This window comes from Oncorhynchus tshawytscha, linkage group LG28, assembly GCF_018296145.1.
Source record: "Oncorhynchus tshawytscha isolate Ot180627B linkage group LG28, Otsh_v2.0, whole genome shotgun sequence".
NCBI classification, from domain to species: Eukaryota; Metazoa; Chordata; class Actinopteri; order Salmoniformes; family Salmonidae; genus Oncorhynchus; species Oncorhynchus tshawytscha.
This window is the reverse complement of record NC_056456.1, coordinates 14,361,513-14,433,601: the sequence shown is the minus strand read 5'-3', so window position 1 is coordinate 14,433,601 and position 72,089 is coordinate 14,361,513. Positions and strand designations below refer to the sequence as shown.

The 72,089-nt window shown below is 42.2% G+C and overlaps 1 protein-coding gene across 1 annotated transcript; it reads left to right on the top strand.

Annotated features, from left to right (window-relative positions):
• Positions 1-27,805: 27,805 nt before the first annotated feature.
• LOC112226790 (protein Wnt-9a) lies at positions 27,806-57,798 on the top strand. The gene is made up of 4 exons (XM_024391344.2): positions 27,806-27,959; positions 50,246-50,505; positions 50,950-51,212; positions 53,620-57,798. Exons 1-4 carry the CDS (start codon positions 27,868-27,870, stop codon positions 54,109-54,111), a joined length of 1,107 nt encoding a protein of 368 aa, XP_024247112.1. The 5' UTR covers positions 27,806-27,867; the 3' UTR covers positions 54,112-57,798.
• Positions 57,799-72,089: the final 14,291 nt, after the last annotated feature.

Sequence of the window (72,089 nt, the reverse complement as noted above, 5' to 3'; positions counted from 1 at the left end):
TATCCCCTCTGTAGCCACCTGGCGTTTGTGTGGGTTGAAACCGCAGTCCCAGTGCTATACTCCACAAAGGTAACCGCGGCACGAGGAAAGATGAAAGTCCCCCCGTGAACCCAAAGTGGTTCATAGACCTCTAGGTTGACAACTTGGAAACTCCACCTTGTTATTACAGAAAACCACACCTTTTTTTTAAAGTGTCCACATGCTAAACAGGCCCTTGACTTAGGGTAATGAGAGTACAACTGTACATTGAGACTTCAGACGGATGTATTAATTACATATCTATCCATCCATCCATCCATCCCCATTTCTCTTTGAGGATGGATATTCTGGGAGGCAACAAGTGCAAACTTGATTGTTCTCTGATAATATCTTTCTGTCTGTGTGTGTGTGTCTTACAATTAAGGTGTTAAAACATCGCTCGTAACCATGGAAACGTGACAACTCTCTCGGTGCTGTGTCATCCCATGTTATGTCATTGTGGTACTTTTGAAGAAGCCTTTTGAGGCAGCATGCTGTAATTGTAATTGTTTGATCTACAGAACGCACCAGTCAATCTGACTCCAGTCAGTTTGTAATTTCCACTGCAGTGGCCTACTACAGTCAGTGGGAGGGTCGAGAGTGGGAGGATGACAACCATCCAATGAGGATGAAAGGAAGCATGTACATGAGCATGAAATGAGATGAAATGATGGCCACTATGTTCTAACAACAGCTGATACACGTTATTGTCCCCAATATTTTGGACACATTGAAAGCAAATATATTTCACTTCGATTATCCATTCCGCAATATAGGTGCTTGGTTGAGATCCAACTGTATTTCACCCATGTATTACAATCTATTAATAAGATACACTCAGACCACACTCGTGCACTTCCACATCAAGCTTTTAATAACATAGAGTATTTTTCTTTCACTCCCCACTCACTGCTCCTCTGCTCTGCTCCTCATAATCCATCACATTGTTTTCATCTAGCCACCATGCATTCATTTCCATTCACCCTCTCCCAGAGTACCACATACAGTTAGGGTTAATTCCATTCCAATTACTATCCATCATTGTCAGCTCAGGTAAATTACAACTCGTAGAGACAATAGGATTAGATAAACCTCATTCTATGAATGGGGTTGTTATACTAATCCATTCACCATGAATAAAAATGTATTATATTACAACCGCAACATAACCTTTGATCTAATAACTGACTTCCTATTGTCATTGGCAAGGCAACTACTGCATAGTAGCAACAAGTTCCTCATTGGCACTCCAGTCAACAGCTCCTTCTGCAGTAAACTCAGTCCTCGCTGAAGCTGCTATTGATGACAGTAATCTGGCGATCAACCTCTGAGTGATTTGGCCATTATGACAGAGACAGAGAGTGCAGTGTTTGTTTGCACAGTGATCTGCTCCAACCTCCAACAGTAGAACAAGGGAATTTTACACTCATCCAAAATAACAGGAGCTGGACAAAAAGAAGATGAAGTACATAGAAAGAAGGGATATCCGCTCACTGTTTTTGACACTCCCAAACGTGGCTCCGACAGTAGGCCTCAAGCCAGAGCAGGTGGGAGCAGGCAGGACTTGTGCAGCTCAATTATCTCACTATCTGTTGACCTGGGCAACGATGTAAAAGAAGTAATCACTCTGTGATCACAACAACGAGATTAACATACAGAGCCAGAGTCTCACCCGAGGCATTTCTAAATTCCACTCTAAAAAAGAGATGATTTAACCGTATCACTCTTCACTGAGAGGTTTACCAAGACTTCGTAACGTTGAGATCATCATTAGAACCATCTTACGATGTATCTTTAGTAGCCGAACTGTTTCCCAGAGGCTTCGTTAGTAACGTTTGCCCTTAAAAACGTTTGCACATCTACGAGTGATCCAGACACTTGTAGAGCAGCTAAAGTGCATCGTTAGATGCTTTTTGCCCTTCCACATGACTTTACTCACAGAAGATCTCCGTTAAACATATAATCGAGATGTTTAGGCTAGGCATCTGTCTGACTGTAAGCTCCAATAACTTCAGAAGGAAGTTGACTGAAGAAATACAGAGTGCCAAAGTATTTGCAATTACTACAAACAAGTGACAGATAAAAGAATGCTTCAAATGAAAACCGGGAAAACTACATTAAAAGATAAATAGGCTACATGGGCCTATACAGTATATTTCAATCATATTAAAATCATATTGAGTTTTATTTTTGCCACTCGGCTACTGCCTGTCATTTTTTGACTCAATATGCTTCATGATGTGTGACAAGACGTGCAATTAGTGCATTATTATTGGGTAAGCATGTTAAGCTGCCTCAATATTTGTAGCCACAGATTATAATACGTCTCTAAGAGCTGATCCGTCGTCAGTACTGTGGAATAATTCTAATATTAAGGTAAGATTTGAGTGGAGAATGCTGATCCGAGAGCAATGTTGCTTTTCTGTCGATTCTACCAGTGTCGACAAATGGCTAAAGACGCATTTAGCGATCATTCTCTCTGCGGGCTTGTTCCCGGGAAACACTTAAAAACGCTGCCTTGGAAATAACGATGCGACTGGTACGATGATCGCAACGCTTAATTAAGTTACATTGCAACTGGAGAACCCGAGACCCAGGTCGTTCCTGAGAGACAGGCTGACCTTGTGTACCAGACGTTTGCGTCGCAAATCAAGTCAACGTAGCAGATATATTGTTTGCGCTAACAAATGAAGCTGAACTGAATAAACCCAGTCTCATGCGTCTGCCTTCAACCTCTTGTCTGTAGCCTACGTATGTCAATGGGTTACCGAGTAAGTGTAGCCATTTAGTACTTTCCAAAGTATATCCCCGAGCAAATGGCGGAGCAATGTGTCATGCTCACTTTAAAGGCTTTCCCATATTATTTTCCTTGGCTCAGAGACATGACTAGACCTCTGGTTAATCATATATGAGAAATACAAAAAAGAAAGACGGGGGGGAAACAGGCTCTAGAAGTGTCTGAGAGGATATCAAGTCCTCCCGGCCTGCATGTTGTCTGCGATACATATGAGCGAAAGCAAGCACGCCAGTAAACAAGGAAACTCCTATTCCGAATGGACCTCTCTTTGGCGCTTGTCAATCCGCACCCTGAGGCGCTAAAGCTGAGCACGGCGGACCTCGCACAACAGAAACCTGAGTCCACATCACAACCCACCGCAGACACTTGCTCCTAATAGCCATAACATGTAGAGCAGGAATGTGATGACTTCTGAACCATGCCAAGTGAAACCAGCCACACAAGTACAGCCCCCCTCCGCAAGTGTGAGCAGATAAGATCTTGTCTGGGAAAGACTGAGGGAGGAAGAAGGGAAAACAAGTGGCACAGCTTTTCATTTGACCTGTAGACGTTCTGTTCTGCCAGGAAGAACCTGTGAATGTCTCTGTGGGTGTTGAGTGAGGTCAGCAGGTGTAAGAAAACAAACAGCGGCATGGTTTCAACCTATCCAGCTAGCTACATAGATACTGTACTGCTGTATATGTTTTCATCTCACCATTGTGCTGAGCTTCTTTTTGTATTGCATTATGCTGTTCCTCATGCCTGGTAATATGGTTGTACTATTTTAGGTGTTACCTGTTGATTCCTGTTTGACCATGTATGAGCTGGTTAAAGCTAGTATTGTATGACTACTGTGTGAGTGTATACTGTAGATGATCAGATCAGAACAGGCCAGACAGACAAACAGAACCTGCCTGGACAATAGACACAGTCATAAGTCTCGGGACGTACAGGAGCGGCGCTAGTCTCAGCACAGAGGGAGTGGGGTGCTCTCGAGGCGCCATTCTGACCAAATCATTTTAAAAAAATGAATAGCTGATATGGCCGATCATAAAACGCAAATTAGGCATCATCACTTGGGACGTCGTTAGTTGGTTAACTGCTGAAAATAAAATTGACTGGTCAAGCTTATCGGTCTACAGGTTAATTTGCATAATTTTGTGGAATTAAATGTGTGTATTTTTGTTAGTTCGTCATGTTTCTTATTTATCACATGCGCATCGCATACAGAGCCTATTGGAAAAACCGTGTCTCGTAGTGAACGCTCACACTGCCCAGCTCCTCAAACATCTGTTCTTATAAACCCAGTCTTTGCAAAACCTTTCTACACGCAATTGTGCGCGAAAACTGGGTTTTGATTTCTAAAAATAGGAGGAACCGACCTTTCTATTGCTACTGGACCTATTTTACATACATAGATAAGTGGGATAATTTTGACCCCAAAAATAAACTATTGGAAAAAGCAACAATCATAGCAAAATATCAAACTTAAATTTTATCGAAATGACATCATTAGACATGTAAATAATGTTACCTGAAATAAAATATAACCAAAACATTTCATTTCCATATTCTGGAAATCGAGAATATATATATTTCGCTTAATAAATAATGAGCATCTCTTTTCTAAAGTGCAATCCACACTAGTACTAAAAAGCTGATTTACCATAATTTGATAGTAGTATCAATTAGTTTTTAGAATTTTGAAATAAATATGAATTGTGTCTTATTTATGTGTTAAAAACGGGGCGGTACACCAACATTTGAAATATACTTAATTTTATTGAAAATATTATTCAACCATTGATCCTGAGAGATAATGACCAAAAATATGTCTTAGTTTTTCTTTCTTTACTTACCCCACAGCCAGCATTAGCATCGCTGCTAGTGAAACAATGGGAGTGGTAGGGCCTATGGCAGGATGCTTAAAAAAGCATGCCCAAATCCTCAGTCACTTTAAACCAAATGTTAAACAACTTAAATACCATAACAAGTTGCACATACAGAATATTGGAGGTTAGGAATTCTGGTATTTATATAACATTTTCCATAGAATAACATTTTTTTCAGAGGGTAGTTGCATTACAGTTCTACCAAGTATTTATACCACTGAAATATTGTAAGAGCTATTTTGACCTCAACGAAGCAATACCCTTTGATTTATTCCACAATTTGTTGCCTGAATTCAAAATGTATTACATTTGTTTATTTTCTCACTTATCTACACGCAATACCCCATAATGATATAGTGAAAACATGTTTAAGACATTTTAGAACGTGTATTGAAAATGAAATACAGAAATGTCTAATTTCCATAAGTATTCCCACCCCTCAGTCACTATTTTGTAGAGGCACCTTTGGCTGCGATAACAGCCGTGAGTCTTTCTGCGTAAGTCACTATGAGCTATCCACACCTGGATTGTGCAACAAAAAAAATGAAACTCTTCAAGCTCTGTCAAATTGGCCACTGTTGGAACTGTTGGAATCATAGAAATAGAATGATTATTCTAATTCTATGGTTGGTGTTTAGCATGACAACATATCAAAAAGCCAGGTAGGAGTTATGAAAGGGTAGGAACCAAAGTGTTGTTCAGTATTTCCCAGAGGACTCTAGTCAAATTTGAATTGATGTTACATTTAGACAACGATTACAACATACTGATCTACACCACCACTGGTAGCAACTTGTATTAGAGCTAACGTTTGCTTTGCCCTAGCTAAATGCTAGCTAGTTAGCGATTAGCATTATTTTAAGCACATGCCAGCTTCCTTAGACTAGCTAACTAACTCCCATTTTGCAGAGAGTAAGATACACAAACTAATAGTATAATAGAGAACATATGGATTCATCTTCAGAAACAATGAGGAAAGCAGCATTGTTCTTGTTTTGGAAGAATATGTTGAGTGAATGAATTGACAGCATGATGTGACAGCTTGTTTGAGCAGAGTAGAAAATATTGTTGAGGCTAAATATTGTTACTCATTGAATTTATTTGATTTTCGTTTTAGAAACTGTTGCTCCCAACTGAAAACTTCAGGTCGCACAGCAAAATATTTCATTGTATATGCAATGAAATTGGTCGCACTTTAGAGCCCTGTCTACACCCCATGGAAAAATGTGTAGCATTGCAGGAAATTAACTCAAAAACGTAATTGTTTTCCTCTCCGCCATCGAGGGGGGGCCACTAAAATATTTTCCCCGCCAGGTAGGGGGTCCCCCAAACAAGATTTCACTGAGGGCCCCCTAACGGCTAGGGTTGGCTTTGGTTGAAGGCAGTCTGCATGTTGAGAAGATATAATTAACTGTTTGAACCCTGGAAGTTTAACTTACTAGCCTATTTACAAGGGATGTCTTACCTTGCTTCAAAGTGACCTAGCCAAAATCCAACCGTAGAAACATTTGGGGGATTATTGTGTAGGCCGTGGCCACTCCGGAAACCTCTTTCTCAAATTTAAGGATCCGGATCATGTTCTGCGCATGTGTTATTTTAAGCACCCATTTTTTAAATATATGTAGCTGTTGACACTCCCCCAATCCTTTGACGTTTCTGTCTTTACTCGCCCTCTTCTTAACCATGATGATGTAGCCTATGTCTGCCTTATCTTTCTAAACAGCTGAAATAAAAGAAATACCCTGGGGCAATTTGAATGAACATTCCAAAAAATATATAGCCCATTATGAAGCCTACAACCTTCTCTGTCTGTTGCAATGAATATTGCAGTTGCACAAGCAGGAAGCAGTCCCTACACATTGCAAAAACAGTAATTGTTTTGTGTGATGACGTAGGCTATAGTTGCTGCCATATTGTAGCCACTAGCCACAGTTACTGAAAAAAGAACACTATTACTTTGACTGCCTGTCTACCTCCTGCTGAGCGAATGTTTGCAATGATGATGAAAAAATAACATTACAACACTAATTAGGTGTCACTCCCCACTTGAGTTTTACATTGGGGTAAAAAACGATCTGTGTCTTAGAAACACACAGGCTCTAAACTGCTATTTAGCTTCTCAATGACCATGGAAGTACAGCACGAGTAGGCTACCTACGGTAGCTGTTCCACCTCTGGGCAGCGAAGGTTCTAGGCAGCCAAGCATGTATCCGGACTGGTAACCAGAGTCTGACAGTGGGCAAGTTTGTTCTGCATTTAGCCTAACTTCCCTCCTGAAAAATAACATGAAATCGTGCTTATGCTTAATAGCCTAATCTTTTGAACATGTTGACCATGTCTTTTGTGTACAATGTGGAGTTTGTAGGCTACACCAGACGACGGCGTACATGGCTGATCAAGGAGAGGGAAGCAGCAGCTACGTAGTCAGCATTGTGAGCTCAGCTACATGAAACAATCTGGAAGGAGGGGGAGACGGTACGGAGTGGGCAGCAGCTATGTTAACAAAAGTCTCAGTAACTTTAGCTATGGCAAATCGGGTTCCCGAAAATCTGGAACCCCACTCTGTATTTTATAAAGACTTCCTGACATGCCATTGGAGGCAACTTTTCTCTTGTGTTCTATTGGTTTTCATATCAACGTTTTTTCTTTGCCCAGAAGCCAAAGTCATAATCTTAGTCATTTTAGCAACACGTCTGAGTTGCATCTTTAGACTTCACCTCTTTCAATGTTTCTAATGGAGATTTTCACCTCTGTCACATGAAACTACTCGTATCAGTTGAGCTTTAGAATGGTGTATTTCTGATAATTGCGTTTTGGTCCAAGGCCATGCAGGGGGCCCCTCAAGGGGGTATAGCGACAGACACAGCTGCACATTGCTTTATAAAATAACCAACACCAGCTCAGACAAATTCCAGGATTTGATTAAATTATATTATATATGATATAATATTTATCCATTTTGCCATGATTCATAGTGTTAAATAATGTTTATTCTTTATTTCAATTTTTTTTTGTATCTGCAAGAACAGGGGGCCCTTTACAGGGCCCCTATAGGTGTGTGGGCCCTAGGGCGGTCAGACCCATGGCCCTCACGCTGGCTCTGCTTCTGAGGACGTCCTATACAGGCTGAGTGATTCAGGTCACCTCTATTACTGTTAGGAAGTAGGAGGAGAGGAAGTGGGGAAAGCTTCAACCATAGGATTTATGGATTTATTACAGAGGTAGACTATGGAGTACATGGTGTTATTGAGTACTAACAAATACATATTTTACATGCTGTACAACTCCATTTAAGATATATGGAGTTTATGGTCTTAAGTTGAATGCAAAATGTTTTCATTTATTAGTAAATTGTTCCTCCTTTTAATTCATAGATCTAACTTCTAATGTGAACTAAATTCCTCTCTCTGTTCCTGTCTCTATAATATAATATGTTGTCTACCAGCCTGGTCTCAGAGCCTGGTCTCAGAGCAAAACATATTATATTTGACAAAAATCTGTGCTACTCCATTTAGTATGATATGTTACTTTACATTAGGTTACATTATTTGATCAGTTTAGTATTATATATTATGTTCGATAAGACAGTAGGTTAGAAACAAAAGTGCAGTGTTTGGTTTGGGTGGCTGGGTGGGTATATAACGCAAACTTCTAGGAACCCAAAGGTAGGGTGTTCAAACCTCATCACAGACAATGCAAACTTCTAGCAACCCAAAGGTTGCGTGTTCGAACCTCATCACAGACAACATTAACATTTTGGCTAATGTAATGTAACATAACGTAAAGTAACAGATCATACTAAATGGAGGGGCACAGATTTTTGTCAAATATAATTCATTTTGCTCTGAGACCAGGTTATGTATACTGCCAGCAGCACCATGTCACCAAGTACAATTCTGGGTATGTGTGAATGAGCTTAGCGAATAAAAAGGATTCTGATTACAAAGGTTATTTCTATTTTCTCAAAGGTAAAGAATTAATCATGTGTCTTATACCAGATTCCTTTACTGTTCCTTACAACTTGCCACTGAGAAAACAAAACCATTTCCTCTAGGTGATACACAAACTCAAACAAAACCAAGACGATTGAGGATTCATCGAAACCTTGCCTGTGTCATCTCCATAAACAGTAGCTGCGTGTTATCACCAGAAATACACACACAAGAGAAAATAATAGATATCATGTTTGATTCTAGTCTCAGTCAGTATAGATCTTTCCACCTCTCATTTAAGTGTATCCAGACTAGGTTTAATGCATATTTCAGCAAGCCCAAGCAGGGTACCGTAGAATTACCACTTTACTCTTGCAGGCCCTGGGGCTTTGGAGCCGACTTTGACATCAAGAGAGCACGTTTGGGAAAAGGAATGTGCGGCAAGCTTTCACCTCCAGGTATTTATCTTTTAAGGTGGGGTGGTGTGGTGTGTGTGTGTGTGTGGTGTGTGTGTGTGTGTGTGTGTGTGTGTGGGGGTGTGGGGGTGCAGTCAGGCTGAGCCATGACAGGTCGAGGAGTTAGAGAGACATGAACCTGTGTTGGTCGAGACCCACATCCTCAGCCAATCCTCCACCAATCCTCAACCAATCCTCAGCCAATCCTCCACCAATCCTCAGCCAATCCTCCACCAATCCTCAGCCAATCCTCCACCAATCCTCCACCATTGTACATTCTAACCATTCTAACTCCAAGCAGCGTTCAGGCACCAGCTTCTGCCAACAAACCTGCACAAAGCGACTTTTCATCATAATAATATCTGTCAGTTCTTCGATGAGTGACAGTTATTTGCAAAAGTAAAGACACGTTTAGTGAGAGGAGTTAAAAGGCACTTATTGTTCAACAGCAAGGTGTTATGTAAAAAATTGGGTTTAACCTTCTGTTGTGTTCGTTTCTTGTTAATTAATTCTGTGTTCCTGGTCTAAAATAACCGCCCCATTACAGCTGATTATAAATCCATATTAATACATATATTATCACCTAATGTTGTGTTAGATCTTTTCATCAACTTAAGTTTTTGTGAACTTCTATTTTCTATTTATGGCCCGTAGGCCTCATTGACCTGAGCTCATACAACTAAATTTTGAGTAAAAAAAAGCATAACGTATGGATTATTTTGACTATAACAAATACTCAGATGAAACATATTGTGCTATTTATCACAGACTACTTTGTGTCAAAGTTTAACAAGGACTCTCTCCTCCTCACCAGTGTCATGATCAAAGATATGATCAAGAGCCTCACATACAGTATATAATTTGGTCATTGTGCCACAGAATGAATTGTGAGCAGGGCCTCAAAAAGCTTTATATACCAGAGCTGCGAGAAAAGTTCAATATATTATTGAAACAATGTTGCGATTTATTGTGAGAATGCCAACAGGTGTGGTTCCTGTGGGGGAAAGATTCTATTGGGGAAAGATTCCAATGGGGGTTGCCATGGAAGCCAAGAAGGGGAGTGAGGTGTGTGTGTGTGTGTGTGTGTGTGTGTTTGTGTGTGTGTGTGTGTGTGTGTGTGTGTGTGTGTGTGTGTGTGTGTGTGTGTGTGTGTGTGTGTGTGTGTGCTCAAACACACATGGATGTGGCGGTCTGGGAGACGAAGTGTGTCCATCTGATGAATGGTCAGGTGCCTGAACTCAATTTTATACACAAATTGTAGTCTCACCCATTCATTTCTAATGACCGGTCAATTTTGTCATGGAACCTCATGGAACCGTATGATAATCAGATTAATTGAACTACATTTTTCAGAGAGAGAACTTGTAAATCGGTCCAATTCGACCGGAACACAGCAGGAGGGTTAGGTTACAGTACCATGAAACACAAGCCTATATTTTAGCTTCTTATCTCACTCTTTAGTGAGGTATCTAGTTTCCATTAAGCCAGAATGAATCAAAACTCAATATAACATAAAGTATGCAGAGTTCAATGGTGACTTCACTTCAGCTCCTTATAGCCTGGTGCTGCAGATTCAGCCGAGCTTTGTTTGTATTGGTAGGGGTGACACAATAAGCCCAGAGAACGCTCAGCGGCGTTTTTGGACACGCTCGCCTCTGTTTTGCTTTCGTCGTTGCACTCTTGCCCAGATTGAATCAGTGCTCTGACCCACCCACCAATAGCAAATCATAGACACACAAGTTGATGACTTTATTTTGGTGCCAGAGGCTGTTTGCTGTGACCAAATGGAAGCCTGCCATCTTCTGTCAGTCATCATGACTGGTTCTGGTGTTTTGATACAATCTTGGCCCCACAAAAAAAGAAATTCACAAGACAGCTCTTTTATGATCGAAAAAGCGAGGGTGAATGACTTTGTACTGTGGCTTGTACATAACTCTGTCACTTTGATTCTGGTGGAACTCAGGGAACAACCCTCCCTGTCAGCATTGTATTAGACCAGTGTTTCCCAAACCTCTCCTTGAGTAGCCACATCTAGTTCTACTTACAGCACCTTCAGAAAAGATTCACACCCTTGGACATTTTCCACACTTTGTTGTGTTACAGCCTCAATGCAAAATGGATTAAATTGAGATTTTGTGTCACTGGCCTACACACAATAACCCACAATGTCAAATAATACTCATAATATCGTTTAATATGATTTTTAAATGGCTACCTCATCTGTGTACCCCACACATACAATTAATTATCTGTAAGTTCCCTCAGTCGAACAGTGAATTTCAGGGACCACTCAGGGATTTCACCATGAGCCCAATGGGACTTTAAAACAGTTACAGAGTTTAATGGCTGTGATAAGAGAAAACTGAGGATGTATCAACAACATTGTATTTACTCTACAATACTAACCCCATTCACAGTGAAAAGAAGGAAGTCTGTACAGAATACAAATATTCCAAAACATGCATCCTGTTTGCAACAAGGCATTAAAGTGATACTGCAAAAAATTGGCAAAGCAATGAACTTTTTGTCTTGAATAAAAAGTATTATGTTTAGGCAAATCCAATACAACACATTACTGAGTACCACTCTTCATATCTTCAAGCATAATTGTGTCTGCATCATGTTATGGGTATGCTTGTAATCTTTTGAGGATAAAAAATAAACGGAATGGAGATAAGCACATGCAAAATCCTATCGGAAAAGTCTGCTTTCCACCAAACACTGGGTGATGAATGAACCTTTCAGCAGGACAATAACCTAAAACACAAGGTCAAATCTACACTGGTGTTCTTTGCCAAGAAGACCATGAATGTTCCTGAGTGTCTGAGTTACAGTTTTGACTGAAATATACTTGAAAATATATGGCAAGACCTGAAAATGGTTGTCTAGCAACGATCATCAACCAGCTTGAAAAATGTTGATAAGAATAATGGGCAAATGTTGCACAATCCATGTGTGGAAAGCTCTTAGAGAGCTCCCAGATAGACTTATAGCTGTAATCACTGCCAAAGGTGATTCTACAAAGTATTGACCCAGGGGTGTGAATACATATGCAAATGAGATACTTCTGAATTTCATTTTCAATAAATATGCAAACATTTCTAAAAATATGTTTTCACTATGCCATTATTGTCTGTAGATGGGTGAGAGAAAAAAAAAACAATTTCATCCCTTTTTAATTCAGTCTGTAAACACAACAAAATATGGAATAAGTCAAATGGTGTAATTACTTTCTGAAGACACAGTAAAGGCCCAGTGCAATAAAAAACTTGATTTCCACAATATGAGGTTGGAATAATACTGTGAAATTATGATAATTCCCTTTAGTGTAAGAGCTGTTTGAAAATACATTTCTGCCTGTATTGGTGGAATTTTGTGTTGGCCATGGTGACATCTCAATTATTTTACTAGGCAAGTCAGTTAAGAACAAATTCTTATTTTCAATGACAGCCTGTTCAGGGGCAGAATGACAGACCTGTGACTTGTCAGCTCAGGGATTTGAACTTGCAACCTTTCGGTTACTAGTCCAATGCTCTAACCACTAGGCTACCCTGTCACCCCAAAACTACCTCTCTGCCAATAACAGTTCATTTAGTTTATTCATTCAGTTCATTCAGTTTTCCCCTCCCTACTCAGAGCACTCCCAGACATTCCTATCAAAATTATTGATTGATAAACTGCTCTTTGCTAAAAAGCTGTTTTTTTTTTTGACCATTTTAATTGAAAGCAATCACTGTACGCAACTTAATTGTTACCCAGAAATGATTTGATATTGAGATAAAAACAGCTGATCAATGGCTTGATGATTATCACCAGTTGAATCGGGTACTGGTATAGATCAAATAGGGGAACGTCTGGGGGATACTCAAAGAGAGGCTTGCGAAAAACAGAAGTAAACCATTAGATTTCTCCCCACAGAATGAACCCATCCTGATTTTGGCCAGTCTTTCCCAGCCCTGGGTCTAAGAGTAGGAGTGCTGATCTAGGACTAGAGAGCCCACCACTGTTTATGATGGATTTCTGTCCAGCTGAGCATGTAATTAGATTCTCATCAGTATTACCACCAGGAGACCTATTAGCTGAAATAAGTGCAGGACACAGCATCTTTAATATTTCATAGGAAAATATTGATTTGTTGAAGGATGCGGTGTGTGATTGGTGAAATGCAAACCTGTAGTGAATTTCTTGGGACTGAGGATCTCTGATCTAGGACTGTGTCTATTCTGTAGCATTCCCTATCCTCTGGCTCTAATGCCTCTGAGCTGCAGAATCCGACAAATGTCTGCCCTCTCAAGGGAAGATGAGTTGTTCAACAAGAGGGTTCCACAAGCCTTTCTATGAAATCCATCCTCAAGATGAGTGAATGGAATTCACATGCATCCAATTTCCTATCCTCCAACTGCACCTTTCCAATATTTGTTCTTTCTCAGTTTGATCAGCTGACTTTAACAGTCCACCTAATGCCCAGTTAGCTCAAATCCCACTCTTTTCTTTCATCAAATTTTTTTCTCAACAGAAATCAATCATTTATCAATTAAAGTCAATCTACTTCAATTCCAAATGTGACTTCAATCGTGATAATATTATAACATGCAATAGGCCTACTCAATAGTCAATAACTCAGAAAACAGTTCATATTTTGTCAAGAGATGGCAACGGACAGCTCTTACCTTTCAAATAAAACATTAGGTCAACGATGGATTACTTAGAATCAAAAGAAAATTCCAGTTGAAAATCTCCCACCCTAATTTCCACAATCTGGGAATGGGCAATTGGGTTTCATTCATTTTTCAACTGGCCCCCAACTCAAGGCTTGAAGGCATCCCTCATTCTCCTAAGGCCTACTGCTTAACACAATTAGGCGTCAAAGGGAATTTGACTGTTTGGGAAATGATCAACATCAGTGCCATAAGAAGACCAATAAATGGCATTTGATTATTTGGCTATGGAGACCAAATAAAACTGTAGTTAATGAAGCATCGTTGAAAGTGGCTGAATCAGTGGCTGAGGCTATATCCAAATGATTGTAGTATAGCCTCTATCTCATGGGTTTACACAACTGCATTGGGTAACATAACTGATAGGCCAATTTCAATTGAATACTTGGGAAATAATCAATATTCTTAATAGTGAAATCCGTTTATTAAATTTGTGTATAAAGGATTCATTACATGATATCGAAAAAAATAATTGAGATTACTAGGAAATGTACATTTTGCGTATACATTTTCAGATTAAAGTAATAATGGGAAGGAAAGTACACTGCACGTATTTTGTTGAATTATGATTCCACATTATTCTTCTTCTTTTTTATATATATATATATATTAGTCTCATTAAAATAATAACATCATTCATTTTGGTTCCCCCCAAAAATGTACCTTTCCCTTTTCCCACTGCCTCTCTCATAAACGAATGTGTTCTGCACCTGCCATTAGGCCAATGTCTGTCATCGAATATTGAATCAAGCAGAACGGAGCATGACCCCTTTTTAAGTTAATCAAATCATGCTGAAACTAGTTTGCACCAAAAAATGTTTTACTCTGCATAACCAGTCTGCGTCGGTATTATACCCTTTTTTCCGCAGTGTGCACTTTGAAATCAATAGTGTCATTGACTCAAGTGCATTTTTTTTTCTTCATACAATTTCACTCGACTAGCTTTGTAACCCATCTTCACGATTCCGTCTCAGCTTGTTAACGTCGATACCAACTGTCCGTTGACAGGGTCAATTAGACCGGTATGATGGGCTACAACTTAATTGCCAGGGTGCCCAGTGTTGGAAACCACATGCTGATATTAGCCTATCCTTTCAAAGAAACGAACTGAAAGCAACAATAAATTAACATAAAGTACTGTATATTGTTGAAATAACAGGTAGGCATAACAATCATATGATATTGCAGAATTTAAGTTAAAAGTAGAGTGAAATGTAAACTTACCACCAGATAGGGTAACTTGGTATGGCATGCGTAAGCCCACAAAGAAACAGGAAACATCCAAGGTATATCATCCTTAAAAAAGTTTCGCTAAACATCTTCACCAGATACACGCGCGCACATACGCGCACACTCGTTTTTCAATGAGAGAAAAAACGAAACAATCTGCGCTGCTTACCAAAATGTCTCACCTTGTCCTAAAACTAGTGCTAGGTTAGAGAAACAGTATTTTGCGACTAGTCATGGCAGAACACAGGAGCCAAATATTAAAAGTTAAAACCAGCTTGCTTTTAGGACCCAATCAGCAGGTACTGCCAAAGGGGAAATTCTGGTGAGCGCTGTTCGTTCCCTTGCGTGTGCGCTCTTTGCCTGAGTCAGTTAGGCTGAACGCAAACACAAGAATGAGCCCATTTTAAGAAGATAATGTTTTAGTGCTCATTAAGACGTGGTCGCATTGGCATGCTGTGTGTGATATATAATGTTGTTTAAAGGAGAAGAGGGAGGGTCCGAGGTCTTTTAAATAGACATGGAACCCCCGTGGATTGGGTAGCTATAACAACCTGTCCGGATTTCACTCCCTGGTTTGAAGCTGCTAAAATGCAGAAATAAATATGTGTGAATTGCTTGAGCCCCGCTATTCAGTTTTCTAATCCTTCATTTGTCCCCTGTATGTCATTATGGATGCATCTACATACACCTGAGAAGTTGTTTTGTAAGTGATGAGCTGAGTACTAAAAATGTGGATTTTAACTTGCAGATGTGGTTATATCATTACTCCCAAATTAGTACCTCAAACCATATTTGCATGATCCTTAGAATGTTCCTTATACTATTATACCCATTCAGATAGCCTAGGTTATAGAAAAAATGATGTAACGAATTTGGGTTATTTTTGAAAGATGGAACATGTAATTATATCCGTCAATTATCCATTTTATGTGACTATATTTTGTCATTTTCTGCAGCATTTGACAACATAACTTACTTTTTACACATTGTGATATCCGTTGAAATTGCGATGTTAGGGTTGCTTGAAAGCTTTTGGTTCTTATCGATTCACTTTCACATAATTATAATGCCGTTTATCTCATTTATCATGACAAAAGTTTTGGCCTACAAGAGAGAAATGCATTTCGTTTGTACAAATAGTATCATCAAATATCTACAAATAAGGAACCACCTAATCTGGAATCGAATATTGTTCACTTTACAGAATATAATATAATTTGTACTATATTGGCGAGATAAACCATACATTTTTTAAAATTAATTGTCCGTACACATATGTCGGGCTATCTATGTACTTCATGTCTTTGCAGCATGAAGTACATATGGTTGCCTGTCCCTAGCTGTGCTGAGTTTAAATGACATGGTGTTGTACTTCCTCTCTCTCAATGTCAAGTGGCTGTTGATATGTGATCTAATAGGAAGTGGACTAGTCCTCATTCCCCATTGATATGCACTCACTGATGCATATCTTCGTTCTAACTATATTCTTGCGGTGATTGTTTAAATTAATAGCTTACCATAGACCTATAGTTGCACGGACTGTCATGTTAAAGTAAACTCACACTGAAATAAGCTTTGCATTGACGAGAAAGGGGAACCAAGTTGTAGTAGGCAACAACTGACTAAAATGCCAAGCAAATGTATTATACTCAAATTATATATTTCCTGCAGCAGTTTTATCCCGTTTTACACATTTTCTATACCCAATAAACAAACGGACATTTTTGAAACCCTAATAAGATACAATTTTTTTTTGTGAATCCAACATTAATGAATTAAATGACGGAATTCATTCTTGTTCATCAATACGTTTTTTTATGGATGTTTTGCCTTAAAAACATTTATGTTGGTTAATATAATGTGATACACAATCACATTCATCAATCAGTTGATTCACGAATTCATTAACTCCACCCCTCACTCACTCATAAATGTATTTCATTCTCATTTCAAAAGCCTCCAAACCGCGAGCCATCAGAAGTAGGATGAGAGCCGTCTGAAGAGGCACTACCCCCAGCTACGTTACTTTCTCAGTGTGAAACATTTGGTTCTAGCGCCATCTTGTGGACATTGAGCGTGCTATGAACTCAGTGCATTTTTTTTATAAGGAGCAGGGGTGGCACAACCACTCAGCAGACAAGACCAGGGGACCAAACGGATCAACAGCTGTTATCAGGAAGATAATGTCACTGTAGTAGGACCTCGAGACATACACTGTTTAGAACAGGCTGCAGAAACGTTCGTCTTCTCAATGATTGCTCTTGTACGCATCCTAAACTGTCTGTATCCGGTACACTACAGTTGACCACTTGATTGACATAGAATGCTTTGTGGTTCAGTTCTGATGAGCCAAGGGGGTCTTGTTGATAGACAAGACAATAGGTCACCATTTCTCCACAGGAAAGTGATTCCTTCCTTTACTACCTATGTGTCAAGACAAAATGAGTTGTGTTGAAAATTGTCGTTCTTGTTCTTGGTGAGTCATATTTAACCATGAACACGCGATTAAACACCAGATTTCAGATACTTTGAAATACATCTATAAATAGTCTCTCTTGAAACGTCGTTTGAAGCCAAGGTGTTCAGCGGCTGCAGCTAGAGAGGGCTACAGGTGCAGAGAGAACCAGGTGCCAAACCTGCCTCGGATAGAAGGGAAAATCTGGAAGCAGGCAGAAGGAAGGGGGTAATGACCATATGTCAATGGGTACTGGCAGGGAGGAAGTGTGAACGGTGCCTTTTTTCCAACCGCTGTCAGCATTGGCATGCGGTCTAAGTCAGGGGTGGTGAGGAAAACACATGTCTTCTCAGTTTACAGTAATAGCATGGCATGTGAATGTCTGTGCAGTGTAACTGCCCAGCCTGGAGGTGACGATCACACCATTTATACTGCATGAAGTCTGTGTGATATGATTTTGCCATTATTAGTCCTTATGAATCAGCTTGCATATACAAGCACAGCTGAATGTCAGATTGATGTCGTGGTTGAAGTGTTGGAGCCCTCCAAGTCCTAGCTGCCTCTCAGGTTTACGAGAGAATGATGACTGTTTACTGAGTTGAAATAACAGATCAAATCATGTTTCAGATTACCAGTGGCTCTTAGTATAGTTAGCTACTATGTAGTTACTTTTTTAATCACACCAATACATACAAATATACGTAAACAGTATCCGTGCAAGTTGATTTAAAGTGTGACCCTGTCCTCTCTCCCGTGGGTGTTATACATTCGTCGTTGTTGCTACTTTTCCGGCAGCAGCAGTGCTAGCCCATTCAGTTTTTTCCTCAGAGGGGAACAGAGCGACATTGTGTCAGTTGGCCACTATGGCACCTCTATGTGGCCAGGGTGACCTCACTGCCATGATGATGTCATCCAGCATGATGTCAAGGCCAAGCCATGTCCATAGCAGTGAGTGACCCTGGCCAGCCAGCCCTGTATGTGTCTCCGGTTGCGCATGGCTCATTCAGCCTCTCGTTGACAAAAGACAGCAGAGCACACTATAATGACATGACTTTAGTAAACATCGAATCAATCATACTTTTTTTATTTTCATTACTAATGTGATTCTTTAGCTGAGGCGTGAAAATAAACGATTACACTGTGCCATTCAGACACGGGGATTGAGACGCGCATTAGTTGATTCCATAGACACACTGTACACATGTTCATACACATCATTCATTTATTCTAACAACATGATTCTCTGCATTCATTCAGAGCGCCTACAGTCAATCCGTTATGCATTTACAGAACAGTGACATGCCACTGTTATTTAACTATAACTCAAAAGTGTACAGAGTCAAAATTATTGCAGTGAGGACATTTTTCTCCTTCTTTTCCCGGTTTTCATTTCTCTCTGCAGTTTGACGGTCTATTAATGTTCATGTTTCAGTCTACATTGACTCATAGACTGGAATATCTGCTTTATTTGCTATCCAGGGAAAATAACCCAATAGCTGGGTGGGCGATCTGAGTATTTTTGGAGCGCACTTGAATAAGATTAATTGTGCAAGTATGTCAACCACTAGATGTCAGCATTGCGTAATGAAATGATAGTTTCACCTCTCATTGAGTATTGTTCTGTTGTGTTTCCTTGGCTCCTCTTGTCATATAGACTATATTTAGATTACTGGCAACAATTATCAGACATAAAACAAACAGATCTGACAATCAGTAGTGGATAATTAAGTATTTGCTAATTTCCAATAGAATGTGTTCTCTAACAAAGAGATATTAAAGTATGATTTTTTTTTTTTTACAGACAAGATAACAAAACAAAAGGTCAAGCTACAAGTCTAGCCAAACTGCATGTCAATCACCAACTCCCAAACATTGGTTTCAGGTTCAGTTACAAAACCATACTTATGCAAAATCAGCATTCAAACAAACATTGACAACTACAACGGCAATTGAGATGTGTACAGTGTCCCATCTGAGCTGTAACGGCACGATCAAATGTTTCTTGTCTGGAACACAATTACACTATGTCCTGACTGTGAGTGAGTTCAAATGCAGTCAACAGGAACACATAGCAGCGGCCCAGGCCAGGGAGACACAACCTATTGATTAAATACAGCCAGCCATTCCTCCAGTGCTGCTGCTCTGTTTACATTACAAAGTTCCCAAGGAAACGAGAGAAGGGAGTTAGCTGTGCCTTGATAAGTGTCAGTCTACGTCAGGACACACCCCAGGAGAAGCTCAGCTCACACCTGGAAACTACCCATCAATTTCCCCTTCACTTAAAGACATACTAAACGCTGCTATTCTTGGCAGGATAGGCGCTGCCATTTGGTGTTGATACCACTATGTTTCCCTCTGAGGTCCGGCCCTAGCCCTTTGAGGGTCCTAGGCGAGATTTGGTCAGGGGGCCCCTCTGCCTTGCGGGCAAAACATTTTAGTGGCTACCCTCTTTAATGGAGGAGAGAAATGTTTTTTATTTCAAAGGGCTAATTGAGTGACTGTCAGACATAATATTAATAAGACAGAATTGAAGGTGACCTCCACTCTGGACACATCCTCTCTGGACAGTCTCTAGGACAGAAGAGTCACCAACATCTGTGGACTGGATGTGTATGACATCATACTATGTCAGGACGGATGGACAAGGTCGTGGCCGTTGTACTTCCAGTTTCTGAGGACTAAGGACACAAATTGACAGGCAGACGTGTGTGTGTGTGTATGTGTGTGTGTGTGCGCACGGATCTGTGTATGTGTCAGGATGAGCTATGATCCGGATGGGTGGGAAGGGAGGAAAGCTGTAGGTAGCCTGTACAGCCTCACTCCGCCTATTGCTGTGCCCTTCATCTGCAACTGGCCTTAACCCATTGCTATGCCCTTTATCTGCATGTGTCGCTTCAGCCCTGGCCTTTGATCACTGGGCTCTTCCTCTAAGGCACTTGGACAGTTGTGTCAGAGCTGAGGTCACAGATAAAGCAGTGGAGTGTCTGAACAGGAGAGTCAGTCAGTGGACGTTTTGACATCACAGGAACACCCTCCCTGTCAACTCAGGACAGAATGGCTTTCATCAACTGCAGCTTGTCAGGACGGACACAGGGAGCAGGGACACAGGCATCTCTCCTCCACGTATTCTACCTCCCTCTCGCTCTTTCCCTCCTTCTCTCCCTCCCTCCCTACAGACAATGACACTATCTCCGGGTCATCCCAGGTCATCATTGCTGACCAAGAGAGACACCAATGACCACAGCTGTTCCTTTAGTTAGTCAAAAAGGAAAAATAAAACAGAATCTTGTCAACACCATAACACATTCCAATGGATACACATGAACTATATAAAATAAAATGACATCCTGCAATGTTCAATGCTTTTTCCTGTTTAAAAAAAATGTACTTGGGTGCTCAAGAGAGTAAAGGCAAATAGCAGATCCTGGAGATTTGTCACTCTGTATACATGGTTTACCCTGAGTGTTCACTTGTTTGCTTGGCAACCACTGGACTGATCATATCTCATGGTTTTGGTGAATAACTGAATAATATCTATGTCCGATGGGGGGGGTCAATGCAAATTACAGACTATATGTTCTGGGTTTATAATGCACAACGAGTAACACTTGCTTGAAACGGAATGTAGTCAATTGAGTGAATTGTCCGTTTAAACAGACCACACATTAAGATATAGTGTGTCGTTAATAAATAGACCTTTGAAATGCGACATCAACTTGTCAAATATACTTTGTTGTTGTGCTTCCTAGGCTAACCCGCATACAGTGTAATTCTCTACTGTCTACGATAACGTGCTGCAATATTGGACTCTGTTGAACTAAGATCAAACTTTACTATCACAAGGAAATGTTTAATCTCGCAATGTTGATGTTGTTATTCTTTGCGTTGGAAGAATAACAAGGCAAAGAAAGGCTAGCACTTTCAGTTGAACTCAACCCTCACTCAAAAACATTGGAGTCCTCCATTAGCGAAGTCTCCATAGCAAGGTGTCATTTAGACAGGGATTTTCGAGAATGGACATGCCACTACATGCACATACAATTTGGCTCAATTATGTCATAACATTTCACTAGAAAATGTGCAGGGACCATAAGTTACATGTCACAAATGAAGTCTTGGGATTAAGTTTCATTAAGGTATTCATTGGGACTGGAGAGCTCCCACTTTATGCTGCCATATAACCTACTGTATTATCTTAAAAGCTATAGACAATATATATACTATATATATATATATATATATATATATATATATATATATATATATACAACAGTTTATATATATATATACACAACCATTTTTATATATATAGTTTATATACAGTTTATATACAGTTTATATATATATATATAATAATTTAGAACCCTTGAATGAGTAGTTGTGTCCAAACTTTTGACTATATATATATATATATATATATATATATATATATATATATATATATATATATATATATATATATATATTTATATATATATATATATATACACAGCACCAGTCAAAAGTTTGGAAACAACTACTCATTCAAGGGTTCTAAACTGTAGAATAATAGTGAAGACATCAAAACTATGAAATAACACATATGGAATCATGTATTAACCAAAAAAAGTTTTAAACAAATCAAAATATATTTTATATTTGAGATTCTTCAAAGTAGCCACCCTTTGCCTTGATGACAGCTTTGCACACTCTTGGCATTCTCTAAACCAGCTTCATGAGGTAGTCACCTGGAATGCAATTTCAATTAACAGGTGTGCCGTGTTAAATTTTTTTCCTTCGTAATGCGTTTGAGCCAATCAATTGTGTTTGTATACAAAAGATAGCCATATTATGGCAAGAACAGCTCAAATAAGCAAAGAGAAATGACAGTCCATCATCACTTTAAGACATGAAGGTCAGTCAATATGATACATTTCAAGAACTTTGAAAGTTTCTTCAGGTACAGTTGCAAAAACCATCAGCAGAGGCAACTCTGGGTCTTCATTTCTTGTGGCGGTCCTTATGAGAGCCAGTTTCATCATAGCGCTTGATGGTTTTTGCGACGGCACTTGAAGAAACTTTCAAACCCTGGAATGAGTATTGTAGGTGGGTCCAATCAATCTGGAAAATGTCAAGAACTTTTAAAGTTTCTTCAAGTGCGGTCGCAAAAACCATCAAGCGCTATGATGAAACTGGTTCTCATGAGGACCTCCACAGGAAAGGAAGACCCAGAGTTACCTCTGTTGCAGAGGATAAGTTCATTAGAGTTACCAGCCTCAGAAATTGATGCCCAAATAAATGCTTCACAGAGTTCAAGTAACAGACACACCTCAACATCAACTGTTCAGAGGAGACTGAGTGAATCAGGCCTTCATGGTCAAATTGCTGCAACAAAAAAACACTACTAAAGGACACCAATAAGAAGAAGAGATTTGCTTGGGCAAAGAAACACGAGCAATGGACATTAGACCGGTGGAAATCTGTCCTTTGATCTGATGAGTCCAAACTGGAGGTTTTTGGTTCCAACCGCCGTGTCTTTGTGAGAAGCAGAGTAGGTGAACGGATAATCTCCACATGTGTGGTTCCTACCGTGAAGCATGGAGGAGGAGGGGTGATGGTGTGGGGCTGATTTGCTGGTGACACTGTTGGTTATTTATTTAGAATTCAAGGTACACTTAACCAGCATGGCTACCACAGCATTCTGCAGTGATAAGCCATCCAATCTAGTTTGCACTTAGTGGGACTATCATTTGTTTTTCAACAGGACAATGACCCAATGCACCTCCAGGCTGTGTAAGGGCTATTTGATCAAGAAGGAGAGTAATGGAGGGCTGCATCAGATGACCTGGCCTCCACAATCACCCAACCTCAAACCAATTGAGATGGTTTGGGATGAGTTGGACCGCAGAGTGAAGGAAAAGCAGTCAACAAGTGATCAGCCTATGTGGGAACTCCTTCAAGACTGTTGGAAAAAAATTCCAGGTGACGCCGGCTGAAAGAATGCCAAGAGTGTGCAAAGCTGTCATCAAGGCAAAGGGTGGCTACTTTGAAGAACCTCAAATATAAAATATATTTTGATTTGTGGAAGACTTTTTTGGTTACTACGTGATTCCATATGTGTTATTTCATAGTCTTGATGTCTTCACTATTATTCTACAATGTAGAAAAACCCTTGAATGAGTAGGTGTGTCCAAACATTTGACTAGTACTGTACATAAGCACTTTGTGACAACTGCTGATGTAAAAAGGGCTTTATAAAATAAATGTGATAGAATTGAATTAGTGTACAGATCATACAGTACTGTCCCATTGTGAAAAATATCAACAAAGACCTCAGCATAATCTGTATACTACATGTGTAGTGAGCTACAGCTTTGACGTTAATTCCAGTATTTGTTATTGTAAGATTTCCTTTGGACCTTTATTTCATTATGTCATACATGCCAGAAACCTGTACTGTGAATAAGTACATCCTTGGGGAGTTCAGATGATGAGGTGAAGTTGCATGTGGGAGATCCTGGTGATGTCACTAATTTACAACAGGACTAAATACCTGTTGCCTGGTTACGCTACTCCAAATCCAGGCCCCCTAGATTGATTACAGTATTTGTTATGATATTCAATCAGGTCTGCAGGTCTGTGGTTAAATAATGTGTAACCAACAGAGTTGATGAGGGTACCTCCCCCCCCCCCACACACATAGTTACCTCACTCCTCCCCAGTTAGCAGTGTTGGGTAAGTGGATGAGTTATGTCATTTAGAGTGTATTCCAGGGACACAATCAAAACAATCCAGGGATTGACAGTGCATGTACTGCCGTTTCAAAAACAACAGTTACTTATCCGGTTCCGAAGGAAGAATGGACTGGCTGGCTGGTCCTGAGAACTGCACAGTGCACATGGTGGGACCTGAACGACCGGGGCGCCTGAAACAGCAGTGAGCGCAGACGCACCGTCAGCCTACATCCCAAGCCACAAATGATGTCTGGGGCATGGAAAAGATCTTGTGGGCAGGCTGGGCAGAGTAGGGGTGGTGAGAGCAAGAGAGGAGGTTGGTGGTGGTGGTAGCAGAGCCGGATTGGACGGATACGGTATCAAGACAAGGTCAGAGCAAGGCTAATACGCAAGAGACTGGAAGTACTGTAGTAGTACCAGAAACCCCACCGTTAGAACTTCTCTGGCGTGTCCTGAGCTCACTGGTTCAGTCACAGGACTGACAAAAGACAAACTGTTGAGGGCATCTACTGTGGGCATCAATTGTGTCTGGAAAAAGGTCCAGATAGTCTACACGTGTTAAGATATCTGGGGCCATGCAAACATCAGCCATCAGGTTTAGGTTTAGCCTGTGCTGAACGAAATTCCTCGAACTTCATCAACATCCTACAGCACATTCCAGCTCATTTGAATGGTTTGTGCTCAGAAGTGCTCCTAACCTCAATGCCCAGAGGAAACTCATTGTAATTGCAAAGAAATGCAACACTGCAGGCTAACTCCTAATCCTGTCTGAGCATTGTAGTCACACTATGAGTTGAGACCAGGTTGGCTTTTTCACAAGAAAAGACAAAAGCTACACCCGCATTTAGTTACAGATACCTTTCACGTGATATTTGATACTTCGACATACAAAATAATTTATATTATTCACGTTCCTCAATGCAAAATGCATAACAAATTGATGAAAAAATTCAGTCAGGCATCATATCTGCCATATCAGAGGTGTGAGAGAGAGAGATTAAAGTCAAGAGGCGTAAAGAACAGAGGAGTAGGGTAGAGTAGTTGCAACAAGTTGAAGGGAAAAGTACTGACACACACAAACACACACCAAAGGACTGTTTTCCTGGTTTCTCAGCCTGGTGTAATGAGAAGGGCGAGCATTTAACTTAAGCAGGGTGTGGGAATCAATTACCCCACTCACCAGACATGCAGGACCAGTGGGTAATGCCTGCCAGGATTACTGTTCATTCTTGTCATGTACTGTAACCGACAAATCCCCCAGCTGATCTCCTTTAAACCAGGTGCTAATAAGAAGCAGACCAGGGACCTCTCTCTTACTGGGGCGCAGATTCAGAACTGAACTGACTGAAAAAAGTGGGATGCAAGTGGACACCTGTATGTAGTCATACCAAGCACAACACTTCCTTGGACTCATTTCTCATTCACTCGTATCCCCTATTTGTGATGCTGTCTATCTAGCAGAACTGGCCAATCGGTAAACAGAAACTTGGCAGAAGCTTGGCTGTTTCTGGTACAGGTGTGAACGTTACTGTGATCTTTGTGATGAATGGGGATGTGTTGTTTAATTCTGGGGGATGAATAGACTTCATCCCTGGTTCCTTGTATGAGTTTTCCCCAAGTGCAGGAGAAGAAAGCTGGATCCTTCCCAAGTCCAGATCCATATCTATCTTTTACTCCTTGCTTCATAGATGAAGGTGCGCGCACACAATATGTCAGGCAGCAGGCTCCTGTTAAAAAAACGAAACGACGATCTTAATGTGTCTGAAAATCATGCAATGTATTGATTATGTGTGTAAAATTATGACCATGAAAGTTTCTATTATGCAACCGAACACTATAGATCGGAATAGCAGTACCAGAACGAGCATAGACAATCTTTTCCTAAGCACGCTTGCCAAAATCCTATTGATTTATGGCTTTGAGTATGAATTTGTGCTTACTAATAAAAGGTTCCATCTTCTGCTCTTGCGAAATATTAGCCTAAAGAAATATGCTTTGCACATGCAGTTTGCGAACTACAAATGAACCGTACTTAGTTCAGTTTGTACCTAATTCAGTTCAAACTTAGTTAAGTTTTCTTCTCTTGTGAGAAATGACACTGAAAAGGATATTCCACAAATGCTATAGGCACATACACTGATCTTTGATGTAGGTGGAGAATATTTGACCAAAAAGAATGAATAATGGTTACACCGTCTGTGATATATTATGTTTTCGCTAAACATATGCAGGCCAGCTGCAGGCGTCTGCAGGTGATCTAAACAGTGTTTCTCTCCATGTAGCCAATACATTTACTTTTGGGAGCAGAGCAACATGGGGGATTATATTTGTCCATAATGTCTTTTTGACAGATTTTCCCAGCACCAGAACACATTTTGAATGAGCATATATTGCCAACTGAGAATACAAAACATTAAGAACACCTGCTCTTTCCATGACAGACTGACCAGGTGAATCCAGGTGATCACCTATGTTCCCTTATTGATGTCACTTGTGAAATCCACTTCAATCAGTGTAGATGAAGGGGAGTGGACAGTGTAAAGAAGGATTTTTAAGCCTTGAGACAATTGAGACATGGATTGTGTCTGTGTTCCATTCAGAGGGTGAATGAGCAAGACAAAATATTGAAGTGCCTTTGAATGGGGCATGGAGTAGGTTCCCGGGGCACTTCGGGTTTGTTCTAAGATCTGCAATGCTGCTGGATTTATCACGCTCAACAGTTTCCCGTGTCTATCAAGAATGGTCCACCACCCAAAGGATATCCCAAAGGATATCCAGCAAACTTGACACAACCGTGCAAATCATTGGAGGGGGGCATCTCAATATTAGTAAGGTGCTCCTAATGTTTGCTATACTCAGTGTAGTCACTGCTACACAGAATACTGTAGCAATAGAAGTGATGATTCAGTGAAAAATAGGTAACGCATAAACTTTTCCAAGCCAAGCCATTTCGTGGTGTAGACTAGGCTACATGCAACTATTGCACAACCCCTAGCCCCTAAAGGCTAGCTTGCCATTCCAGAAATGACATGTCATTGACCAATTGGCAGTAAAAAAAAACCTAAGGATATAGCAGACTGACACCTCTGCTCAGCTGACCTCAGTTAGCATGCTGCACAACGACTACTGGACACCTTCCAACACAGAGGGACAGCTCATGAATGTTAAAATCAGGTGTTGTTGACTTCACTAGCCTCTACCTCAAAGGTCCTAAACATGCTCTTGACAAGTTCACCCAGTTTCACAGAGTTCCTACCGTCTGTATGCAAGGAAATTACTCCATAAAAAGAATATTGTTGGGTTATAACAAATACTTTTCAAATAAGAAGGTCTATTGTCAGTCTGTAAAGTAAGGCTGTGGTTGTGTGTGCACACTCGTGCCTGCGCACATTTGGAAACATTTGACAATATCATTGATTTCACAATGTAAAATATTGAATATTGAACATCATGCATAATTATTATCTCTAACAATCAGCTCCACAAAGCAAGTCCTCTCTCTCTCTCTCTGTATCTCTCTGTTACCCACTCCTTCTCTCTCCCTCACTCAGACTTGCTCTCTTGCTAATGGGAGGAGCGCAAAATTCTTCTCTGTATAAGAAGTGCCGAACGTACAACAAGGGATTTTACACAGCTACTCAGGAGAAACGAAATGATCTGCCTTGGAGCCGCAGCAAAATGCTGGATGGACAGCTACTCCTGGGATGGTTATCGTTCACAGTTATAGTGTACCTCTTCAACTTGCCCGGACCGACCACAGCGTATTTCGGGTAGGCACTGGATCCATCCACATGTTCATGACACTGTCATTGATTTGAGTTTGTTACGAGACATGTCATGCGCTCTTAGATCAACTTTGATAGACCGGATAAATTACGTTACTCATATTAGCCTACCGTTCATTGAAATGTTTCTACTTTCGTATTGCGTAGTCCTAAATATGGCCGAAAATATGAAACGTACATTCATCACTGTTGATGTTTCCTCTAAAATCAAATGCGGTGCAAATGAATCAGATACTGGTGTCCTTGTCGCTACGTTGTGATTTGTTTCAGGTATCTGCAATGTTGTTGCATAGAACTAACTGACAGTTCAACAGCACCTGTGTAGCGCAGTAGGCTGTCACAACCGGTGGTGAGAGCAGGTTGACGTGAGATCATTCCGTCGCGTTGAAATGGTTGATTTGACTGACCAGTGTAATAGCTCAGGCTACCGAAAGTGTATGCCGAAGCAGATTTTTTAAGGGGTTAGGGAGGGGTTGGGGGTTCTCAAACACACTTAAGAATTAGTGGCGGCTGGAGGAACCCCGGAGATCCTCAAGGAACACCTGGAGTTCGTTAAGGAACACTTGCCAGTGGTTCATATTTGCATCTTCCATTAGTTGAGGGGTTCTTGGAGGAACCTTTAATGTTTCAATGTGGCGAAGGGTGTTCCTGGAGGAACCCTGGACTGGCGGTTTGCCTTAGTAGCGGTGTGGCTTTTAGATAGACCTATTTTGGCCACCCATTAGACTAAATGTCATTCCTGTTCTGTTGTATTGTCATTACATGTTAATGGTGAACACTGACACTTTTGTAGCTTCAACGTGATGCTTACAGAGGTGTATGAGTTCCTATGCAAATCCCCCAGTTGGAATGGTTAATGATTTATTACTACATGTAATCAGCATTGTTAATATTATATTAGAATATGTCATATGCATTCATATTCAAGGAACATTTCAATTTGCAAGGCACAAACTTAACATAGTAAACAGGAATGACATTCACCCTAACGGGTGGCCAAGAATAACTGTCTGAAAGCCACGCCTCAAATAAGCCATGGCTCCAATGTTCTGATAGGCTGCCACATTTACAATATTTTATTATTAAAGTTCCAAATTGAATCTCACCCATCACAAAAAGGTTCCGGTTTGAACCTTCACACAGGGGTTCCTCAAAGACCCTTTTTCAGAGGGGTTCCCCCGGGACTCGTTTTGACAACCCATTTAGGCTCTAAGTGTTGTTCAACAGAAAGGTGATCCTGAAAGCGAGAGATACAGGTATGCTCATTACTCAGACATTGATGATACCAGGCATATTTAAATGACTGGTAGCAGACATCTGTGTGAATATTTTGTTGAAACACTTGTAATACTATTGTAAGTCGGCTCTGAAAACAGACATGGAGCGAAAGGTGAGTGTAGGCTCCAGTCGCAACAGCTGGTGACTATAAAGAAATGCAGCTCAACCGGTGGATGAAACGTCTCTTCAGCTTTGCAGAGAAAATTCCCCATCCAGCATAAACATCGGGATAGAGAGAATTCTGGTGTAGGGTTCACACACCCACTAAGTTTTAAAAACAGTTTAAAACACATTAAATAATGTGTCCTGAATGTATAGTTTGTTTCCAAATCTTAGGAGATAATCTCATGTCAAGGACAGTATTTAATTTTTTTTAAATTGAATGAGCAGTTAAAAAATGTTATTCCCACGCAACGCCTTGTCTTTGTCAGGTGTAGCCTGCACCTCAATATACCGAGGCTGCTGGCAGCCTTTGTCCTGTCTGACGAATTTCATTCGTTATCCTTCAGACTTCTTTTGAAGACTATTAACCTGTCAATGAACCCTAAGGAGAGCTCAAATTAATGCAATATCAGCAGGGTCTTCAAAGCTCTGGTGTGAAAGTATACAAGTAGCCTACAGCAAGCAGGCAGGTTATAGCTTGGATATGCTATAACAGACGGCTCCTTCCCAGGTTGTGTTCCGTTTTCAGTGGGACCTGCAATCTAACAGCAACTATGAGAGAGTTCAGTCCGAATCCTTGATATCCTATTTATGGATCCTTTATTCTACCAACGAACACAGATATATCGTTCTCACATTCTGTCTGCAGCATGCGGTAATCGATACCCCCTCGTGTTGCAAACAGTACTTGTTATGAAGTTGAGGTGAGTCATGCACCCAAACACATTGGAACGACTGGCAGCACAGAAATATTGTGGCTGTTTTAATTGTAGAGTGATGAGAGTGAGTGATGACACCAGCAGTAGTTCCAGGGGTATTCGGCGATAAGGGCATCATTTAGCTGTGAACCAGTGGGGGAACATAGGGACGGGCCCCCCAGGACCTGTTGTGGACATTATGCAGTTGTAAACAAACTGGTTTGTTAGGCCTCCGGGACAGCTGAATTGGATCTTTCAGATCTCATGTAAGGGTGGAAGGAATAGTTCTGTTTGGAAATAATGACTTTTTGGACAACGTTCATGGTTTGAGTTGCCGGAAGTTGTATGAAATAATAAGGGGTGTCCATTTAGTCCTAATGTGTCACTTCTCAAAAGGTTAAGTCCCCTGACAGGTACTAGAGGAAGTTATTATCGCCGTAAATCAGACATGTTACTACAGATAATAAACATATGTCACCTCTTCATATTAGGGTAACTGTCATTACTTAGTGATTTTAGGATCTGGACTGCTATGCTGTCTTGATGCGTGCAAATTATGTATGGTTCAGCAGCCCGGCGTCATGGAAACCCCATCATCTCTAAGTCACACCTCTCTCTCTCTCTCTCTCTCTCAGAAGCCTAGACACTTAGTGATAGTGGTAGATCATAACCATCCAGCAACACCACCAATGGCCCTCAGTAACTAACCAGTTGCATACAATTAAGAAGCGCAAAACTGGCACTCCGTTTAAAGCATGTCTACTTATTCAGGTAGAGCTTTCCAATTCCTTCTAATCAATCTGATCTGTGGCCTTGGAAGTGCAAAGGGTCATCTGGTATGAGGATACAAGTCCAGACTTATGTCCTGAGGACAGAATATGATGGAGATGATTGTCAGTGGATGACTTAGAACTTTAAGCCAGAGATCATGAGACAAACAGAGAGACCCGGCCCAGGTGACATGGATACATGCAACATGTTACTGCTACTTCCCCAAAGCTAAGCCAGAAACCTGACACCATTGACACTGTGCAACACGCACGCACACACACACACACACACACACACACACACACACACACACACACACACACACACACACACACACACACACACACACACACACACACACACACACACACAGACACAGACAGACAGACAGACAGACAGACAGACAGACAGACAGACAGACAGACAGACAGACTCAGCCCTGGGCTGGCTGACATTGAGTGAAGTATACATACTAACACACACTTGTTCAAATAAATATCTGCCATGAGCACGAGGACAGCACATCCTCCGGCCCTCTTCCTGGGTACTGATTTACTCAAAATAGATGGTCGATGTTGCATACCCAATTTCCCGAGTGCGGTGGAGCGTAAGTGTAACATAAACACCGTCTCTGTTGCCCGTAGTCTGCAGCGGCAGAGGGCGGGGCGGGATTCCTAGCGTGGTCAAGCACCCGCTCAAATTGTCATCCTTTGCCACAAGAATGTGAGCACTCATTTACTTTCCCCTGTTCAGCCTGTTGTGGCAGGTGCTGCCTCTCACTCACATCCCAGTATCATTAGGCTTACTATTGGGGAAGTTTGCTGCAGTTTCATTCTTTGGCTTTGACCAAATTGTACCTTGAGGGAATATTCTTTGTTGGGTGGTATTTTCAAGAAGGAAGGGAAAAGAGTGAGATTGTTCACTTAGTTAACCCCGACTGAAGGGTTCATGTTAAGGAGTTTCAGCAAGATGCTGTTAAACAAGCAAACTCCATTCATTTACACGCTACTTTTGGCCCATATAAAGGCATTTTGTGGTTTTGTTAACTGCGTTCAATTCAAGTCTTAAACTGACTAAAACCGACGTTGTTTTTTATTTAGTTCACATGCTGCGGCATATACAGGAATCCTACCCACAGCTATGCTATGTATGGTGAATCACCAATCACTCTTTCTGCGACAGCTTCATGTACCCTGCCCTCAGTTCAAGCTACCAAAGGTCATGTCCACCTATAGTTTTCATCCCCATTATTAAGAGAGTGGTAATATGCCTAACACAATGCCATAAAGCAGATTCATTCATTGCCTGCAATAGATTCACTGTTCTGCTTCTCTACAGTCTCCAGTGTTAATGCCTAGGCTTTAGCTCAGAGTGCTAAAATGGTTGTGGTGGGCGGAAGACCCGGGTTCGAACACCAGTTGGTCGGTTTTCAGTGTTGCATGGAGATGAAACAAGAGGTTATAGTCTACTCAACAGTCAGTCTCCATTTAAACACTTCCCTCCTGCTCCCACCTCAGTCTACTGGTTAATGGGAGTGCTGCTGCTAGTATCCCAGTGGTTTGTGGAGAGATGCCGGGTGATTACCAGTCATTAAGAGTGAGTGTGGGCTCAGGGATGACGTTGGCGTGGGGCTAGGCTGGCAGACAGTGGTGGCGGGCTTCTCATTACAGATGCCTTAAGCACTGATTAGCCCTGACGCTAGGCTAGCTCACAGGCAGGGCGCAGGCAGGGTGGGGAGCGGCTCCCTGCCTGGGATAGAGGGATTTCCCAACATCAGAGGATATCCTGTGGCTGCAGCCACACCTCAAAGGGTATCACCTTACCGTGAGCCAAGAAGATAGGATTCTCTCTCACCGCTGGCTGCCTGGGGTTAGCTGTGATCACATGGAGTCTGGCTGGTGGTGAGATCACACCACGCAAACCTGCTGGAGGCTTAGCTAAAAACCCTTTGTGTTATGCCCTTTGTGAATACAGAGAGAGAGAGCTTTGTTATCTTTGTATTTCTGTCCGTCCTGATATATTTGGCACAGTATTGTTGCAAGCTTGTCTTATGAGTTAGAGTTTGCACTGTGTAGTGTTAGGTCTATGTCTGCTCAGTCAACCTGGTGAAAGGAGTGCTAGCCGCCACAAGGGGGAGCAGCCTCTTTGTGGAGCCCAGGATGGGTCTCAATCAGCACTTTATACCCCCTTTGTGTAACCTTAGGAGAGTGGGAAATGAGATGTGAAAACAGCCAAATCTAAAGGCACCGGACACTGTGTAAATTCAAATTCAGGATAAAATGGTTTCATGTATGCTTAGTTGTGGTCAAAATGCATTATTTGATCCACTTGGATGCCCAATGTCTTTCAACTTTACTCACTCATAGCAGGGCCTTGCTGTATTGTGCTGTGAAAGGAATAATTCATTTCACTCCACGATTGCTTCTTGAATAGCAGGTTAAGGCAGTCTGCCATGGAAATGGTTCCTCGACCAAATGTTGCCTGTTGGAGTGAGATTCTAATTATATATTTTTTTAGAGATTAATTATTTTGGAGGTTTATATACTCACATACCTTTGTTGTGAAGGTTTTAATGGATGGTGTCTGCAGTGGCTTGGGCAGTGGATAGTCCGGATACACACTGTGCAGTATAATGATATGGTTCTACTGTATATGTTGAAGATTACATTGTTATTGCATTTGGGAAGGTCTTTAAAATGCGCGTTGGCCCACTCACATCCGAAGGGCTTAAGGTTCTGGTATCGTCGGCATGCCGAGACCGACCACAGTTAAGAAATATTGGCTTTTTAAAAGGAGGGAGCGGCTCCTGCTCCTATCCAGCCCTTGCCAGTCAGCCGTGTACTTCATGGCTGGGTAGTCCACAGATATGGAATGGAAACATATTCTCATTGGTAAGTGAAGGTATACAGAGTTAGACACATGATGTCCTTTACAGATGGGACTTGGGACATAGCCTCGACAGGGATCATTTGCAAAACAGGAAAGCCAATATAGAATCATAATACTTTTATGGGCCTGAGATTGATGATCTGACGTTAATTGGCGGGTTTGCCATGTCATATGTTGTCCGTCCTTAACCACAGGCCAATTTCCTCCTTTACCCTAGTCTGTGGGAGCATGCTGGTGTGTGTGTGTGTGTGTGATACATGCAGTCTTACCATGTATCACAGTCAGGCAGTCAGCGCAGAGGAAATTTGTATTTAATTGGGTGATAAAGTGTCAGTGTGTGATGATTCTTGCCCAAATGGAACACCGTAAGAATCTCATTATGACTAGATTGAATGCAGGCGGATGAGACAGGTGAGACAAAATTACACCTCTTCCAGTTGTAACCAATGGTTAGTACCTTGATGTTATAACCAGTGTGTAGCTACAGGATGGTAGTTTATCACCTTCATTCATTCATTCATTCATTCATTCATTCATTCATTCATTCATTCATTCATTCATTCATTCATTCATTCATTCATTCATTCATGTTTCTACTAAGACTGCAGTGCAAACAATATACTGTACCACCACCATCCTTGGTGGCTTTACAGCTTGAGTATTGAATTTCCCTTCTGCTGGCTTTTCCGCCATTCTAATTTGAATTCCCAGAGAGAGAGAAGAAAGGAAACCTTGTAATCTTTCCTTAGCAACTGTAAATAACCGTTAATAATATGACTAAACTTTAGCCACTTGCAGTTACTAATGCATGGTTGAAACCAGCTACTGTTGGTTTATTTTTTTGACCCCCTTTTTCTCCCAAATTTCAATCTTGTCTCATCACTGCAACTCCCCAGCGGGCTCGGGATGCGAAGGTCGAGTCATGCGTCCTCTGAAACATGACCCGACAAACTGTGCTTCTTAATACCCGCCAGCTTAACCCGGAAGCCAGTCACACCAATGTGTCGGAGGAAACACCGTTCAACTGACGACCGTTGTCAGCCTGCAGGCGCCCGGCCCACCACAAGGAGTCGCTAGAGTGCGATGAGCCAAGTTAAGCCCCCCGGCGTAACCCTCTCCTAACCCGGACGACGCTGGGCCAATTCTGCGCCGCCCTATAGGACTGCCGATCACGGCTGGTTGGGATACAGCTGCGGATTGATCCCAGGTCTGTAGTGACGCTTCTAGCACTGTGATGCAGTGCCTTAGACCACAGTGCCACTCTGGAGGCCCGCAGCTACTGTTTTTTTAATAGTGGTTTGACTTTACATGCTTGGATTACCCCTGGGAAGTGCTCACTCTACAGTAAGAGTAAATTAATAAATGTGTGCATTACAAATCTATAACCTACATAACCAATTACTTGTTGTACAGAGTATGTACAGAGTCTTATTTAAAAGTACACTTTTAAAATACACAGGTTCCCTTTCTATCTGATTCTCATGGCTCGTGTGTGTGTGTGTGCGTGTGATTGTGTGACGGGTGTGTGTGTCTGAATGGGGTGGGTGTGTATGAATGTGTGCCGTGACTGAACGTGTTTGGTGCGTCGGTCAGTTGGTGTGCTGGTACAGGGGTGCCCTGCGCTGCTCTGTACCATGGCATAGGCTAGAACAGGGGAGTCATGCGGACACTGTTGCGTTGCGCCCAATCTGTGCCAGTCACACAGTGACTACAATTGAGCCGCTGACCCTAGGAGACTTGAGTTCTCACATTGTAGTTAAACCTCTTACCAAGCTCCATGCTCCTATTCCCAAACCATCCCTTTATTATTACATTACCGACCGCTCAATGGCTAGGGTCTACAGTGTAGTCAGCATTCAGAATTGCACGTTGAACAGAGCCAACAGTTAAGATCAGGGTAGCATTTTGAATAAAAGGTTGGGAAAGAATACTCTGCTGATGTCTAGAAAAAGGTGATGTATTTAATTTGCTGGATTAAAAAGTATACAGTAGGTCAGGTTCATAATGATTCTCTGGTAGGGGGGGAGTGTCCTGACTGCTGTACAGTACATCCTACAGATGTAGGATCTTAATTTGAGACAGTTTGCTACAGCAGGAAAATAATCCTGCAGCAACAGGAATTATTATGGGGATTATAATTAATGGGCATTTTTTTGTAGGAGTTGATTCATTTTCCGTTAGGGCAAATAAAGTCGGACATTTTAAAGTGGAAATTACAAACTTTAGAAGCCTTTTTAAAACTTGAATACATTACAAGTTTGCATTTGCTGCTCAGCAACAAAAGAGTGATCAATAGCCTTGGCTTCTCAAATGACTGCCTCGCCTGGTTCACCAACTACTTCTCAGATAGAATTCAGTGTGTCAAATCGGAGGGCCTGTTGTCCGGACCTCTGGCAGTCTCTATGGAGGTACCACAGGGTTCAATTCTCGGGCCGACTCTTTTCTCTGTATATATCAATGATGTCGCTCTTGCTGCTGGTGATTCTCTGATCCACCTCTACGCAGACGGCACCATTCTGTATACATCTGTCCCTTCTTTGGACACTGTGCTAACAAACCTCCAAATGAGCTTCAACACCATACAACACTCCTTCCGTGTCCAACTGGTTTTAAATGCTAGTAAAACTAAGTGCATGCTCTTCAACCGATGCCGAACTAGCATCACTACTCGGACGGTTCTGACCTAGAATATGTGGACATCTATAAGTACCTAGGTGTCTGGTTAGACTGTAAACTCTCCTTCCAGACTCACAATAAGCATCTCCTATCCAAAATTAAATCTAGAATCGGCTTCCTATTTTCTATTTTACTAGAATCGGCCTCCTTCACTCATGCTGCGAAACATACCCTCGTAAAACTGACTATCCTACCGATCCTTGACTTTGGCGATGTCATTTACAAAATAGCCCCCAACACTCTACTCAGCAAACTGGATGTAGTCTATCACAGTGCCATCCATTTTGTCACCAAAGCCCCATATACTACCCACCACTGTGACATGTATGCTCTCGTTGGCTGGCCCTCACTACATATCCATCGCCAAACACACTGGCTCCAGGTCATCTATAAGTCTTTGCTAGGTAAAGCCCCGCCTTATCTTAGCTCACTGGTCACCATAGCAACACCCACCTGTAGCACGCGCTCCAGCAGGTATATTGCACTGGTCATCCCCAAAGCCAACACTCTCTTTGGCCGCCTTTCCTTCCAGTTCTCTGCTGCCAAATTGCAAAAATCTCTGAAGCTGGAGTCTTATATCTCCCTTTCTAACTAATCATCAGCTGTCAGAGCAGCTTACCGATCACTGTACCTGTACACAGCCAATCTGTCAATAGCACACCCAACTACCTCATCCCCATATTATTACTTACCCTCTTGCTCTTTTTCAACCCAGTATCTCTACTTGCACATCATCATCTGCACATCTATCATTCCAGTATTAATCCTAAATTGTAATTATTTCGCCTCTATGGCCTATTAATTGCCTACATCCCTACTCTTCTACATTTGCACACACTGTACATAGATTTTTCTATTTTCCTTTTCTATTGTGTTATTGACTGTACGTTTGTTTATGTGTAACTCTGTGTTGTTGTTTTTGTCGCACTGCTTTGCTTTATCTTGGCCAGGGCACAGTTGTTAATGAAGACATGTTCTCAACTGGCCTACCTGGTTAAATAAAGGTGAAATAAAAAAATTGTAAAACAAAATTCAAAAGAGTGCTCTACGCAGATCCTACATCTGTATAGAGGGTACGGGAAGGCCTGTGCCCTGTTGAGAATGGAGATATGCGACCTTCTTTCCCCAACCTTAGTGACACGGTTTCCATTTCACATGTCATTTCAGACAGATATGGGGGAAAGAGTAAATGGTTATTGAGAAGGTAAAGCTAAGATTAGCCATTGGTTGAGAGAGGATTGAGTGATATGGTTATAGCCTGATATTGATACTGTAGGACACATGACAGATCCTCTCTGTGCCAAAACAGACCAATATAACTTCACATTTCAGTAAGTCATTATCGTTTCAGTAATGCACCTTCCCGAAATAAGGAAGACATGATGCATAGTCTGTTAACACTACACAATCTTGATCACTAAGTCGTGGAGGGGGTGAGGGCGGAATCTTCAACGGCTGACCCATAAAGGACGTGACCAAGCATGATATCATCTCTGACCCTCTAGTCACTTTCCTATATGGGACATGTCCGAACTGTGACTCAACTTGGACATAATGATGCAAAGTATGATGACAACAATTACAAAGCAATGTTAATTGGTAGAGTTCGTCAAGTTGTAATGAACCACGTGTTGTTAATCTCCACCAGTACAGATCAAATGATCAAAAGACCTAAACATTTTCAATGACCTGGATGCCCCAGTCAAAATTGAGTTTTTTTCTCCCCATTACTCAAGCTTCAGTTCAGTCAGTAGTAGGACATAGCCTAGGCAGCAGCCTTGGTTTCAGGCTGGGCCAGAGGGAGTATACCACACTGACATTCCTACTACCTCTGGCAGGGCCTGTGAGACACCAGATGGGACGAGGGCTTTGGGCAGGGTGGTCTAAAGTGAATCCAAAACCTTCTTTCTGAGGAGAGGAGGACACTTCTCTTCCTGCAGGGAGCATTTAGCTAGAGCATACTGTGGAGGAGGGAAGGGAAAACCAAGCAGGGGAATGGTAGGAGGGGAGGAGGGAGGAAGGGACGGAATAAACAGGCACACACATGGATCAGGGCAAGGTCACACCCAGCCCAGATTTTCTTTTCAAAACTCCCCCTTACATCTTTACAATAGCCTGGCTACCACCATAGGGTTTGACAACATGTACATGTTTCTGAGGTGAGCACGGTGGTTTGTCCCTAACTGTCAGAGGAGAAAGGTAAACTAACCAAGGGTTTGAATTTACAAACAGTCTTACAGGAGTGCTGATATGGGATCCGTTTGGCCTTTTTGATCATATTGAATAAGATTATATGGACAGGAGAGTGCTTACATATGGGCAATGGTTGTGTCTGCTAGCCTTGCACACTTTTCACACGTCTGTCTGGCTGGCTGCCATTGTTTTGGGTTACCTTTAGTAAGACAGCTGGGTGGTTCGCTTTGTCTGGGAGCAGGCTTTGTTTTGAGCCAACAGCTGGAGGGAATGATTGGCATTTGTTTAGAGTAAATTGGCTTGTGTGGGTAGAAAGGGAGGAGGAAGGGGAGAGGAGGGGGAGGCAGCCTTGTGAGGGGGAGGGAGGGATAGGGGATGGAGATGGGAGAGCAGAGGGGGTGGCAGAGGGAAAGAGAGAAAGGGGGAGAGGAGGGGAGCTAGGGGGTAGGGAAGGAAAGGGAGACAGGGAGGGAGAGAGGAGGGAGGGAGTTGACCTTAGGGACACCAGCAAGTTGAGACGAGGCTTGGACGGTATATCGTTTATACCGTGTACTGGGGTATTTTGAAATACCGATGGGAGTGCGTGCTACGCCACTGCTTATAGCTAGCTAGAAGTTACGTATAACTATAAGAAATCAAAGATATGTCAAATAAATTAAATCCAGCTCAGGGCTCTATCTCTGCATTTGGTTTGCTAACTTGCTAACTAAGTGACTAGATGTCAAGATCAACCTTCTTGGTTACAGCATAAATATTTAATTCCCTCCTGGATCAAGATCCCTGTTGCCTAAATTATTGTTCCCTCCCCCCAAAAAACAATTGAGAGATTGGGGCAGCAGGTAGCCTAGTGGTTAGAGTGTTGGACTAGTAACTGAAAGGTTGCAAGATCAAATCCCTGAGCCGACAAGGTGATAATCTGTCGTTCTGCCCCTGAACAAGGCAGTTAACCCACTGTTCCCAGGCTCTCATTGAAAATACAAACTCGTTCTACTGACTTGCCTTGTGAAATAAAAGTGAAACAATTTTAATTGCCAAGAGTGTTCAAGGCAAAGGTTGTGTAGTTCGAAGAATGTGAAATATATTTTGATTTGTTTAAAACTTTTTTGGTTACTACATGATTCCATATGTGTTATTTCATAGTTTTGATGTCTTCACTATTATTCTACAATGTAGAAAACATACAAATAAAGAAAAACCCTTGAATGAGTAGGTGTGTCCAAACTTTTGACTGGTACTGTATATATATTTTTGGAAATAACACCCCTTGTGTGCACATTCTGTAATAGTGGATACCCCAGTGTGGTACAGAAACGGTATGGCGTATGAAAATCGGGATAATGATTGAGATGTTTTTTTCTTGATTTTGCTGATTGGGTGGGTTCAGCCAAGGTTGAATCTTGACTTTAGGTAGCAGCACATGCACCCACACCCACACAGACACACAAAATGCAGACAAACGTACAAATGCTGCACACACGCGTATGACGCCCACATGCACACACAAACGCAGACACGCAGTCACATGTATAGTACCTGCACAGAACCTGTTGGTCAAGTGGGGTGGAGATGGTGAAAGGGTACACACTAGCTGCACATTTGTCAAACCTTCAGTAGCCTATGTTTGATATATAGAAGTCGTAGTGAACCTGACCTCAACTATGAAAAGCAGTGGCAGAGTTGAAGTACTCAAGACCTTTAACCCTTAACATACAGTATATGCCCCAGTTCATTTGTGCTATTGTGCTCCTCACCAAACGAACTCCCTCACACGTACATGTAGGAATGTGTTCGTTGTATTGTCTGACATGTCAGCTTTGTGACAAAACCTTCAACCAATGTTGCTGACCAACCAGTGCAACCAGAATAACCATGCATGGGCAATGGAGACAATGATACTCAAGTGTAGTATGCAATGCCTTGTCCCGAATCTCTACTGGAACTCTCAAAACAACAGCAGTTATCATTTGTTGTTACCGTTACTGAGCAATCTGTGGAGATCTGAATATTAATAGGCTTTGTTGCCGTCCTACGTTCATCAGTCATCATGTAGTTCACAACAGAAAGGGCGTATTTGTCACAGAGCGATCAGTGTGTTGCACTGCAGCTCTCCCTGTCACAGCATGTTTTTTTTATGTGACACTGCAGAATTTGTACTGAGCGGAGCTTTTTTTTACATACAGTTGTTGTGAAGTGTGACTGACGAGCCAAAATGTCTGCATGTGTTTGCATATTTCCGATTAATCGCATGCTTTTCTGTAGCTAATCGTAATTTTAGAATTTGCTCAAATTTGGCTCTCAAGAAAGATTTTTCCATTTAAGGAGCAGTGCACTGAGTTACAGGCATACTTTGATCGTGAGGGACGGAAACACAACATGATCTATATTAGAAGGTTTTAATAGCGTTTTCACCATAAACGACACAAAAGTCACTAACATAAAGCTATTAATGCTCCCAATGTTTAAGTAGGCCTACTCCCTGTTATCAATGTCCTTGAAGTTTAACACTTGCGCACAGCTCTCTCTCTCTCTCTCTCTCTCTCTCTCACACACACACACATGCACACATAGTTTTAAGTACTGTTAAAGCTCCAGGCATTCTAAATGAGTGTGACTATAGGAAAAAGTACTGGCTCTATGGATACAAAGTGCATTTGAATCCAACAATGTTATGAAAACACTGTAACCATCTTTACTGTTCAGATAACTTTACACACTTATATGCCTACAACACCCTACATCCCTCCCACGCCCTCTCTCTCTCTCACTTACTCCTGCACACACACACACACACATACACACTCCACTCTATGAAGCATCTCTTTGAGTAGCCTATTCCTTTTGAATTCTCCCTGTGCCATCCAAATGTGTGCATAGCCTAGCCCTGGTTAGTGGTCAAGTTATCACGCTGCTAGCTAGCTGGTTGAGTAGGTAACAAGACTGGCTAAACAATGTTGTTTGTTATCAAACCAAAGAATAGCATCCCGCGAGTCATTTAAAGCAGCTAGGAACATACGCAAGAATCTGCGTCTGAGAATGAAACGATAGCTCCCTGTAATATTGGGCTAAACGGATTTTAGCTAGAAGCACACGGTCCCCAGCGATAGAAAGGGACTAGCCTTGTTTGTAGCTGTGTTCCTTGTTGTGTTCTGTGCTTAAAATTTTCCATGCAGCGAAGAAATGGTTAGGCGATTAATGGCGTCAACAAAACAAACGTCAATAAACATGTAATGCGCTAACACATTAACGTTGACGTCCCAAGTGATTACATACTCATTAAGATGAGCAATTATATTAGGCCAAAGATGATGTGATATCAAGGATTATCAAGCTGCTAATATGTGATTGAATGTTCTTATACTACCCCTTCACATGTAACCCATAATAAACTTTCAAAAACCCTTTATAAACCACAGATGAAGGGCGACATTAACAGCCATAATATTAACCAGTGCAGCGGCAGTGGAGGCCAGGGTCATGGTAGGGGCTCTGACATGAACACAGAAGGGTGATGACGGCAACGTTTAGTTTGAATACATAATTTCCACCAGGGACCCAGGGCTGTGTGGCTACACACACACAAATACACACACACACAAACTCACCCTGCGTAATCGTCACGTCCTGACCACAGAAAGCCTTTATTCTCTATGGTGGAGTAGGTCAGGGCGTGACTGGGGGGTGTTCTAGTTTATTATTTCTATGTGTAGTCTAGTTTTTGTAGTTCTATGTTGGCCTGGTATGGTTCGCAGTCAGAGGCAGCTGTCTATCGTTGTCTCTGATTGGGGATCATATTTAGGCAGCCTTTTCCCACCTGTTGTTTGTGGGATCTTGTTTTTGTATTGTTGCTTTTGAACCCTACAAGGCTGTACGTTCGTTTGTTTGTTTCTCTTTTTTGTTTTGTTGCTGGTTCACATTTTTTTAAATGATGATGAACTCAAATCACGCTGCGCCTTGGTCTACTCATTTCGATGAGCGTTACAGTAATGAGTCAATAAGATGTCACCGACAGACACGGTCGCCCTGTTTCTAGCTTCCAGTATTTTTTTGTTGGCGTGTTATTTCTTACATCATTTTTTTGTATGATTACTTGAATCCAAAAATAACTTTTCAACATTAGATTGGCGGTCACCAGAAATTCCACTTCCCTGACCTGGACCATTTTTAAAAACTTGAGGCAGCTCTATTCATCCTGGGGGCTGCACAAAACCGCAGATGCCGGGGAGAAAAGCGCTTCCGAGTGTATTTGTCGCTAGCGTTCAGTCCCTGGACAATAAAGTATGGGAGCTCAGGGTGAGGATCTCCTTCCAGAGAGACATCAGGAACTGTAACATACTGTGTTTTACGGAATATTGTCTCTCTCCCCATCCATTTAGCTATGGGGTTCTACATCCATTGCGCAAAAGAAAGAACTCATGGTGTGATTGTGGTAACATACAGGAGCTCAAGTCCTTTTGTTCTCCCAATCTGGAATACCTCACCATCAAATGCTGAACGCATTACCTCCCGATATACTTTTCCCCCAGCCGACACTGCGATGGCTCTCAAGGAACTACAATGGACTATGTGCAAACTGGAAACAGCATATCCTGAGGCCGCATTTATTGTAGCTGGGGACTTTAATAAAGAAAATAGGAGGAAACTTTACAGAAATTTGATCAACACATCTCCTGTGTTACCCGGACATAACAAACTCTTGATCATTGCTACTCACCCTTCCGGGACAGGTACAAGGCCCTCCCCTACTCTCCCTTCAGCAAATCAGATCACGACTCCATTTGGCTCCTCCCCACCTATAGGCAGAAACTTAAACAGTAAGCACCCGTGGTAAAGGACTGTTCAATGTTGAGCTGACCAATTGTAATCTATGCCTCAAGGTTGTTTTTATCACATGGACTGGGAAATGTTCCAGGTCACCTCTGAGAATAGTATCAGCGTATACAATGACTTGGTGACTGGGTTCTTCAGGAAGAGCATAGAGGATGTTGTTCCCATGGTGACGATTAGAACTTATCAGCTCAGCCTTCAACACCATAGTGCCTGCCCCCCAAGCTCATCTCTAAGAGACACAACAGTGGTAGGCCTGATTACCAACAATGATGAGACAGCCTACAGGGAGGAGGTGAGAGCCCTGGCTGAGTGGTGCCAGGAAAATAACCTCACCCTCAACGTCAACAAAATGCTTTGCACACTCTTGGCATTCTTTCAGCCAGCTTCACCTGGAAGGCTTTTCCAACAGTCTTGAAGGAGTTCGCACATATGCTGAGCACTTGTTGGTTGCTTTTCCTTCACTCTGCGGTCCAACTCATCCCAAACCATCTCAATTGGGTTGAGGTATGGTGATTGTGAAGGCCAGGTCATCTGATGCAGCCCTCCATCACTCTCCTTCTTGGTAAAATAGCCCTTGCACAGCCTGGAGATGTATTGGGTCATTATCCTGTTGAAAAACAAATGATAGTCCCACTAAGTGCAAACCAGATGGGATGGCGTATCACTGCAGAATGCTGTGGTAGCCATGCTGTTTATGTGTGCCTTGAATTCAATATAAATCACTGACAGTGTCACTAGCAAAGCACCCCCTACACATACAGAGATCATCTGTTCACCTACTCCACGTCTCACAAAGACACGGCAGATGGAACCAAAAATCTCAAATTTGGACTCATCAGACCAATGGATGGATTTCCATCGGTCTAATGTCCATTGCTCGTGTTTCTTGGCCCCGACGAACAGTCCTTGTGCTGATGTTGCTTCCAGAGGTAGTTTGGAACTCGGGAGACAGTGTTGCAACGAAGGACAGGCGATTTTTACGCTCCACGCACTTCAGCACTCAGCGGTCCCGTTCTGTGAGCTTGTGTGGTCTACCACTTTGCGCCTCAGCTGTTGTTGCTCCTAGAATTTTACACTTCACAATAACAGCACTTACAGCTGACCAGGGCAGCTCTAGCAGGGCAGAAATTGGAAAGGTGGCGGTCTAATGACGGTGGCAGTTGAAAGTCACTGAGCTCTTCAGTAAGGCCATTCCACATGCCAATGTTCCCTATGGAGATTGCATGGCTGTGTGCTTGATTTATACACCTATCAGCAACAGGTGTGGCTGAAAGAGCCAAATCCACAAATTTGAATGTGTGTGAACATACTTTTGTATATAGTGTATGTGTATTTATATTCCTGACTCAGACATTGCTCATTCTGGAGCATTCCGCTGCACCTGCGATAACGTCTGCAAATCTGTGTATGCGACCAATGAACATTTACTTGATTTGATGATTTGAGTCGTTTTCACTCTGCCATTCTGCGCATTGAAACATTTATATGAAGTAAATGTCCCGGGCAATGGGAAGCGTTGACAGGTGGAGAGAAATGCCTAAACAAACTCCGTCCGTTCGTTTACCCAGTGAAAGGTGCATGCAGGGAGGGGAAAGGCAAGGCAATGAGTGAGATTATTCTCCTTTGAAGTCTCGGGTCGATGATGTCTGTGTGTGAGTGTGTGAGTGAGTGAGTTTAAAAAGCCAAGCTGAGAAAACAGCAGTAAGAATCCTACCTCACGTAGGATAATAGTGAACTTTATTATGTCTCTGTTGGTGTTATGTTCCATGTGTGTTGCTGTGCCAACACCTCAAACAAAAACAGCCTCCTAAAACGCTTCATGATAGAAAAACACAGGTCTACATGCTCTTACATTCTAATGTGTAAGACATAGACCTAGCAGTAGCTCCGTACCCTGCAACCTAAAATCCCTTTAGTTCATATGCCTTACACTGTCAACATGTACTGTACACACTGTAGTTTGCACATGTTTCAGGACCATAGAGATTAAGGCATTGTGGTTAGGCTTTCCATTATTCCTAATCAGAAGCTATGAGGTCCTGTGTCCAAATTTTTGACCAAAGATGTGCACCGTACTCTCCTTTTGATTCCATCCTTTGCTCCAAGTGAGTTTAAATAGATGAGTTCGCTCTGCAGAAGCCAGCAGTGGTCCTGTTGAGTGTGTGACACTGGGTTCTGCTCAGCATTGTCTGAGTATGTGTGACGTTGGGTTTCTTTTTGGTCACGTTATGGTGGTAAAGTGATCTTTAGGGACCCAGTACCAGCTAGCTAGTTTACCTGTATGGTTTTGTGTTCCCCTTCTTCGTCTTACACTTCGTCAAATGTGCTTGTTAGGAAATATGCAGTGGCACAATTAATCAAAGCACTAGAACTATCATTGTGCATATTTAGGATCGCTTTAAGAAGTAAAATAATCATTTCCGTCAGGGTTCTAAAAGCCCAAGAAGTGAAACCTTTAAAATACAGCCTCACAGCTAGATATAAGAAATCCTTTAGAAGACGGGGGAAACTGAAATTAAAGCACATCTGTGATATCATTTGACTATACACTGGTCTGCCACAGAGCGGAAACATGCACAAGAATGGAGCCACAGTAGCTTATTCTCCCGAGACCCGAAGAAGTGTTTCTCCATTCTCTGAAATTTCTCCTCCTATCCACACTTTGCCCCCCCAGCCTTCTTGGTAACTGGCAACAACAAAAAATGGAAGTCAAGTAACAGCAGAGCAGTAGTCCAAAAGATTCATGTTGTCTCTGGCCTCCCTCCAGCTTCAGAGTATCTTTTTTTTTGCCTCAGACAATGACGTCGCAGCACAAAGACACTTTTGAGAAATTGCATTTTATTTGACTTTATTTGTTTTAGAGGGCCAGACAGGCAGCCATCTGTGATCTATGGAGAGATGACACTAAGGAGACGGTGATAGTGACAGTAGTGGTTGAGGAATGTAACACGCCATGGTGATAGGATTCAGGAAAATGAAGACCATGGGATTTTCACCACTGTTGTTATTGATAATAATGGCACGCCTGTGTATATTTAGTCCAACAGGTAGTAAACATTCTAGAGTTATGCCATTAGCAACAAATGTACCTAACATAATTGAATCGTTGCGTACTATACAACACATAGACTATATTTCAGCCCCCGGTTGCTGTTTCTATTGCTCTTACATTCTTCAGCAGCATGATTCATACAACTGTAAAATCTCTAGGAATTTTAAATCACACACACAAAAAAAAATATGCTTCATTTACTGTGGCTGCCAAGCTTCACAAATAATCTGTTCCACTTTGCATCTCCTGGGTAACGTTGCTGATTTAATTTCCCCAGCGATATCTACATTCAGTTAAGTTTGTATGTTATTGCATTTCAGGCATCAATCATAGGGCTTGAGTTTATCACGGCTGGAGTTTACATTATCCTGGCTCTCCTGATGACACGTCGAAATTAATTAGCCAGGTACTCTAAATGGTGTTGCAATCAATCAAATATTGAGCCTCAGCCCACAGCAGAAATGTTGCGGAAATGTTGTCAGTCACGATTACAACAGTTCGTCAATCACGATTCTAACAGTTCGTCAACTGGTACAATTTGCTCTTGAGTTCCTTCTTTTTCTCCTCACGGTGTTGTATACGTAGTGGATACACATAGTATCAAAAGGAATAACAATTAAGATGGATAAATATAGCATTTGTATGTATGGAGTGTCTCTATACATACAGTGCAGAATGTGGCACTCAGACCAATGTATTTGAGCTCTTTTCCTCCCTAAAGCCAGCCAGGAGAACCATTTCTGTCAAGACACAGCTTGCCAGGTTTCCATTTAAGAAATCTATAGTAGTCAGACAAGTTAGGAAAGGCAAAAAAGAGAGACGAGCCATTTGACTAGCCTCTTCACTCCGGGAGACCTGCAATGTTACACATTGATCTTCCCTCCCTAAAGATGACATCCCGTACCCAAAAACATATTTACCATCACTCTGGATGACCTATTCCGCAGAAACGTTTCCCTTCACCAAAGACAAATCTATAATCTGGATGCCTTTACCAGTCATTACCAGTCATTTCCGGCGATACAAATGTGTGAAAAAGAACTGTTTATATCCAACACAATATCTCCCTAAAGGTACGCTGCCATCTTGGATCAGGAGAAACACTTCACAATCAGTTATTATCAGATCTAAAAGATGTCTCTCTCTCTGTAATATGACCTCTGTGACCTCTTCAGTGAGGCCGTTTGGCTCTGAATGGTGACGGAAGACAAATTAGGTCGTAAGTGAACGTGTAGCACCATTGACTAGAGAAGTACACAGACGGGAGAAGTACACAGTAACTCTCTTGAGGTACAGACAGTGAATCAATCAGTGTTCACATTCACTGCAACACGGTCCATGCCCGGGACATCTGGAAGGAAGCTCTATGGCTGTGATTTGGTTAATAGTTGTACCCAAATGACTCATGGGCTGGAAATGGAATTGAATAGGCTTCTCGTTCATTGGCAGCAGTAACACGCTAGCTAAATGCTAATAGTGTCTGACTGGCTGGCTGTGTCTTGTTCACTCTCTCTCTCATTAGCTTGTGTCCTACTCTTGCAGACCTGGCCTGAATCTTTCCTCACTGAAAAGTTACTGTTCGGTTCATAGTTACTTATTAGACTAGCTATCACTTCCTGTTCTGGCCATGTGACTGGTGAGATCTGCATGGGCCTCTCATTGAACATGGCATAATCAGAGCTTTGTTTTGTGAATGAGACACAGCAGGATTCACTTAGACATGACAATTAAACTAGGATCCTCTCCTCCTCAGCTCTCCTGATAACATGCTAAAGCAGTCAGATAAAGTAAACCTCCCCTGTTTTATCAAGATTGATAGAAGGGATGTTCACTTAAGCTCAACAACATGTCAACATTTTGATGGCAGAGGCCAGAGACAGGTCACCGTGTGTCACTGAGCAGAGCAGTTCAGTTATATAGAGGAGAGAAGAAGAAACAACCTCCCATTGTCACCTCCAGAGTACATCTAATATGTTTATCCCTTGTTTACGGTTGTTGTCAGGACAACCTCAGATTGTTAGCTGGTGTCACTATTAGCAGGGAAATGTTGACACTTAAAAGGCATCAAACTCTTTCAGTAATGGCGTTATGTGCCCGGGCCCGTTGCAGGAATGTGTTTGTGAGTTCTTCTGTAAATCCATGTATTCTTCTCTTTTTACTTTAACAGTGTAAAAAGAGGCCCTGAAATTGCACATAATGAGCAACTACCCTGCCAATCCTGTCAGATGGTGTGACCAAAATGGTCACAGGCTGACAGTCATGTCCCCTGCGTGTTTTTGTGAAAGCAATGCTTCTGCTTCCCCCATCCATCGCAACCTCAGAACACTAGTTGGTCAGGGAGGGTTTTGCCAGCTATGTGGCAGACCCAGTACTAGCTTGTGTGTTTTATATACACTTCCTTTAAATAAACTGACGAAAGGAGAGCAACTCTACCACATGTTCTCCTCCTATACCGTGTTTAGAAACTAAGCTTATACTCATTATATTTCAAATGAATTGCAGCTTTAGGGTCCTGAACACTGGAAGTTTGTATGGGGATTCTATAATGAGTGTAAAGCCTGCTGTGTGATCATGTTTACATCTAACACCGCTGGTCCCCGTGAGTGACGGTCAGTAGTCCCCGGGATATGATATAAATGTTAAGCAATGTATCTGTTGATTTGGCTACTGTTTAGCATGTCGTTGATGTGACAGACAAATTGAATGTGTGGGACAATTGTTTTAAATCTGTCATATCATCTGAACGCTCTGTACTGGCAAAAAAAAACGTAATTAAAATACACAGTTACAGTCACTATCCCAATCCTTTTATTTTTTAAATATATTTTTTTACTTTTACCCCTTTTTCTCCCCAATTGGTAGTTTGTCTTGTCCCATTGCTGAACTCGGGAGAGGCAAATGTTGAGAGCCACACGTCCTCCAAAACAAGCCAAGCCGCCCTGCTCGCTTAACCCAGAAGCCAGCCACACCAATGTGTCCATCCAGCTGGTGACTGAGGTCAGCTTGCAGGCACTCACCCCACCACAAGGAGTCGCTAGAGCACAATAGGAGGAAAATACCATCCGGCCAAACCCTCCCCTAACACCCTCCCCGTCATTGAAAATAAGAATGTGTTCTTAACTGACTTGCCTGGTTAAATAAAGGTATAATAAAAAAAAATGTTTTAAATAAATAAAAAAACACAAACAATGATGGGCCAATTGTGTGCCGCCTCATGGGTCTCCCGGTCACGGCCTGCTGTGACACAGCCTGGGACCGAACCCGGGTCGGTAGTGATGCCTCAACCACTGCAATGCAGTGCCTTAGACCATTCTGCCACTCGGGAGGCCCAGACTCACTTCACATATGGTGAATGTTGATCTCAATCTCTAGAAAGCGTTGCAGTCCCCTGCACATTAACCATTAAGTCGATTGCAACCTTCAAACAATTGCAGCCAAATTCCCTCGAACATTAACCAGCTCTGACTTAGACCATAAAGGTCAGCGTTCTATGTTTGGGACTTAGCATACCATTTCCTCATATTCTCAGTCCACTGTACTGACTGAGTGTTCCCATAAATTATTTTTCATTCTCCGAACCCTCCAAACAGTGTGTTACAGTGCAACATCCCCCCCCCCCCTCAACTCCAGATTGACAGGTAATGCCTGTAGTAAGCCTTAGGTAGACCTTTGGGTACTGCAGCAGCATTTGACAGTAGCTAAGGGGTGTCTATTTCTCTCCCCAGATTGACAGGTAATGAACCCCTGTCCATTCTACCGCTGAGCTCTCAACCCGAGGAGAACGTGGGAAGGGCCCACTACAAGCTGTGTGACCGGCTCAAACTGGAGAAGAAGCAGCGGCGGATGTGTCGACGGGACCCGGGCGTGGCCGAGACCCTCATGGAGGCCATCAGCATGAGTGCCCTGGAGTGCCAGTACCAGTTCCGCTTTGAGAGGTGGAACTGCACCTTAGAGGGGCGCTACAGAGCCAACCTTTTGAAAAGAGGTAGGGACAGAAAAGCATTCCAACTTCATATAGAAGTATAAATGTATTATGTTTTCAACTTACAGATAACTCCTTTCTGACGTTCATGGGTGGAGGTGGTGATACATTTTTGTAATGCCATAGTAGATAGTACAGTAGAGAGAGACCATAGTAGATAGTACAGTAGAGAGAGGCCATAGTAGATAGTACAGTGGAGAGAGGCCATAGTAGATAGTACAGTAGAGAGAGGCCATAGTAGATAGTACAGTAGAGAGAGGCCATAGTAGATAGTACAGTAGAGAGAGGCCATAGTAGATAGTACAGTAGAGAGAGGCCATAGTAGATAGTACAGTAGAAAGCTGAAGTATATTTTCCCAATAATGGCAACTTTCAATTGCTCATTTTGAGTGTCCATTAGGAAGCTGGTAGCTGATATCCTTCCTCTTGCTCCACACCTCACTCCAGGTTTTAAGGAGACAGCCTTCCTGTATGCCGTCTCCTCAGCAGGCCTGACTCACGCCATGGCCAAGGCGTGTAGCGCCGGGCGGATGGAGCGTTGCACCTGCGATGAAGCCCCAGACCTGGAGAACCGCAAGGCCTGGCAGTGGGGCGGTTGTGGTGACAACCTCAAGTACAGCAACAAGTTTGTCAAGGACTTCCTGGGCAAACGCTCCAACAAGGACCTGCGTGCCCGCGTGGACATGCACAACACTAACGTGGGTATGAAGGTGAGTGTGGAGGGGAGCCGTGTTGGATGACGCGGTACATTTCATCTTGTTGAATTATGGGATACAGTAATTAGTGTATCCCGCTAACAGCCCTTTTGTCACAACTTTTCCTGTAAAACAGAAACAATTAATATTTTTGGGTTGGCTGGTTGATTGATTGATTGACTGACTGACAGTGTAGTTTGCTATACCTTTGCCCTGTACAACTACTTTAAGGACGTAGGCCTATGTTGTCCTGTCTTGAGATGGTTAAGATCCGTGGGTGTATTCTAGGGTGAATATTTTCTGAATCTCCTACAGACAACTATATAATGTAGGGTTGGTAAATTATTGTTCTCCAAATTTACCTCCGTCTCTAAAGACACAGCAAAATGACCAGAACCAGTGAAAATGACCAGAGAGGAATTTAATGTGACCATGAGAGGAATAACAATGACAAGAGTTTTTACAGCTATGTTTCCATGGTCGACAGAGAATCGTTTACCCACATGCTGTGGTTATTAAACAAATACTACAGATCCTCAAGCATCCCACTTAATGGTGAGGTGAAAGGCCAGCCTAAATCACTTAAATTGACTGCTTAAAGTCAGAGGCCACACGTTAATCAAACTTTGGTTTTCCCTCTCAAATTAGAGATTTAATTGCCTCTGTTTGTGCCTTAGCGAGATTCGACAATTGTTTGAGGTGAGGGAGTGAGTTTTTTTTCATCCCTCTGGCTTGGACGTGATTTTAATAGTAAAATCAAAAAGAAGAGAGAATGGTGTTAAAATGTCAAGCCAAAGCAAACTCAAGGTCCTGGCAGCCGCTACCTTGACTCAGATTTTCTCCTATTGTAGCCATTTTAATTTTAGCATGAATATAAATTATAGCAGAAGCACACTTCCCCAAATGTTAGCAGACACAAACCTCTCCCCGAAGACCCGTGGTGTGTGTTCTTCCTTTTCAGCCTGGCTCTCCAAATCCATTCTCAGGTTCTTTTATTTGTGATAAAAGATTTACAACACTGTTTTGGTCCAGGTTTTTTCTTATTTTCAGATTTAGTGAGGTGTACTACGTCCCACATGAAGCACAAATCTTGGAATGTGCCAGCCTCTGGAATCCCTAGAACATTTAAAGCTGACACTTCACATTTCCCTGAACTAAACTGCAAGTGTGGCGAATAATGCAGCACTTATTTCGTATTCCCCCATCTGTTTCCCAGTGTGTGAGAACAGAACCGGAGGGAGACCGTCTGTCCACTCCAGGCCTCCTCTGGAGAATACACGTTATGGATTTTAACACATAACCTTTAATTTAACGTTGTGGTCGGCCGATGCTGACTGAGCTGTACACAAATGAACCATTCCCAGCCACAGAGATTTCAAGCAACGTCGCAACGTGTACTATTCAGCAGTGCTATTCAGCAGTGCAGTGCTGTATTTGGCCAAACAAGGAGCCTAAAACACACCCGTTCACACCCCCACAAGTTAAAGTTGGTCGAGCATTAATGGTCAGAGGTGTTCTCTCAAGTTCAACTCGAGTCCACATTCCGTGTCGTCTGTTGGGTAGATCCCGTTATATGTATTATGAGAAATCTTCAGGCCTCAACATAGTTGACGTAAAAAATGGTTTTGTTTAGCTTTACACTTGCTAGCCTAAAGTTCCACCCCCCCCCTACTTGAATCGAAACAGTAGAGTTATGAAGTTGGCCTGGTGAAAGAGATGGACCTTGGGGGTTTTTGACTCCCACATACCTTAAAACAAACCAAGAACAGGGGCCAGGGTCTGAGTCTTCTGTCTCCTTCTTTCCCATGGCCGAGGAACTCAATGGATCTTTTCTTCAGAAAAAGTGCCTCTCAGCGTGTCCTCCACTTACTGTTAGGAATAACCATGATGACTTTAATCAAACTCTATTACCGAATGTTATCGTAGCAGTCTGTATCGACACCTTCCCACCCACAAACATTATCTTTGAAACTATTGCTTATAGTGTAGCACATTTTTTATTAAGATTCTTTGGTTGGGGAGTGACAACAATGTGACATTGTTGTCATGTCAATGTTGTATTATGTTAATAGCAGTATATCAGCAATAATTAGAGGCTCTAGATCGTCTAACTCTGTGGTATGTATGAGTATACACAGAGAAGATAATCATGGCCTCTGTTCTCATCACATTTTAATACACTGATGTTCTGTGTGCGTAAAGGCTTCATATTGGACACATTTCTTATGCAATTAGGACTTACTACATAGGCCCATTGTGCTGCAGAAATGACAGGGGAGTCTAAGTCATTTTCTTCTTCTTTGAAACCTTGCTGTCCATACAAAGTGCAAAATGGGTCAAAGCTAATATTATGTCATTTCAGGCAGTCCCTTTGATGCCCTGTGACGGCTGACTGTATGTCCCTCTCCTCTCCCACCACCAGGTGATCAAAGCAGGGGTGGAGACCACCTGCAAATGCCATGGCGTCTCGGGCTCCTGCACCGTCCAGACGTGCTGGAGGCAGCTCTCGCCCTTCCACGAGATCGGCAAGCAGCTGAAACAGCGCTACGAGACCTCACTGAAGGTGGGCAGCTCCACCAACGAGGCCACGGGGGAGGGGGAAATCTCACAGGCCCGGCCCCAGCAGCAGCAGAACCCCTCAACGGGCCCCAGCAACGACCCGATCCCACGCACCACGGACCTGCTCCACATCGAGGACTCGCCCAGCTTCTGCCGGCCCAGCAAGTACTCGCCGGGCACCTCGGCCAGGAAGTGCTACAAGGACAAGAACTGCGACGCCATATGCTGCGGCAGGGGCCACAACACCCAGAGCCGCGTGGTGACCCGGCCATGCCAGTGTCAGGTGCGCTGGTGCTGCTACGTCGAATGCAAGCAGTGCACGCAGAGAGAAGAGGTCTACACCTGTAAAGGTTAGCCCAGTCTTAGCTTCCTGCTCGCCCCTTGCCTCTGACCGGACTCAGCAAGTGGAGGGTGGTTGTTGATGGTGAAGGGGGGGGGGGTGAATGGTGTTCTAGGACAGAGGTTTGACTCTCACTCAACCCCCTTGTGGCTGTCATAAAGAGAGAGAGAGCGAGAGTTCTGCGGCAGAGGAGAGAGCAAGACGATGGAGATGGAGGACCTTTATAAGCACTTTGAGGGATTTTCTGTTCTATGGGTTTTGTTTTAATACCCTGTGGCCCCAGCCAATGGTGGTTGGGGTTGCAGGAGGAGATTGGCCTTGTCTGACAACAGGGTCAACATGGGTCTCATGTTTTCTCGTTGCAGAGTTGGAGCTTTGGAGTAAGGCTACCTCACCTATTCAACATGCAGTCAGATGTGTCAGTGAGAAAAAGCAGCACTTTGTCGCTGTCTCCGGCTAGCATGCTGTTAATGAGGATCCAATAGAATGACCGTAATGGTAAAAGACTGGCTTTTGGGCCTTGCCCAATGTAGAAATGTGTGTGTGTGTGTGTGTGTGTGTGTGTGTGTTAGCGAGTGAGGTTGAAGAGGTGGGTCAAATTACAACTCATATGGCAATCATGGTAACCATATTCAGAAACTGTTAAGAAGACAGGGTGTAAGATGAATTCTACACACACATATTTACACACACACAAACACACCACTGTGTGTATGCATATGTATGTAAATAAATTAAATTGTATTATAATGATATTATATACACTTGCTACTTATCTGAATATGTTTCAACAAACCACTAACCACACAAATGCATTGTTGTTTGTGTGTTCTCGCTCTCTTCTGCTTTTTATTTTCTTTTGACAAGGCCCTTTGGAAAGCAGCACATGTGTGTCCTTTGTCTCACTCTGTGGATCATTTATGGACCCTTTGGGACTACTCCTTCACGAGGAGAGAAAACACGCTCATTTGTCTTTGATTCTTTTACACTAGAGTGAAATTGTTGGTGAATACATTTGCCAGTCATTTTAGGCTACTCTTGGCCTTGAGCGAAGTCAACTAATGTTCAGGGAATAACTGAAACCACTATATCTTATTTGGACTGATGGTAAAAAGAAAAAAGAAAACCTGTATGTAATGAAAGTTCAGTGAGAGAATGGACTTGCTTTTCTGAGTTTAGTGTCTACTGCTGTCACCGTGACAACAGGAGACCGCCTGACCAGTTGAGAATGCATCTTCCAATCAGACGAATAGTGCTCTAACTAGAACAGCTTCTTGGTACTTAGCCCTCTATTTAAAAAAAGAAAAGCAAATCTTGCCGGTAATAATACTATAATAACACTATTCTCTCATATCCTTCCTTCCTTCCTCTCTCTACACCCCCCATTCAAGTATTAACGGTGGAGATTGAAAATGAACAGTATGATCCAATGGAAAAATGTCTTACACAGTTACACCCTCAAGCAAATTTGGTATTTCACATATAGTCCCGCTGAAGCTCGCAACAACAAGGTGACAAAAATGTGTTTGCGACGACAAAGCAAATGTATGCTCTAGCTGTATGCCTATGCATTGTCTATCCATTGTTTTTGGGGCATGGCTACCACAACTCCACGACTGCAAAGGTACAATCTCCTTTCGTGTTGTTTTGACAGTAATTCTCTCTCTGGCAGGTTACTGTTATGTTGCACAAGTCTAAAATGTAATGTTGGATGCTTGATGCTTCAAATGACTGGCGGAAAAGGCAGAGCCAACCCTCTAAAACACCCACAATAACTCATGAGATGCCAAGTCATCCTTAGATTCCCTTTAGATATACAACCACGTTGCCTGTTTCAGGTGGGTGAGAATGAACTACTGAGGGAGGAACCCGACATTGTAAGATAGCCCCATTCACGCACTGAAGCCCCAGAAGTCCTTTATCATTTCCCCTTTTAAAGTATTTAAAGATCCTGTATTTATGAGTATAAACAGTGCATATGTTTGTGTTTTCCTTTTGCTTGTTGTAAATAACAATGGTTTATTCTCCTGTGGTATAGAGACAAGAGTGAGGCACATGGTAAAATCTCACAGGCAAGTAAAGAGGAAGTTGGTAGCAATAATGAGGTTTAGGACCAAGACGTTTGATGCTGGAAAGGCAAGTGGTCAAATTTAAGTTGATGCATAAGCCTACAGCTAAATCATGAATATGGAGTACATTGCTGCTGAAAACTTTTGATTGTACGTGATCATCAGTAAGTGAAAAAACATTACTAGATAGCTGTGGTCCGAGCTGTTTTCGAGGGCATTGGCATGCTACGTTAGAAGCGGTGACACTCACAGGATTGATGTATGATTCAACCCACCGTGACTGATCAAGGAATAGCAGCATGCTTTGAGAAGGGCGTCTAGCCTAGCGAAGGTTGGTTGGTTCATCCTCTAGAGCTGGATTCCAAACATGCCAAATAACGAATGGTCAAAACCTACATAGAACTTTGCACGTTACATGGAATCCATAATGGCTATGCTAAGGAGCCTGAGCATAAATGCCTGCTTCCCACAGCTTCTGGTGAGTGTATTCTACACACGCTCCTCTGCACAAGACTGGTTCTCTACAGTGGTAATTTATTGAACGTATATAAAAGGTCAACAGAGTCATGACGAGAGGAATACAGGATGCACATTGCATGTATTTTGTATGTTTTATACTGTACATATACACACACACACGTTTTCTTTTTCAAGACAAAGGACGGCATGATGCAACGGTTGTTTCTCAATTGTCATTGTCTTAGTCCTTCATATTCTATTTTTGAACTCATAGCTCTGCACTGTGTAGTTGTCCGTGGATCATGTATAAAAATCTATTTTGTAGAAAAAGTGAAAATAAAAGAAAGATAAATTATTTTGAGATATTTTATGAGCATGTGTTTAATGTAAATAACGTAAAGTCAAAACTGATTTTATATACCTGTTTTTTTTACTCTGTTTTTTTTTTCTCCTTTAGGCTTGTATGAGTGTTTTGCTTCTTTGGGGTGGAGGCTTCAAGAGGCAGTGTATTCTATAAAGTCAGTTTCTATAGATAACTCTAACATTTGCAGTTCCTAAGCACAAAACAAATCCTTACAAATTTAGTAACTGAACACTTCTCTTCCCTTTTTCAACTGTTATATGCGACACATCTGAAGGCAATTCTAAAGGCAATTAAATAGATCATAATCAGCTGGGTGCTTTTATGTAATTGACATCGCACAGTACTGCGCAAGTATTTTTCTAGCATTCCGATTTGTAGCGTGATCCGTTTGTTTGAGGGGTTGGCGAGAGGTGTTTGGGTTCTGTCTGTACCCCGTAACATAACCTTCTGTGGAGATAAACACACTGACCAAACGCAGAGTGGTATTGGTGTGAACTCATTCAACTTTTGGTATACTCTGATGAGAGGGTCACATTCACTGTGTACATTTGTTTTAGGATTTGTGCTGTGCTTGCCAATAAACAAAACAAACATCTATTCCTCTTTGTGATAATACTATACCAGCAAAGCTTTGTCCATGTTCACTTATTCATGTCTTATGGGAACCTAAATTATTGTCCTCTACCTCATGTGTATAGCTTGTAGGTATAAACAGATCACGAATGACTGGTAAGAATGTATTTAAGTTATTTAACATCTTTGTATAACAAAGGCAAGAAAACCTGAAATAATAAATGAATTTTTAAATGATGTGAATGTTTGGTCTCATTCATACCCAGTGGTTATATAGCCATTGCTAAGAGGAGTTTGGTCCAAGTCGAAGCAAGCAAACAGTAAAAGTTCTACCCCACTACTAATCCACCTTTCCTTTCTACCCAGAACTCAAAGCGACTTGTTGATATAGGTTCCAATATGCAATAGTATTTCCAAGCTGTTTGGAGTTCTGGAGACTTAAGGGGTTAATTAAGAGTAGTGGAGCTAAATAGAGGGAGAGGTACACACCCCCGTCATCAAATTCAAGACAAGTACGTCCAGCTATTAGAGCCACTCTCAGTTGGAAAACGCTCTGCATCCCCCGTCGGGGACTGATGTCACGGACAAGAAAGGCCATGTCTGCGACGTGTTACGCCATGTTGAGATAAGTGTTCATTAGAATCTGATACCGACTCCTGTTGGATTGCCATATACATCATGGAGACGCAGCCTCTGTTTGCTAGGACATTTCAAATGTCTTCCTTCGACGCCCAAGGGTAGCATGAGACTATCAGGCCCTTACAACCCTAGTCTTTCATCGTACAGTACACATTATCAATCTGTCATGGTGTCTGCTTACCAGAAAGTCAAACACATTTATTTTGTAGCTCATTACTATAGGATATCAACATAAACATTTCCCTCTCTTTTGGATTAGACAGTACTGGACACATTTGCCAAAACTGATACAATCTCCCTGTTGAACTAGTATTATTTAAACAAACTCAATTCCCCCTACCAGATGTGTAAAGAATTAAGGGAGTTTTCTTTCTCAACAAGCTACGTGGACGAAGCTTCTCGTGGCTCAATGCGCACATGCCTGGAAGTTCTGACTTAATCCAAATGAAAGAGACCTAGAGTCCCTGAATCTGCATCAGAAAGAAAAAAGAAAAAAACTCACATCAGAGTGCGAAAACAAAACTCAATTACAGGGGAGTGTATCTGTTCTAATACCTAAAACATCACTGGAAAAGCCCAGAGATATCCTCAACACGTGTAGTTGTATTACCCAGCCACTAAAGTTACAGACAGGAGGGCCCTGGTGGTAGATATGCCTCCCCAGGGTCCTACTCACCTTGCCCTGAGGAACAGTGTGGCCTGAATATTCCCCACTCAGCCCCACCCCTCAATACTTCCTGCCCAGTACCAGGCTCTAATACGAGCCGTAGCTCTGCGGTGTGCTGTCATCCAGCAACGTTTTGACAGCTGCTACCATATAGGAAGTGGGTGCCACTAGAGCACAGACTAACAAAAATCGAGTACATGCCTCAAAAAGCAAAAATCGAATACAAGCCTCAAATACACCCCCCCCCTTCTTTCTCTCTATCGTTCTCATCCTTCTGCTCTGCTGAGGCACACAAAAGGATAGGCGGATAGGCCCAAGATGCTCAAAGCTTAGTGAAGAAGGCTATGAGATAATGTTAACTGAAAACCCTTGAACTACTGAAAATGGCATAAAATTGTTAAATGCTTACATCCCATCATGCCCACCCCCATCCTACAAGAAGATAGTGTACTTCTTAGTTTGTAGATGTTTTACTGAGGACTGTTGATTGTGGTTTAGTTGATTCCTCTGTAATTAAATGTAGTGTTGAGACCTAGGAGGTACATGGCCATAGCTATCACTTAGCTGCTACTAAGTGTGCTACTGCTGCTTGGAGAGCTAGAATGCAACCTAAAAGTGACTGTCGAGACTGGCCAGTGACAGACATTTAACAATTACCTGAAAAATGCAGAGTTTTACCAGTAGTACACAGCACTCCATATGACTTCAGACTGTTCATCAGAATGCCTCAACCGTACATTTTTGCCCAAGGACGATCTCAGGATGAAACAGGGAGTGAGTTCCCTGCCCTGTAAAAACACCTTAGCTCATACAGGTCTGTGCATTTAGATGTTTTTTTCTTCGTCTTTTTTAGCTCTTTGGGAAAAAGTTAGTTCCTGTCTGGAAAGTGTGATAGGAGGGGTCTGTGCTAGGCGGTGCTGCCTTAGCTCGCTCACTTCCTGCACCCTGCCCAATAACGTCCCCTGTTTACAACTGTTTTTGATTGTTGTCAAGTACCTGTCAAGGTTCCCACTTGTCCCCCCATGCCTGGAAAAACATGTGAGCTCAGCATCTCTCAAAACAGGAGCAAAATAAAATGCACCGGGCGGAGGAAAATGACTTGCGCATCTGGTTGTGACCCCTGCTAAGGTATCTGCTGTGAAGACAAGGACTTCCTTTGTTTAAGCTCAAATGCTGGCATGTTATGTGATAAAATTGGCATCTTTCTGTCAGTTAGCTGTCTGAGCAAGCTGGTAAATACTCCGCAATTTGAAGCTACTAGCAACCTATACCACTCATGGCACCTGACACCATGGTAATGAGGATCAATAGTTAGTAAACACGTATGACTAATGATGGGTGTTTGTTTTTGCCTTTACTCGTTGTATGTCGAGAGGCAAAGGTCCAAGGCAAGTCAACGGACAATTTACTTTAAAGATGTTCGGCAATGTTCTTTTAGTTAGTCGAGACAGTAAGGGCTCTACTGAATCCGCATCACGGATGTTCAGCTTAACGTCATGATTGAAATTGAAAGGCAATGTTCCCGACAAAGCTGAGGCTGCATCCATGGTAAAACGCTGCCTACGTCGGCTCAATCGGAAATTGCCTTCAAATTTCTAGCGCGCAATCTGTAACACTTCACCTTCACAGATTGAATACAGCCTTAAGTGTGTCCACTTGTAACCGCTCTGCCACTAGTCAGGAGGTTCTGCTAGCACTTTCTTTCCCACCGTGAGGAGAACCCTAGCAGACGTTGTCTGAGGCAAGATGAGATGGACAAGGATGGACATAACTGGCTCAGGAGGTTTTCAACCGTTGTTCCCAATCATAAAAATGTCATCTTCACATGACAAAGCCAATCGCTCAAAATCCCCACCTTTTTCACATGCTCCCACTCCTACCCAAATCCAGGAGAATAGTTCAATATAGAACAAAAATTCTATAATGTTCAGATGGGCCTAAGTCAACATTTTCCTTCAGGAAAACTATAATCATAATAAATAAACAAATAAATCTATAAATAATAGTGGAGCATGTGTTTCTTTCATTGGCATACATACTTGGGGAGTGAGGAAAGCCCTGGAGATCCCATAGCGGGGTTTCTAGGGGGATGGGATAAACATAGAGCTGTGTAGAAGCCTTTGCGTTTGGCAGGGCTGTTGTGCTCGCGATTGCACAGGGGGAATTGGTGCACTTGCCAGGAGAGGTGCAGGGTTAGCAGAATTTTATTCTGAGAGGAAATTCCTTCTATTACTCCGTTATTCATCCCATTCTCGGAGGGGTTGGATGCCCTAAATGCTGTAGCAGAGACGAGTCCGAATAAAAACGTTTCATCCCCATGGATATCCAACCAGGAAAGTAGTGCATATTATTTATCAGAGCTGAAGGATATGTGGGATACACACTTCCTATTGACTTCATCACTCAAGAGTTGCACAGTGCCTTCTTCAGAGGAGTGCCTTCCAACAGTGCCTTCCAACAGCATAGAGGTATCTGGGATAAGTATTGAAAAACAAGGACTATAACAAATGTTTGCTACCACGAAAGGGAAGACTCCCTTCACCGGACCTAACATATGTTGTTTGCATCAGGAAACATGAAATATTGACTAGTTGGAGAGGCTGTGCTTTCTCACAAAATGTCCAGGTACTGTACAGTACATTCAGCTGTACTGTACTGAATGTACTGAGCAGCTCACCGATCATTGCACCTGTACATAGCCCATCTGTAAATAGCCCATCCAACTACCTCATCCCCATACTGTATTTATTTATTTAGCTCCTTTGCACCCCAGTATCTCTACTTGCACATTAATGTTCAGCACATCTATCACTCCAGTGTTTAATTGATATATCGTAATTACCTCGCCACTATGGCCTATTTTATTGCCTGACCTCCCTGACCTCATTTGCACACACTGTATATATACTTCTTTTTTATACTGTATTATTGACTGTATGTTTGTTTATTCCATGTGTAACTCTGTGTTGTTGTATGTGTCGAACTACTTTGCTTTATCTTGGCCAGGTCGCAGTTGTAAATGAGAACGTGTTCTCAACTGGCCTACCTGGTTAAATAAAGGTGAAATTAAAAAGAAAAGAAAAAATTCAATGACATGACAGGCCTGGATGAATTAGGTACATAAGGGTGTGGTAAGGTTCAACATGGTAAACATTAATACTGTATAACACAATTTACTGCAAACGTCTAGTCAAAATAAAATACAAAAACATTGGTGAAATTCTATACCCACTTTAGCATGTTGCCAATTAGTGAACATAGAATCGTGGCTCTGCTCTCTACGTACATGATCATTGACTATGGGATATCAGGTTGTGTCTATATCGGGGTGTCTGCCTGCAGCCTGTTGGTCAGCCTGATGAAATAGGGGGTTCTGTGGGATGGGGATGGGGATGGTGAGATCCTGCTAACGTTTGTCCAGTAAAGATTCCCCAGCTGTCCCAAGGATTAGGCTGTGTGCTTATGTGATTAGGCCACATGGCACCGTGGCTAGACCAGGCGCCTCTGGCCCACCCGGGGAATGTGTGATGGGACATGGGATGGGTGATGGCTTGTACCCAGTAGTGATGTTTAGAGTTGTAGTGACATGTTTTGGAGATTTAGAGATATCTGTCTATTATTTTGAATGCCAGAAATTGAACAGAAGTATTTAATACACTGAGTACAAAACATTAAGAACACATCAAATCAAATCAAATTGTATTTGTCACATGCGCCGAATACAACCTTACAGTGAAATGCTTACTCGACACCCCTTAACCAACAATGCAGTTTCAAGAAAAATAAGTTATGTAAAAAAAATAGATAAGTAAAAAATAACCTTCCTAATATTGAGTTGCAAGTCACTCATTGCAAAGATACACAAGGACCTTCAGCGTTCTCTGTTACTGGGAGAGGGGTCTATTAGCTAATCACACCCTTTTAGTATGTCATAAATTTGAGGATTCCATTCAAAATTTGGTTTGTCTAAATCCAAAGTGTCACTTGGTGTCAATTTAAATGAAGGGAAATAACAATTGTGAGCAAATTTTTGAATCATATCACTTTGGCAAATTATTTATAAAGGATTGAGGACCTTAGATTTAATCATTTGTGGCTTCCGTTTCAGAAAATCCTTATTTACCAAAAATGTGTAATTGGTGTTACCTTCATAAATGTTACCATATGGCACAATGATGGCACAATGTCATCATAATGGTAAAAAAATGATTTAAAGTCATTAAGCCACCACATTTGTTTATTTAGAATGGGAAGATAAAAATAAATAAAATAAATCTAGAAAAATGGGGTACATTTTTTTTCAAATTAAAATATGACCATAATTCAATCACCCAGATGAATGTGTTGATTCTAATATAGTCCAAACGACCATAAATGAGAAGACTCCTTTGCATATAATTAAACATCTAATACATGTTCTCACTGAAGAGTAATTCTTGTGAGGTTATTGATTTCTACAAAAATAACAACCGACAAAGGTCCGGATGGGAAGCATGGGAAAGTTTGAAAACATGGGAAACATTGATGTTAACGGTAAGAACTCTAGCTTTCCCCCTGTATCCTCTTACCGAAATGTGTTCATGTTGGCTGAGAGCTCAATTTTGACTGACATGTGGAACGACAAACAGTGTGACAGCGTGGTGCGTGCTGTGAGCGCCGCATCCCTCCAGCTCAGAGCCCTGCACAGCTGCACACGGTGGAGGAAGTCCACACACACTACCAGACACTATGGCACAGAGTCAACAGAAACGCTGACCTCATGGGTCATAACCGGCGTTAGCTAAAGTAAGGTAGTGAAAGCATTTGAGTAGCCCGTAAAATCAGATATTCTAACAAAAATATTCTCTGCTCAACCTGTGAAAGTGCAGTGCCGCTAACTTATACTCTCTCTCTCTCTCTCTCTCTCTCTCTCTCTCTCTCTCTCTCTCTCCCTCTGACTCTCTCGTTCTCTCGTTCTCTCTGACTCTCTCGTTCTCTCTCTCTCTCTCTCTCTCTCTCTCTCTCTTTCTCTCTTTCTCCCTCTCTTTCTCTCACTCTCGCTATCTCTCTCACTCTCTTGATGACAAAATATTTCTGGTGGTCTATCAACAGTATTAAACGATATTAAGCAGTTGTACTGTATAAGGAAAACCGTTGTAGAGCTGCAGCAGAACAGACATTTACTGTTGGGGGTGAGAGGCTGTGGGCATTCACCCTCTGTCTCACCAGCTGTGCACTTCAAACAGTCTATTTAGCTACCGACATTTATAGAGTGTCTCATGGAGCACTGTCACAATTTGTACTCATTCGAGTCAACGTCAAAGTCCATGATGCCAATTCAAGCACTTTCAATTTACTGAATAAAACTGTGTCTATTAATCGTCAACCAACAGTATTATAGTTAATTATGTTGTTGTGCAAATAAGGGTCCGTCCCCATGAGTTTATTTTTCTTTCCCGAATATTTTAACACCTTAAGACATGCCAATAGTGAATCAACATAATGAAACGTGGTAGATGTGTGACTGAGTTTGAGGAATGCACTGAGCCCTACAGCCCTCCATCCCTAGCTACTGTTGTAATCCCAACCACAAATGCTAGATAGCTTGTCTTAGTGTGAATTCCCACCCTGGCTGTTTTTTTCAGCCAGGCCCGTGTTTGCCAACCAAATTGAATCCCAGTGGATAGGGGGGTCTTGTTTAACCGAGAGGCACTTAAAGATCTGTCACAAAGAGCTCAACAAGAGTGGCTTGCTGGATTTCAATGGGAGCCTCTCGTAAAGAAGGGGGGACTATTCTAGAAGAAGAAAAAACATGGAGAGAGGGGCGGATCTCCATTTTGTGTGAATTTGGTCATTTGTTGACTGAGGTCGGCCCCTTAAGATTAGTGGGGTGAAATGTGTTAATCCATTGATTTTGCAGGAGTTAACACACTGGCCCGGGTCCAAGTGAGACTTAAGTCACAATGAAGAGTGGAGGACAGATATTGAGAGGAGATGGTGGGAAAGTTGAAATGCTGCTTTTCTTTGAGAAAAAGAGGGAATTTGAAGATCATTCTGAAGAGGAAATTAGAACGATGGCCTGCGGTAGGTTTGTTTCACTCTAAAAACCAACTCCATGGATACTCTTCCTCATCTCCTCCACCTGATCAATGCAATTCAGTTGAAAATCATTGTTAGCGATTTAGTTAACGTACGTAGTTAACGTACGTAGTTAACGTACGTAGTTAACGTACGTAGTTAACGTTGTTACACGTTTATGTGGAAAAGAAGTGGATATATAAGATATAAAGGATAAGGTATCAGACAAGTCTGTCAGATGTCTGTAATCTAGGTTAACCAAACTATGTTGAACTAGACCAGGTATTCCCAAACTGGGGTACGCGCAATGCCATCGGGGGTATGTCAAATAAAAATGTGATTCACATTTAAAAATATATATATACACCACCCTTCAAACGTTTTGGGTCAGAAATGTCCTTGTTTTTGAAAGAAAATCAAATTTGTCGTCCATTAAAATAACATCAAATTAATCAGAAATACAGTGTAGACATTGTTAATGTTGTAAATGACTATTGTAGCTGGAAACGGCAGATTGTTTTATGGAATATCTACATAGGCGTACAGAGGCCCATTATCAGTAAACATCACTCCTGTGTTCCAATGGCACGTTGTGTTAGCTAATCCAAGTTAAGCATTTTAAAAGGCTAATTGATCATTAGAAAACCCTTTTGCAATTATGTTAGCACAGCTGAAAACTATTGTTCTGATTAAAGAAGCAATACAACTGGCCTTATTTAGACTAGTTGAGTGTCTGGAGCATCAGCAATTGTGGGTTATATTAAATGGGCAGAAACAAAGAACTTTCGTCTGAAACCCATCAGTCTATTCTTGTTCTGAGAAATGACGAGAAAATGGCAAGAAACTGAAGATCTCGCACACCGCTGTGTCCTACTCCTGTCACGGAACAGCGCAAACTGGCCCTAACCAGAAGAGAAAGAGGAGTGGGAGGCACAACTGAGCAAGAGGACAAGTACATTAGAGTGTCTAGTTTGATAAACAGGCGCCTCACAAGTCCTCAACTGGCAGCCTCATTAAATAGTACCTACAAAAGACCTGTCTCAACGTCAACAGTTAAGCGGCAACTCCGGGATGCTGGCCTTCTAGGCAGAGTTGCAATGAAAAAGCCAGATCTCAGACTGGCCAATAAAAATAAAAGATTAGGATGGGCAAAAGAACACAGGCACTGGACAGAGGAAGATTGGAAAAAAGTGTTATGGACAGACAAATCTAAGTTTGAGGTGTTCAGATCACAAAGAGGAACATTTGTGAGACATAGAAAAAATGAAAAGATGCTGGAGGGGTGCTTGACGCCACCTGTCAAGCATGGTGGAGGCAATGTGATGGTCTGGGGAAGCTTTGGTGGTGGTAAAGTGGGATATTTGTACAGGGTAAAAGGGATCTTGAAGAATGAAGGACATCACTCCATTTTGCAACGCCATGCCATACCCTGTGGACGGTACTTAATTGGAGCCAATTTCCTCCTACAACAGGACAATGACCCAAAGCACAGCTCCAAACTATGCAAAAACTATTTAGGGAAGAATCAGTCTGCTGGTATTCTGTTTATAATGGCGTGGCCCGCACAGTCACCGGATCTCAACCCTATTGAGCTGTTGTGGGAGCAGCTTGACTGTATGGTACGTAAGAAGTGCCCATCAAGCCAATCCAATTTATGGGAGGTGCTTCAGGAAGCATGGGGTAAAATCTCTTCAGATTACCTCGAGAAATTGACAACTAGAATGCCAAAGGTCTGCAAGTTTGTAAATGTTGCAAATGGAGGATTCTTTGATAAAAGGACACAATTACTATTTCAATTAAAAATCATTATTTATAACCTTGTCAACGTCTTGACTATATTTCCTATTCATTTTGGAAGTCATTTCATGCATGTTTTCATGTAAAACAAGGACATTTCTAAGTGACTGCAAACTTTTGAACTGTAGTGTATATATAAATAAAAAAATCTCACATTTTCAAACAGTCCATTTATATTTTCCAAAGGGGCTATACATTTGTGTGAGTTTTTTCTCTCACCTGAGTATCCTCGTTTCATTGCCAGAAATAAAACTAAACCATCTAGTGTTCTCGTGCAATTAACAACACAATGTCAAATACAGGTAACCTAGTAAAATAATTAACATCCAATCACATTAACCGTTGTAGCTAAACATAGCTGCTGCTCATGTTGGTATCTGTACTGATGGCGCAAAAGCAATGACAGGGAGACATAGTGAAGTGGTAATGCGTGTGCAAGCAGTTTCTCCCGACGCCACTTAGGTAGACTGCAGCATCCACCAAGAGGCTCTTGCTGCCAAGGGAATGCCTGACAGCGTGAAAGACGTTTTGGACACTACAGTGAAAATGGTTAACTGAACTCTCGTGTATTTTCTGCACTATGCAAATGATATGGGCAGCGACCATGTAACGCTTTTACAACATACAGAAGTGCGCTGGTTATCAAGGGGCAAAGTTTGGATTTTTATTTATTTATTGAGAGACGAGCTTATTAAAGTTTTCTTTACTGACCATCATTTTCACTTGTCTGACCGCTTGCATGATGACGAGTTTTGCACACGACTGGCCTATCTGGGTGATTTTTTTTTCTCACCTGAAGGATGTGAATATAGGATTACAGGGACTCTCCGCAACTATATTCAATTTGCGGGACAAAACTGAGGCTATGATTAAGAAGTTGGAGCTCTCCTCTGTCTGCGTTAACAAGGACAACACACAGGTCTTTCCATCATTGTATGATTTTTTGTGTGCAAATTAACTCAAGCTTACGGACAATGTCAAATGTGATATATAGGGAAGCACCTGAGTGAGTTGGGTACGCAATTACTTTCCCGAAACGGATGACACAAACAACTGAATTCATTATCCCTTTCATCACCTTCCTGCAGTCCACTTACCGATATCTGAACAAGAGAGCCTCATCCAAATTGCAACAAGAGGTTCTGTGAACATTTTATCAGAAGCCACTGCCAGATTTCTGGATTGGGCTGTGCTCAGAGTATCCTGCCTTGGCAAATCGCACTTTGAAGACACTGATGCCCTTTGCAAGTTATGTTCATCCTTTCAAGCACAACCTTCTCATTAACCTGTGTTGAGTTATTCACAATTTTCGATGAACAAATAAGGTTTTATATGTAAAATGGTTAAATCAAGAGCAAAATGAAGTATTATTATTATATATATAATAATATATTATATTATATATATATTATAATATTATATTATTATTTGTGCCCGGGTCCTATAAGAGCTCTTTGTCACTTCCCACAAACTGGGTTGTGACAAAAACTCACACTCATTCTTAAGCCTGCGTGTGTGTGTATGATGATGGCAAAAAAACATTGATGGCAAAAAAACAACATTTGAGAGTGCGTTGACCCAGGTGCTAGAGGGAGTATGCAGCTGGAGGTTGAATGTTTGAAGGGGTACGGGACTATAAAAAGTTCGGCAACCACTGGACTAGACAAATTGTCAAAAAGACAAATTGACTGAGGAAAAAAAAATTGAGCAATCAAACATTGCCATCTCTTACAAATATTCATTGTCAAAACATACCACCCCAAAATATTTTCCATAGCGATGCTAAACATTCAAACATTGTCATCATTTGTATCAAACACAAACATAATGACAGATAATTTAATTTGGAGAGAATGTTAGGAACAAGGGGTGCATTGTCAAACACATTGACCCGTAGACAGATTGGGAGATTCTTGCAACGTGTTAAAACAGGAGAGCAAACACATACATAGCAGACGAGGACAAAGATACATTCCGTGTGTCAGTGGTTCTCGTTTTCCTTCACAATGTTTTCAATTACGTTAGCTAGACCTGTTGAGAGAGACAGGTGAGATTACCGTAAAAAAAAACTCACAAGCCTGACAGCTATTTATGGTTTTGCTGCAGTCACACAGGAATGGTCCTCCACCTTGACTTATTGAATTACGGAGACTCTGTTGACAGGTTGAGCAACTGTCTGTCTCGCTGTGTGTTCCTATGTATTCACTTTACTCATCACTATTCCACAGCTGTCAGTGCCTTCTCTCTCTGTGCTCTCCATTCCTCTGGCTGTAACTATTTGGGACCGGGGGTTAGCTGGGTGCACCTTGCATTCTCTGATCACAATGACAGCGGGTCATCCTTTGGGTAAGCTCCCCACAACACTAGTCAAATTATCTGGCTGACGAATGAGCTCTTGTGGAGCCGTTTGGTCAATTTTTTGTTTGTTTGGAATGAAGTGTTCAAATCAGATTTTATAAGTCACATTGTGCCGAATACAACAGGTGTAGACCTTACAGTGAAAGGCTTACTTATGAGCCCCTAACCAACAGTGCCGTTTCAAAAAATATGGACAAGAATAAGAGATAAAAATAACAAGTTATTAAAGAGCAGCAGTAAAACATAAAATAACAATATATACAGGGGGTGCCAGTACAGAGTCAATGTGTTAGTTTAGGTAGTATGTACAATTTTTAGGGCCTTCCTCTGACACTGCCTGGTATAGAGGTCCTGGATGGCAGGAACCTTGGCCCCGTTGATGTACTGGGCGGTTCGCACTACCCTCTGTAGTGCCTTGCGGTCGGAGGCTGAGCAGTTGCCATACCAGGCAGTGTTGCAACCAGTCAGGATGCTCTCGATGGTGCAGCTGTAGAACCTTTTGAGGATCTGAGGACCCATGCCAAATCTTTTCAGTCTCCTGAGGGGGAATAGGTTTTGTTGTGCCCTCTTCACGACTGTCATGGTGTGCTTGGACCATGTTAGTTTGTTGGTGATGTGGACACCAAGGAACTTGAAGCTCTCAACCTGCTCCACTACAGCCCCGTCGATGAGAATGGGGGCATGCCCGGTCCTCAATTTTCCTGTAGTCCACAATCATCTCCTTTGTCTTGATCATGTTGAGGGAGAGATAGATGTCTTGGCACCACACGGCCAAGTTTCTGACCTCCTCCCTATAGTCTGTCTCGTTGTTGTCAGTGATCAGGCCTACTACTGTTGTGTCATTGGCAAATGTAATGATGGTGTTGGAGTCGTGCCTGGCCGTGCATGAGTGAACAGGGAGTACAGGAGGTGGCTGAGCACGCATCCCTGAGGGCCCCCTGTGTTGAGGATCAGCGTGGTGGATGTGTTGTTACCTACCCTTACCACCTGGGGGCGGCCCATTAGCAATCCAGGATCCAGTTGCAGAGGGAGGTGTTCAGTCGCAGGGTCCTTAGCTTATTGATGAGCTTTGAGGGCACTATGGTGTTGAACGCTGAGATTTTGTCAATGAAGAGCATTCTCACATAGGTGTTCCTTTTGACTAGGTGGGAAAGGGCAGTGTCGAGTGGAATAGAGACTGCATCATTTGTGGATTTGTTGGGGCAGTATGCAAATTGGAGTGGGTCTAGGGTTCTGGGATGATGGTGTTGATGTGAGCCAAGACCAGCCTTTCAAAGCACTTCATGGCTACAGACGTCAGTGCCACAGGTCGGTAGTCATTTAGCCAGGTTACCTTAGTGTTCTTGGGCACAGGCACTATGGTGGTCTGCTTAAAACACGTTGGTATTACAGACTCGGACAGGAAGGGGTTGAAAAGGTTAGTGAAGACACGCTCGCAGTACACGTCCTGGCAATCCATCTGGCCCTGCGGCCTTGTGTATGTTGACCTGTCTAAAGGTCTTACTCACATCGGCTGCGGAGAGTGTGATCAAACAGTCTTCCGGTACAGCTGGTGCTCTCATGCATGTTTCAGTGTTATTTGCCTCGAAGCAAGCATAGAAGTAGTTTAGCTCGTCCGGTAGCTCTCGGCTGGGCTTCCCTTTGTAGTCTAATGGTTTGCAAGCCCCGCCACATCCGACGAGCGTTAGAGCCGGTGTATTTCGACTCGATCTTAGTCCTGTATTTACATTTTGCCTGTTTGATGGTTCGTCGGAGGGCATAGCGGGATTTCTTATAAGCTTCCGGGTTAGAGTCCCGCTCCTTGGAAGTGGCAGCTCTGGCCTTAAGCTCAGTGCAGATGCTGCCTGTAATCCATGGCTTCTGGTTGGGGTATGTACGTACGGTCACTATGAGGACGACATCATCGATGCACTTATTGATGAAGCCAATGACAGATGGTGGTGTACTCCTCAATGCCATTGGAGGAATCCAGGAACATATTCCAGTCTGTGCTAGCAAAGCAGTCCTGTAGCTTAGCATCTGCTTCATCTGACCACTTTTTATTGATCTAGTCACGAGTGCATCCTGCTTCAATTTTTGCTTGTAAGCAGGAATCAGGAGGATGGAATTATGGTCAGTTTTGCCAAATAGAGGGCTTTGTATGCATCTCTATGTGTGGAGTATATGCGGTACAGAGTTACTTTCCCTCTGGTTGCACATTTAACATGCTGATAGAAATTTGGTAAAACTGATTTAAGTTTCCCTGCATTAAAGTCCCCGGCTACTAGGAGCGCCGCCTCTGGGTGAGGGTTTTCTTGTTTGCTTATGGCGGAATTCAATGCTATCTTAGTGCCAGCCTCTGACTGTGTGTGTAAACGGCTACAAGGAATATAGATGAAAGCTCTCATGGTAGGTAGTGTGGTCTCCAGCTTATCATGAGAAACTCTATCTCAGGTGAGAAATAGCTCAAGACTTCCTTAGATATCGTGCACCAGCTGTTGTTTACAAAAGTACATAGACCCCCTCCCCTTGACGCCACTGTTCTATCCTACTGATACATCGCATAACCAGCCAGCTGTAAATTGATATTGTCGTCGTTCAGCCACGACTCCATAAAGCATGAGGTGTTACAGTTTTGATGATGCCTCAATGTAACAAACACTGTTGACGACGGGTTTTTAAAAGGCATCTAGGACCTACATAATTAATTCTGGATCTATGAACTCTATGAACCCTGAATACAATAGGCCTATATTTTTGTGTGAGGACAGACGCTGGAAACGAGAAGCAAGTACAAGGGAGTGAACATTTCATGAAACAGAATACGGACAGCGTCTAGACAGGCGAAAACAAAATGACAATAGTGTTGACACGGGGAACACAACTGAGGAACAAACAGATATAGAGGGGGCAATCGACGACGTGAAGGAGTCCAGGTGAGTCCATTGAGCACATATGCGCGTAATGATGGTGACAGGTGTGCATAACGAAGGGTTAGCCTGGCAGGCATGACACTTTTGAATATCTACTA

Bases quoted from the DNA above. Each gene is read 5' to 3' on its own strand.
- LOC112226790 (XM_024391344.2), top strand. From the start codon at position 27,868: ATGCTGGATGGACAGCTACTCCTGGGATGGTTATCGTTCACAGTTATA. The intron at 50,506-50,949 runs GTAGGGACAGAA...ACCTCACTCCAG, and splicing joins AGCCAACCTTTTGAAAAGAG to GTTTTAAGGAGACAGCCTTC. The intron at 51,213-53,619 runs GTGAGTGTGGAG...TCCCACCACCAG, and splicing joins ACACTAACGTGGGTATGAAG to GTGATCAAAGCAGGGGTGGA.